The sequence below is a fragment of the Pyrus communis genome, chromosome 2 (genome assembly GCF_963583255.1).
Source record: "Pyrus communis chromosome 2, drPyrComm1.1, whole genome shotgun sequence".
Lineage (NCBI taxonomy): Eukaryota > Viridiplantae > Streptophyta > Magnoliopsida > Rosales > Rosaceae > Pyrus > Pyrus communis.
The window spans coordinates 18,616,564-18,685,688 of NC_084804.1; the positions used below are offsets into that span (position 1 = coordinate 18,616,564).

A 69,125-nucleotide genomic window follows, 5' to 3' on the forward strand; every position below is an offset into this window, starting at 1 on the left:
TTCTGAGTTTTCTCAGGTTCTCTTTCCTTTGCCCTTTCCCTTTTTTCCTCCCCTCTCATCTCATATGCTTATCCCCTTCCCTGCCTTCCTCCTTCTCTTCCTTCACCTCTTTTAGTTTTCTCCTTACTTTTTGAATTCTCGATTATTTCCTGAGTTTAATCTCAGTTTTTGTGGAGCCGAGTCTCAACTATCTTGGGCTTCATGTCCCTTATCCGGCCTTTTTTGCCTACTTTTACTACTTTCTGTCTTTTAATTTCCCTTCCTCCTTCATCAGTTGTGATACTTCTTCCCCATCTCATCATGCGTTCAGATCTGTAGGCTCCAATCAGAAATTGCATATCAGATCCATTTCCCTCCTTCACTCCCCTTCCCCAACCCATATGCCGGATCTCCATCGAGGCCAAGTGTTAGGTATTTTACATACCCTTTAGCCTCACTTTCTTCCTATATGTTACTTTGAAGGAGACTTGGATTTGGTGTCTATTTTCTCGATTCGGAGTTTGGCTTCCTCTGAGGATGTGACGGCGGCGGTGATGTGGTCTTTGTTGCTGGAGGTTAGGGTTTTTATTGTTTGTTTTCTGCGACCTTCGGGCCTAAGTTTGTGGAGGCCTTCCCATTATGTTTTAGGTTGCTACTCTCATTTTGTTTGGGCCCTTTACTTTTTCTGTATCTGTTTACCCAGCTTGTTTTGGGCCTTGTACTAGTTTTTATTTTAGTGAAAGTTGTCTTTGTGATAAAAAAAAAAAAAAAGAAAAGGAAAAAATGCGCTATACAAGAAAATGATTCAACTCCATGGATTTAGATCCTCTTCCGATCACCTCACTGGGGATCCCGGGGATCAATGCATAGTAATCGTTCATCAAAGATCATGCGGCCACATTTTTTTGTTTTTTTTTATTTTATATTTTTCACGCATAATGAGACTGCTTTACTTTTAAAAATATAAAAAGCATTCAATTGTGTCCGCACGATCTTTGATGAACAGTTACTATGCATTGATCCTCGGGATCCTCGGTGAGGGGATTCGGAGAGGATCTAAATCCCAACTCTATAGCCAAAGATGGCTACTTTGATACTATTTGCAAAATCAAACTTGTATCCTAAAACGTCAAATTTTCTTTCGATTATTTGATAACAAAAGCATCCGTTCAATAGTGTTTTTTTTATATAGTTCATCAAAAGTATAAATTATTTCTCTAGTCAAACTGGGAAGGATGCATAAAATTTCTAAAAGATTCGACAATTCAATCTATTTTTAATTCTTATAATGTCGTTGCCATTTAAGTTACGCACATGACTAATTGTCAATTACATTAAATATAACTTGAACTGTTAATTACGTTAATACATAATACACCCCAAATTTTGTGTGATATGATCCTTGTGGAATATTCATGTGCACAAATACAATAAATAACTCCGATCACAAAAGATTGATCTTCTTTTTAATCAACATAAACTCGAAATTAACTTTTTAATACATTTACATTCTAAAAAAGTTACTTTGAATTTTTTTAGAATAATTACAAGACGAATGCATGATAACTACTTTGAATTATAAGCGGCTCTGTATAAAAAAAAAAAAAAAAAAAATTACCCTTTATGGTACAAGTAACAACAAATTGATAAAAAAGTTTTTGAGTTTTTTTTTTCCTTTTTCTTTTTTTGGAAATTGGGCTCCAAGTTTTATTACCAACAACACATAGTTATAAGAGAGAGGCCCAAATACAACACAAACACAACAACAAAAGTATGAACCAAAGTACAACAAAACCAAGCCCAACAGAAAACAGAAAAAAACCAACAGCTTGCATCCTATGCCGCAGCTTCCTTCGCCTCTACTGCAGCATCTTCCGCCGTTGCTGCCATCTGAAGGACAGACTTGAACCAGTTGCCAGAAAACAAACCAAATCAGCCCTCAAAGTGGCTAAAAAGAAGGCTTCAACAATCGCCAAAGAGCACATCGAGGATTGGCACCATAAATCGAAGTAAGCTCGCAGGAAACAACCCACGAGCAACAAAGGCAACAAGGCCAAGTCGAGGCGAGAAGGTGGTGAGAACACCCGAGCATCGAAAAAATCCGAAGCTCTACACATCTCCCTCCTAAACGGGAATCGTGAAGATTTGCATTCACGGTGTGGATTAGTGGAAGCCGATCTAGAGGATGCGAGCATTGGAGGAGTGAGCCAAGTGGAAAGGGTAGGGTGTGGATGGATGAAAACGAAGTAGGTGGAAGGAAAAGGAAAGGAAGAAAGGGGAGTTGAGGAAGGGAAACCAGATGTAGCAGTAGAGGAAAAAACCAGCAAAGACAAAAGGAAAGAAAAGGAAAACAAAAGGAGCAAGGGGCTACCACCAACCCTAGCCATAGTTAGGATCGGTGGCAGCGAGGAGGAGAATAGAAGCTGGAGATGCACTCACACGTAGGTGGTAAGAAGAACTTTCACAAATGAAATGAGAACTCTCACGAAAGAGAGAAAGTCACTGCTGAGGTTTAATGAGTTTTGGTATAATGAAGGAGCATGATCGGCCTAGAATAGGCATCAAACCATATAATTAACGAGATTTAGGGTGTGGAAGTGTTTTTAAAATTACTTAAAACACCTTGAGAAAAAATGTTTCTTACAAGAAGCACACAACTGTTGCTTCTGGCAAGAAGCACTTTAAGTGCTTTTCTAGTTCCACAATCGACTTGCATTTTATTAAAAATTGGTTCAAAAAATATTTTTACAAAAAAACGATTTTAACTATTTTAAAAACAAATTCTGAACGACTCTTACACGCGCGCAGCCGCCGACCCCACCAACAAAAGTCAAAACCGCAAAAGCCCTTTAGCCCTTTCACTTTCACCTGCGTTAAATTTTAAGCGTAATAACGTCTATATTTCCCATCGTCTCCAGCGGAAGAATCAATCTGCCGTTGCTTTCCCGCCGGAGCTTCGATGCCTTGAAGATCCGATTGCAATTGGATATACAGAGAGAGAGGGAGGGGGAGAAGTTGGGGTTGTAGGATTTGTGGAGCCTGAGCCAGATGGCGGTCTCGGGCCAGTCCCTCAGTTTTGACGCTCTCAATCGCATCCTTGCTGACCTCTGCACCCGCGGCAGCCCCAAGGTCAGCACTTTGTTCTCTCTATCTCTCTCTGTTTCCTATTTTCTGTTTGGTTCCCGAGAAATTCAAAATTTTCACTTAAGTGGATAACAAATAGGTTTAGTGGATAGTGCAAGCTATGAATTTGCGAATAATTAGGTATTGAGTTAGTGTAATTGGAGCTATTATAATAGGCCAATTTTAAGCTCACCTCATTTACTGTAGGCAAATTTAAGAACTTTCTCGGACACTCTACTCTGTAAGGCTAATAGTTTTGAGGGCCCTATGGTTTTCGAAGATTACCCGAAAAAGTTTGTCTTTTATGCTTGTTCCATAACAGAGGACATAAATCTGCTTAAACTGTGCTGTTTCACAGGATGGGGCTTCGCTAGCTTTGAAGAAGCATCTGGAAGAAGAAGCCCGTGACCTCAGTGGAGAAGCGTTTTCGCGTTACATGGATCAGTTGTATGATCGAATTTCGTCTCTTCTGGAGAGCAGTGATGTTGCAGAAACTTTGGGAGCTTTAAGAGCTATTGATGAGTTGATAGATGTGGTGCTGGGAGAGAATTCTTCCAAAGTTTCAAAGTTTGCTAATTATATAAGGACTGTTTTTGAGGTGAAGCGTGATACTGATATTCTGGTCCTTGCTAGTAGAGTTCTGGGCCATCTTGCCAGGGCCGGGGGAGCAATGACTGCAGATGAAGTGGAACGCCAGGTTTGTTACATTTTTGTGTACCCCCTTGACATAACAGAATTTGATTTAGAATAGTCGAGTATCTGATAAGCCTTGGTCTCTTAGATAAAATTTGCTCTTGATTGGTTGCGGGGGGATAGAGTTGAGTATCGCTGTTTTGCTGCTGTGTTGATCTTGAAGGTAAGTGCTACAATTTTTACTTTTGTACTCATTTATTGATTAGCAGCCGACCCCATTTAGTGGGTGAGGCCCTGTTGTTGTTGCTGCTGCTGTTGTTGTTTGTATTGATTAGCGGTTCTGAGTTTGTTTGTCCGAGGAGACTGCATTTATGTTCAAAGAAACTTTTCATGTTATCCCATCAAAATTCTATTCTTAAAAAGCAGTTTCATATCATAGAACTTTGGCTTTTTAATTTTAAAATTCTTTTTTGCTATTCTCATTAAATTTTGATATAGGACATGGTTCTGTAACTCTATGTTTTCTTATTATAGGAAATGGCAGAAAATGCTTCAACAGTGTTCAATGTTCATGTACCTGAATTTGTTGATGCTATTTGGGTTGCTTTGAGGGATCCGGTCTTGCCTATTCGAGAGCGAGCTGTGGAAGCTCTACGTGCTTGCCTTGGTGTTATTGAGAAACGTGAGACACGCTGGCGTGTGCAATGGTATTATCGTATGTTTGAGGCTACCCAGGATGGGTTGGGTAGAAATGCTTCCGTTCACAGCATACATGGTTCTTTACTTGCAGTTGGAGAGCTTTTAAGGTTGGTAGAGCTTGTGGGGAAGTTTTTATTTTTATTGTTATTATTTTCTAATGTAAAATTGATTGTTATTCACTAGAAGTATCATATGTACAAGATTGGCCAAGCAAAAATGAAACCCTACCACATATGTACAGAATGCGTACCACGATGAATTTTAGCTTGTGTTGATCAGTTCTTCAAGAGACACGTGAACATATGTTTAGGCAATTTTAACTACCATTTTGGTATAGACTTTGTTATTGTGCACATTCATTTATGAATGTGATGGATTCTTGCTGGTCTGAATGAGGGTTTTGCATTAATTTTATGTGACCCTGATGTAGGAGTCACACTATTTTATTAGGTGGAGTTTAGGAAAACCAAAATGGGTACATATGGTCACAATGTGTGAGCAAGTAAAACCTAAATTATTTTAAGTCATGTGAGAATGTACATGTTCTGTGTTACTTTGTGCTACCTTGACATTTTGACCCAGCCATCAACTGCTCCTTCATCAGTTTGAAAAAGTTAATTTCATCTGGGCAGGAATACAGGTGAATTTATGATGTCAAGGTACAGGGAAGTTGCAGAAATTGTCCTTAGATATCTTGAGCACCGGGATAGGCTGGTTCGCCTGAGCATAACTTCGCTGCTACCTCGAATTGCTCATTTTCTGCGAGATCGATTTGTCACAAACTACTTAACGGTTTGTCAACTGTCCCTTATTATTATATTGTAACTGGTGGGCAGAATGGTTCGGGGCAAAATCTGTTTCATTTATATTCACTGTTTGTCATCCCGAATGTGTAAGGATTGCTATTTCTTGCAGATATGTATGAATCATATTCTTGCCGTTTTGCGAATACCGGCTGAACGCTCCAGTGGTTTTATTGCCCTTGGGGAGATGGCTGGTGCTTTGGATGGGGAACTTGTCCACTATTTGCCGACAATAACGTCTCATTTACGTGATGCGGTATGTTGACGATCGTGGTCCTCACCATAATATTTATCTTTGCTGTGCTGTGTATGTAGGTTGTAGGTTATGAGTTGTAACTGTGATAGTGGACACATCTCTGACTGTTATTAATCATTTGTTCTCCAGATTGCTCCACGTAGAGGTAGACCCTCTCTTGAGGCTTTGGCTTGTGTTGGAAACATAGCAAAAGCAATGGGGCCAGCAATGGAACCTCATGTTCGTGGTCTTTTGGATGTTATGTTGTCTGCTGGTCTTTCCCCTATGCTTGTTGAGGCACTTGAGCATATAACTACCAGGTAGCCTGGGGTTTTCAAGAACTTCTCCTTGCACATTGCACAATTTTGGTGATTAGTCTATGTCTTCCAAGTGCACTGACTAGTTCCCTGTTCAATTGGTTGTTAATTCAGTATTCCATCTTTGCTTCCTACTATCCAAGATCGGTTGCTTGACAGCATTTCGGTGGTTCTTTCAAAATCCCACCATTCTCAGGGAAGGTCGGCCGTTGGCATGGGCAGAGGAAAATTAATGAATATCCCTCAGCAAGTCTCAGACCTCAGTGGTTCAGCCCTTGTGCAGCTTGCTTTGCAGACTCTAGCTCGTTTTAATTTCAAGGTTTGTGTGAATACCATTGTCCATTGTGAATCCTAAATGCACCTATGGTCTCTCACAGAAGCTGGTATATGATTTAGGGCCATGACCTTCTTGATTTTGCAAGAGAATCAGTTGTTGTATATTTGGATGATGATGATGGAGCCATCCGGAAAGATGCTGCCCTATGTTGTTGCAAATTAGTTGCAAATTCCTTTTCTGGTGTGCAATATGCTTCTGATAGGTCTAATCGGGGAAAACGACGACGTCTTGTTGAGGAGGTTTGGTTTTGAACATTAAAATTTATGCTAAACATTCCAACCTTTGATTCTTTTGAACCATTTGTAGGCTGTAAAACCAATTTTGTGTTTGTCTAGTTTATTCAATAGTATGTTTATTCAATTTATCTAGTTTCTCTACTTTGCTCAAATTATTGCTAGGAAAGATCACGAAAACTTTCTATCATTGTGTATTTTGCCTATAAATGCGTACCTTTTGGTTGTACACCTTCAGTTCAAATATGCTGATATGGGTCATATGACAACTATTAAATATGTCCATTGGCCATAGTGTGGGGACCTTCCTTTTTTGCCTTGCCTTCTTTGCAAATTGGAGGCTTGGAGAAGGCAATAATCTTTATGAATGTTTTGTACTTCACTCCTTTTTTATTGCCATCTTTGCAAATTGGAGGCATATAAAAGGCATTAATCTTTTAAATGTTTTGTATTTCATTAGATATGCATTAGACTTAAGAATTTGGATTGCTTTTTTACAGTCTGCTATTATAATTATAATTTGTCAATGTTTTTAAAGTAATGTATCATGTTAAGTCCCAAAATCTCATTGAATAGTCATGTTAGTTTTCTTTTTCTCCTTCTTGGTATATGCCTGTTAACTAGATACTGGGCTTTCTGCAGATTGTGGAAAAGCTTCTCATTGAAGCTGTTGCAGACGCTGATGTTATTGTTCGCCATTCAATATTTTCCTCACTTCATGGGAATAGAGGTTTTGATGATTTTTTGGCGCAGGCTGATAGTCTGAGCGCAGTTTTTGCTGCTTTGAATGATGAGGTGTGATTTTTACTCTAGATAGACGTGTTCATGACTTAAAGTGTTATATTGGAAATGTAGGCACTGCTGCTTATGCATGTGATAGTTGATGTTTTTCTTTTATTTTGCTTTCGTTTAGATATTTTGCTTAAAGTGTTATAATTGTGCAGTTTTCATGTACGGTTTTTGCTGGAATGTATTGAATTTTAATTTGAAATTACTTGTAATGTAGAGTTTGTGAAAATGATCTGTCCTTTTGTGTTATCCATCTTAAAAAAATACTATGATGTTGTTATAGGATTTTGATGTTCGAGAGTTTGCAATTTCTGTGGCTGGGAGATTGTCGGAAAAAAATCCTGCTTATGTTCTTCCAGCACTTCGTCGGCATCTCATACAATTGTTGACTTACCTGGAGCAGAGGTGATGTAAAAGGATCATCAATTTTGTTTACGTACAGTATTTTTTTTAATAAATAAGTGGTTGTTTACAGATGATTTTAATGCTAGAATGAACTGTCAAAGTGTCAGATATTGACTTCTCTTGCTATGTCAGCAGTGCAGACACCAAATGCCGAGAAGAAAGTGCGAAGTTACTGGGTTGTTTAATACGAAACTGTGAACGACTAATACTTCCATACATTGCTCCGATACACAAGGTTTGATAAGTCATTTAGTGATTGTTTATCTTAGTCCCCTATCATTTATAGATCTGTTTTTTCCCCTTCTCTCATGGTAAATATTTGATTGTTCAGGCACTTGTTGCAAGGCTTACTGATGGCACTGGTGTGAACGCAAATAATGGCATTATTAGTGGAGTTCTTGTAACTGTTGGGGATCTGGCTAGAGTGGTGGGTATATTTGGCTTTATTCCTCATGGTGTTATTCATTTGTTTTATTTGGATTGAAGGTTGGTAGGTGGTGGGTTTGAGGTGTCTGATGCATGCTGAAGAACATGAAAATGTGTTAATTTTTCTTTTGGCGACAAAACAAAAACAAATTTATTGAATATGAAAAGTAGTTCTCTCTGTTATATAATTGTTTTGTGTTGTGCTGATATAAATGCTGTTCTCTTTTTTGTTTTGACTTCTGTCTAGGGTGGTTATGCAATGCGAATATACATTCCTGAGCTTATGCCTTTAATTGTTGAGGCATTATTGGATGGAACAGCTGTCACCAAACGGGAAGTGGCTGTCGCTACTCTTGGTCAAGTTGTACAGAGCACTGGGTATGCACTGTGTTTGTTACATTGCTCTATGATAGGTTCTGTTATATATATTTTTTCATTTTCATCTTTAATCTTGGGTTAGAAACAGCTTCACTGAGGCTTATGCTTATTTACTTATTTGATGTGCATATCTGATTGAATAAATATTTAATTGTCAATTTGGTCATTAAACTTTGGGCTCGTTTTCCTTTTTGTTTGTCAATATGGTAAAAGAGAAACAAATATAGTGTAGGTAGCACTACTTCGAAGTACTGATACCTTGCTGAGTTATTGTTAGTAGTATTCAAGTTAGTATGTCAAGTTATGCGGACCATGCCTCCTCCCTTCCAAACAAAAGATTTCATGGCTACCTAATCTTATGCCCAGTAACTGTTAATCTCAAATATTAAGTTGTTAAGAAGCCCGCCAACCATAGTTAAATGGTATGAGCCGACAATAGATAATATTGTATTAGGTCTTGCATGTGCTCTAGTGACCTAGGAAGATGGTGGACTACCTTATTTTAATGGAGTCAGGTTGTCACTTCTTTATGCTTGCATCTCTTTGGTTTTAAGAAGCTTGTTTGCTGGAGAGGGAGAATTGTAGACGGTAAAACAAGGGTTGAGACTCTAGTTCCAGAAATTGCTTTATGCATGGCCAACCACTTCGAAAAAATGGAAAAAAGACTTCAAAGTTGGAAGAAGGCCTTCTTATCCAGAGGAGGTAGATTAACTTTGATTCAATCTGTTTTGGGAAGCTTGCCAATCTACTACATGTCCTTGTTCAAAATTCCTTGCGGGGTGATTGGACGCCTAGAAAAACTAATGAAAGGGTTTCTTTGGGAAGGGGTGGAGGAAGGAAAGAAAAACCACCTGGTGAAATGGGAGATAGTTATTAAAAGTAAGGAGGAAGGGGGTTTAGGTGTGGGGAATTTGAGGAATCAGAATGAAGCGTTACTGGCTAAGTGGTTGTGGAGATTCCCAAAGGAACCAAATTCTCTCTGGCACAAGGTGATAAGAAGCAAGTATGGGCTGCAGGATAATGGGTGGAATGCAAATCCTCCAGTCCGGGGTTTAAGTGGCAGCCCCTGGAAAGATATTTCGTGTGGTCTCCAATCGTTTCTACAATGTTGCAAGTTTGACGTGGGCAACGGGGAGAGGGTGAGGTTTTGGGAGGATGGTTGGTTGGAAGGGGGACCATTGAAAGAACAATATCCTAGATTATTCTTGCTATCAAGAATGCACAACCAGAACATCTCAAGTTTTGTGGATCTTTCTATCAATTCTTTGAGCTGGAATTTTGATTTCAGGAGAAATTTGAATGAGGTGGAGATAGAAAAGGCGGCTAGATTGTTACAGAAAGTGGAAAATGTTCGCTTGTCTCAATCAAGAGCGGATGACAGAAGGTGGAAACTGGAATTATCAGGATTGTTCACTTGCAAATCCTATCGCTCTTTCTTGAGCAACAATGGGATTGTGCAACATTTTCCACCCTCTTCTCAGATTTGGAAATCAAAAGTTCCTCCGAAGGTCAAAGTTCTTGTGTGGCTAGTGGCTATTGGGAAGCTCAACACTTGTGATCAAATTCAAAGGAGAAGCCCTTTTATTTGCTTCTCTCCCCATTGGTGCAGTTTGTGTAAAGCTAAGGAGGAGAGTGTTAACCACATTTTCCTTCATTGTTCTTACACGATTCAACTGTGGTGGAAATTGTTTCAGGAGGTTAGAGTTAGTTGGGTCATTCCAAAGGGTTGTTTCGAGCTTCTAAGCACCAATTTTGAGGCTCTAGGAATTGGGAGGAAAGCTAAAGCTTTGTGGGGTTGTCTGGTGTCGGCAGTTTTTTGGAACATTTGGTTGCAGCGTAACAAAAGAATTTTTGAGGATTATACTGGTGTGGGGGTAGCAGATCTATGGGGAAGAGTAAGATATTGGGCAGCCCTCTGGGCTTCAGTTTCGAATGATTTTAAGAATTACTCTCTTTCTCACATACTGTGGGATATGTTAGCAGTTGTAAAGTGATTTTGGTTGAGGTTTTCCTACTTGTAATCAGATCCTCTTGAGAGATTTTCTTGTTCTGTTCTTGGTGGATTTCTTATCCACTTCTGTGTATTTCACTTTTCTTTTTTAATAAATTGTTATAGTTTCTTCTCAAAAAAAAAAAAACCACTTCCATGAGTGTATAATGTTTTCACTTATATTTGGGGGCTGTGAACCGTAGAAGATAGACTCAGTCCACCTATTGGTATCATTGGGCAACGATTTGAGATACTTTGTTGGCATCAGGTTTCATGAAGTTCTGTATTACATTTTGGTTTGTGTTAAGAAACTTTTATTCTTTGATTTTGGCAGGTATGTCATAACGCCATACAAGGAATATCCACTGTTACTTGGCTTACTCTTGAAGTTACTGAATGGTGAATTAGCATGGTCTACAAGACGTGAAGTACTAAAGGTAACTTTTTAATTAGATTGCATGGTTGTTAACTGTAGCCATTTTTTTTTATGTTAACCTGTTCTTGGGCTTCACCAGGTTCTCGGAATTATGGGTGCTCTAGACCCTCATGTGCATAAACGACATCAGCAAAGCCTGCCCGGTTCACATGGAGATGTTGCATGTTGTGCCAATGAATCTGGTCAACACATTCAATCTGTGGATGAATTGCCTATGGACCCGTGGCCATCATTTGCAACGCCTGAAGACTATTATTCTACGGTAGCACATCAAACCTGCTAGGACTTTTGTATTTTATTTTATGGATGTGTATATATAATTATATATATATATGTGTGTGTGTGTGTATTTGATTACAATGATGCTCATCATTGTCGCTGATTGCATTTGAGCTGCCTACCCAATCAATGGACAATGGTGATCCACAACTTAAAATCCATTCATATAATATGCATATCAATATGATAAATGACTGTCATTGTTGTTTGTTACATATGTTATGACCACAGGTTGCAATCAACTCCCTTATGCGTATACTTAGGGACCCTTCACTTGCTACTTACCACCTGAACGTGGTCGGATCTCTTATGTTCATATTCAAGGTATCTAGCATATAGTAATGTGGTTATTGTTTTTCTGAATTACTTTTCTTAGAAGATTTTACTTTGATATTCTTATTATTTGTGTAGTTCTTGATGTCTCATGTTATCTTTTTTGTTGCGAGGTTAGTCAATGGGTGTTGGTTGTGTTCCATACTTACCAAAGGTCAGTGTATAAACATTTCAATTGTGATTTATTTTGTTGTATGCTTTACGCACATGTAGTAGCATGTGTGTGAAAGCATGTGTACAGACAATCACATGTATTTTACTGTCAAACCTTAGTTTTGTGGATGTGAATTATGTTATACGTTATCTTCCCTTTTTTTTATCCAAAACACATTTTAAGTTCCATGCCTTTGGAAGTCCATTTATCAAATTTTCGGGAGAAAAAAACAAGATTCATTTGTCATGACTCTTCTACTGTCTCTTTTTATCTCGAATTACACCTGTTATTAGCTTATCAGCAGTTTATGTACTGGTGCATTTACTTTTTATGTTGTCTTTTTGGCTTTAAATGATGCTTCTTTATTTTTCTTACCTGTAGGTTTTACCTGATTTCTTCCATATAGTCCGGACATGTGATGATGCTTTAAAGGATTTTATAACATGGAAGCTTGGTACGCTAGTGTCTATTGTGCGTCAGGTAATGTCTTGGCCCCTTTTAAGTTTTCATACATGTAGTGATTGTGGATGATTTCTTGATGATTATATATATGGGCATGATGTGCTGTGCAGCATATTGGGAAATATCTGCATGAGTTGCTCGTTCTAATTTCAGAATTATGGTCAACCTTCAGTTTTCCTGCTGCTGGCCGTCCTCAACTTGGTTATCCAGTTAGTTTGACCTTTTCTTTTTGGTTACAATTGCTCTTATCATGAGATTGATCTCTTGTTCTTGAAAGTATAGTTTTTATTTTTTTTATTTTTTATTTTTTTTATTTTATAAATTCCCATTGTGATTATTTTCTGTTCTCCTGTAATCTTTCTCAGGTTCTGCATCTGGTGGAGCAGCTTTGCTTGGCTCTCAATGATGAATTTCGAACATACCTTCCGGATATTCTTCCATGTTGTATTCAAGTTCTAAGTGATGCAGAACGGTATAACGATTATACTTATGTTCTTGACATCCTCCATACCCTTGAAGTGTTTGGTGGTTAGTACTCTTCATTTTTAATTACTGTGAATATCGATATTTATTGATATTAGAAACTTATTTTTCAAGTCTCGTAAAAAATCCTTATAAGACTGGATTAGCTTGTTAATGAAATGAAAGTATCATAGATATTTGAGAATCAAATTGGTGACTTGAAGAATTGGATGGAGTGTAATAGAACTTTGGAAGGTTTTAAGGGAGTGGGAGTGGGTGAACTATGGGACCGAGTTAGATACTGGCCAGCTCTTTGGGCATCTGTTTCGACTGAGTTTAGGAATTATTCTCACTCTTCTGTAAGGATGGGTGGTTTAGCAACTGTAAAATGTGTTTAGTTTCAAGTTTGATTTTTGTAAATTAGTCCTATTTGAGAAATCTAGTTTAGTACTTTAGGTTTGATTTTAGTTGGTGGATTTCTTTTCCACTTTTTGTAAATTCTGCTGTTAATAATTAATTTGTTTCTTTACAAAAAAAAATGGTGCCTTGAATTTAAGGAAAGTGGTTGTGTGGATATGCAATTTCTCAAAGAGTAAGTGCAAGAAAGAATCAGATTGGGAAAAGAAGAAATTTCATTTTGTGAGTTACAGGTAAAATACAAGCAAGAGTTAGAAAATTTGACCCCTTTGTAACACTTGCGAAAGTAGAATATTCATATTTGATAGTCCTGCTTGAATATTGTTTTCTTTTTTCTCAAGATAGTAGAACCTAAAATAATGGGCAAACGTATGCTCCTGTTATTTTAGAACAGTTCCTTTGTGTTGATTATGAGAGTTATTAAAATAATGCCTGCAGGTGGTTTTAATGTATGATTCTAATTTCTAAATCATGGTAAAGGGGGATTAAGAGGATTTAATTTATGGATGACTTAATAACTGCAGGTTAGAGAGAGAATTTGCTGAAGATAAAATGGTTCCTTACTGAAAAAAACTGCACCTTTGTATTGTTCATAAGCTGTATTAATGTAGCTGTCAGAGATACATGTTAAAAACTTGGAATAATTCAGGGTTCCATTAGTAACTACAATGTCCCGGGAGCAAAATTACTGCATATAAGCACGACTTGAGATTCATATTCTACAATCTAAGAATCAATTAAGCATCAAGTGATGTGCATATATTGGTTAACAATCTGGGGTAGTAATTGGATGACCATGAGTAGTTACTGACCTGGAAACTTCAAAGTGATTGGGTATGAAGTTATTAGACTGATGGAAGAAAGGCTTCCATTGATAAGCATAAAGCTCTGGGATTATTTGTTTTATTTGTGTCTGCTTTCTTATAAATAGATTAGTCATCATATTTGGATGGAAATTTATAGTGAATGGCCATCAGATTTTTAGATACCTTATAATGTAGCATTTATAAGTTTGTAACTGATAGCTTTATTGTAGCCTTTTCTATTTGGATTAATGGATTGTGCAAAATTGCTTGTTTTCATTTTAGATTTGGAAATGTTAGGCTTTTTGGTCTTCTGTTTCAAAGGGCTGTATGGCTGGCTGTTTGGGACTTTTAAGTTCCAAAGGATATTATGGTTTCCTCTGTTGGAGGCTTGGAGCTCAAAAAAGCATTTTGTTAAGCTTTGTTTTTACCATGAAGAAAATATGAATCTGCTGTTCTGGAGTATATGTATGCCAACATGTAAAGACTCATTCAGTGTCCAAATGTAGGAACATTGGATGAACATATGCATCTTCTTCTTCCTGCACTCATTCGCTTGTTTAAAGTTGATGCCTCAGTGGACATAAGACGTGCTGCTATTAAAACTTTGACGAAACTGATCCCTCGTGTGCAGGTTGTCATCACACCCTCTACTCCTTTTGTTTTTTATGTACTTCAGTTATATTTGGACAGATTATTGTTCTTGAACAACATGTTCAATGTAATGTGTTGTTATTATTTTTTTTTTCAGGTTACTGGTCACATATCTTCTCTCGTGCATCACTTAAAGCTAGTCTTAGATGGGTCCGGTTCCTTTCATAACCTGCCCATTAACTATATGATCTGATCTTCGTGTGCAACTGTTGGTCTTTCTAGACATTGGTTGAAAATTGTCTTCAAGTTTCTTAAACACACCCTCCTGTTTTATATGACTATTTTAGACTATTATATCCTATATTTTTTTTGGCTACTATTATTGCTTGTTTTAGAACTGATTCTCCTTCCTTTGCAGTGAATCCCAATTAATGATAGCTTGCTTCCATTTCATTGTAATTTTTTTATATTTATTTTAGAAATATTTGTTTGAGACATCATTTGTACTTTATAATATGGATGGTTAAACAGTTAAAGTCAAGACTTCAACTTTGATCTTTCTTTAACTCAGTGCTCACTCTGTTATTCTGATTCTGTTATTGCATTGCCCTAAAGTTGAGGATGTGTGTTATGTTTCACTATTTCCAGGCTTTCCATTTTGTGTGGTTGGTGTGTATCCCTTGAATATGTCTGAGGGTGTGTTTAATGGTTTTATCACTTTATGTTATGAATAATTTGGGAGAACCTTTTCTTCTGTTTGATGTTATAACTTGTAGCTTAAGACTTATCTGGGAATCTTCAGTACCATGGAATTTAGGTTCATATTTTGTTTTTTAGTTACTTATCTAACACTCGTAGCTGTTTAAATTTTTGTGTTACAGCAAGAATGATGAGCTCCGGAAGGATGCTGTTGATGCCCTTTATTGTCTAGCTCATGCCCTTGGGGAGGACTTCACAATTTTTATCCCATCAATACACAAACTTCTGCTGAGACATCGCTTAAGGGTCTTCCTCATTCCCTAACTTTATTGCCTTATTTTTTCTTTTAAAAAGACATTGTTTGTGATTTCCTACTTTTGCTGATTAAGTAAAAAAGGTTATTTCATTTCAGCATAAGGAATTCGAGGAAATTGAAGGATGGTTGAAGCAACATGAACCTCTAATTTTGGGGAGTACAACTTTTCAAAGATTAAGCCGACGGCTTCCAGCAGAGGTTATTACTGACAATTGGAATGATTTAGAGACTGACCCTTATGATGTTGGGTCAGATGTGCAGAAACAACTTCGAGGCCATCAGGTATATCTCTCCCTTGATTACACGTTCTGTAAGTTGCATGCTATAGTGTTTCACACTGCTGCAGTCAAAATGTCTTGGAAGATCAATGTAGTGCCCTAGAAAACGCCTGGTATGGATTGGGGTCACTATGTTGTGAGATGGTATTTAAATATATGAACAACATGCTGAGTGCAGTGGGCTAGCAGTTCCTAGGGCATTTAGTTATAAATATAAAGTATTACATTATTAGGAATGACATGTCGAGCAGATCATGTATAGTGTAGCCGCTTCTAATTTAGTGGCAACTGTTTTGCAAGCATAGAAGTTGGTGTCAAACACAGTGCATATAATATATTACTGCGCAATCTTTTCTTTAAATTTTTGTTCATGTGATTGGTGAATGTTTATTTTGATATTAAGTTCATCTAACTTAGCACGTAATATGGTTGTTAAACATGACAACGTTTCTTTTTATTTGCTATTCGAATTTGCTAGGGTTATTATGACATGATCTATTATTTTTTGGTCTATGCTAGTATAAGTGTTCTGGTTTTGGTGTGCTGCTTATGTATGTTTTCGAGATGCATATATCTAGTTATGTCTGATTGGCTTTGCCCTCATATTTATTTTTTATTTTTTATGATAATACTATTTCTTTTTATTTTGGCTGTAAGTTGATTTTTGACTTGTACAAGTTACATACAGGTCAATGATGGTCGATTACGCACTGCTGGGGAGGCTTCTCAGCGCAGTACCAAAGAAGATTGGGCAGAATGGATGAGACATTTTAGTATTGAACTTCTGAAGGAATCTCCTTCTCCTGCTTTACGAACCTGTGCAAGGCTTGCACAGCTGCAGGTATTGCATATTATAATTATTTGTCCGTAACTTCTTTTGGTGTTTGCGCTCTGATATCCTCCTTTTTGCAGCCATTTGTTGGGCGGGAGCTATTTGCAGCTGGTTTTGTTAGCTGTTGGGCACAGCTAAATGAGACTAGTGAGAAACAGTTAGTTGGAAGTTTGGAGATGGCATTTTCATCCCCAAATTTACCTCCTGAAATTTTGGCAACACTTCTTAACTTGGTATGCCTTTTTCATTATATTATTACTCCACGAGTCGTGTGATTTTAGCTTGGTGTGCTTAAAGCCTCTGTTGTTTCATGATTACATTTACATATATGTATGTAACTATGTATGATGAATGTATATAATTTTTTTCTGTTGAGGGCGTCCATTTATAGTTTAAGTAGGAGCATGTCAGTAACATGTTGCCAACATATGAATAACATGATTATTATCAATTTATCACCATTAGGTCAATTTTTATTGGAGACATTGTGTTTGTCTATTTGTTTGATCATAATTTGATAGCAAAATTAGTTCAACTTTGCTGATTTTTTGTAAGAATGATCCTTAACTATAGACAGCTTGGATCATCAGATAACGTTTAGGTCGGGCTCACCAATGTGATCTCCTACTTTCCCTTATAAAAATGCATCTCTTATGTATAAGTTGAGTCCAAGCTATCTGTGTGGGACTGATTTTAAGTAAGTGTGAGAAAGCTATATTCTATTAGGATTATAATGGGGTGGGGGTAGCAGAACTACGGGATAGAGTAAGATAGTCGGCAGCCCTCTGGGCATCAGTTTCGAATGAGTTCAGGGATTATTCTCTTTCTCATATAGTGTGGGATATGTGTTAGCAGCCGTAAAATGATTTTGGTTGACGTTATGTTACTTGTAAATAGATCTACTTGAGAGCTCTTAGCTAGTTTTGCTAGATGGTGGATTTCTTATCCACTATTTTGTAATTCATGTTATTTTTTTAATAAAGTGTTGTCATTTCTTCTCCAAAAAAAAAAAAAAAAAAAAATTAGGATCTCATGGGCAAATGTGACATCTAAATAAACCTACAGTTCAAATTCGAACATGCAAAAAATTAGGCAAACACTTGTCAAACAAATAATGAAAAAAAAAAAAAAATCTGTTAGGAATGTTAAAAATCACCATCCTTTTGCTCTAAGTCTAAATTATCATATAGATGATGGAGAAGAAAAGGAATTGTGTATGTTCTACACACACACACACACACACACACACACAGTCTCCTTCCGTTGAGAGATCCCTCAAATAAGGACACCTTTGTGGGGCCCACTCCACATCGTATTTCAACAATCCAACCGTCCATCATTTAGGTCTTCCTCAAAGATCATCTCCACCAAAAATCACCCAATCCGAAACCATTTGACATTGAATTAAATGGTAGTCATAATAGTGTTTCTTTGAAATTGTATTTGCCAATTTATTGCAAGGATGATTTAAGAATGATGTACTAAAATATAGACGGTTTGGATCATTGAAATATATTAAGGAATGAGCACCACAAAGATGTCCCTCAATACATATACATATATATATATATAGTCAATAATATTCTATTATTTATGTCCTGTATTATGTATATCTATATATATATAAACTAAATAACTAGAGGTTCTGTATGGAAACATGGAGAAGAAAAAAAAGGAAACTGCGTCCTGCATCAACTTTCTCTTGCATGAGACCTGCATCAACTTTCTCTTGCATGAGATAGCAGTTCCGTTTCCCTGGTTGGATTTTTATTGATTTTGTTTAATTAATTGTGTCTGAAGGCAGAGTTCATGGAACACAATGAGAAGCCTCTTCCTATAGACATTCGCCTGCTTGGTGCTCTTGCAGAAAAGGTACAGTTAATTTTTTTTTTACATTTTTTGGGAAGGATCCCAGTTTTTGTTATCTCTTACATGTTTCACGTATGTTTACTTATCTATTTTACATTTCAGTGTCGTGCATTTGCAAAGGCCTTGCATTACAAAGAAATGGAATTTGAAGGAGCGCGCTCCAAGAAAATGGACCCTGTTGCTGTAGTTGAAGATCTTATACATATAAACAACCAGTTACACCAGCATGAGGTTCGATGGAAAAGAAAATCATTATGCCACTTCCTAACTATATTTTGAGGTTTGATATTTCTGTGAACATTGGCTGTCATTTATTGATAAATTTGTGTTTTCTCAGGCTGCAGTTGGAATATTGACCTTTGCCCAACTAGATTTGGATGTTCAACTCAAAGAGTCATGGTAACTTTTAATAGTATACATTCCAAGAATTTTCTTCCCCTTGTAACAAATCCTTTTTTTCCTGCCTTTCTTTGACAATAGGATTTTCAGGAGCCTTTTCTTCTCTTGAAATTTCCATGCCCTTTACTGAATTGTCATTTATTTTAAAGAAAGCAACCTAGTTTCTACTAACTTTGCAGAAGAATGACTCATATAAAACCTTGTCCACTGCATCTCTCTACTTGTTTAGGTATGAGAAGTTGCAGCGATGGGACGATGCTCTCAAGGCCTACACTGAAAAAGCCTCTCAAGCATCGAGTCCACGTCTTGTTTTGGATGCCGCTTTAGGTCTGTGTTGCTTATTTTATTGTTGTTTTGGACGCCGCTTTATATTTAATGTGTTATTAAGTATCTTTAAATTTACTGTTATTATCATGTAATCGTTTATCTTTATGTATGGTATCATTCTTTCTTGCATTTTGAATATGGTTTGTATTGGTGGCTTCTTTAGGTCGGATGCGATGTCTTGCTGCTTTGGCACGATGGGAGGAGCTTAACAACCTGTTCAAGGAATATTGGACCCCAGCTGAACCGGCTGCTCGGTTGGAAATGGCATCAATGGTTGGTTTGTGATTAAACAGGGCTTGTTTGTCCTTAGGTCCATAATTTAACAAATTTGGTTGTGCTAGGCTGCTAATGCTGCTTGGAACATGGGGGAGTGGGATCAAATGGCAGAATATGTGTCTCGGTTAGATGATGGTGATGAAACCAAACTTAGGGGCTTGGGGAACACTGCTGCTAGTGGGGATGGAAGTGGTAATGGAACATTCTTTAGAGCTGTTCTGTTAGTTCGAAGAGGAAAGGTACACTTTACTTTTTCCATAATCTACATTTAGATAACATAAAATATAATTATAGTGATAGATTCTACTTTATGGCATTTCAAAAAGTTATATATCACCATTTTAAGATCATGAAACATCCATTTTACTGTTTTTCTAATATCTATCGAACCTAACATGAGTAAGAATATTTGTTAATCAGCAAGGATCAGCTTGGCAGGACATTAAAATATTAAAACCATTGAAGCATTTATGCTTTTCATTAACAACTAGTCAAAATAGGTTAATATATGCGAAAAAGTCTACTTTAGTTAAACTTTTTATTTTACAGATTAGTCATTATAATACACTGTATTTGCTTTAAAAAGACCACTTATTTGAATGAGACAGAATGCCTCTTTGTTCATTGTGGACAGTGATCATTGAGAATTTCAAAGTTCACGTTTTGTTATACAGTCAAGTCAGCTTCTTAGTTTTTATATTATCTGTGTACATAATACATACATACATATATATATATATATATATATTAATATATTATATATAATATTGATTATAGAAGAGAGAGTTTTTGAAGTTCTCATTGTACCTAAAGGATATACTAAGTGGCAACCAGTAAGGGTGCCTGAACAATTTGGGAACATTCTTTGTTTTTTAATGTATTTGACCTATTCTATTTTGTTTTCTGTTGTCTCCGGGCACAGTATGATGAAGCACGTGAGTATGTTGAGAGAGCTAGGAAATGCTTGGCAACAGAGCTCGCTGCTTTGGTGAGTCTTCTATATTTTTTTCATTATACTATGAGTCCATGTGATTGAGTTTCACATGATGGGGTTGAAGCATTCAGCTGGGATTTAGAAATAATGACCATATTTATTTCAATGCTAATATATTGTCTATGTCAGAATGGTTCTGTATAAGTGTATGGACCTAAATTTAATCCAAAGCAAAGGTTTGTGGGGTTCTGAGCTTTACAGAAAAGGGGGTTAATCTACCAGTATGGGACCTTTGTGCTTAACTACAAATGACCTATATACAGCAGAAGAGGAAATAATGGCAACTGTTGTTATAGGTGTGTCTGCGTCCAAGTGTTCAGTATGTTGGATTTACTAGTCTTAGGTGCAAAGATGGGGAGGACAAAGTTGTTACCTCTTTCCATATGCCTGTTTTCAATGGATTGATTTTGTCTTTCCTTTATGTTTTCCACTTGATTGGCTGTTTCTTCCTTATAAGATGCGTTCTTTATTATATAATAATATGGGTCTGTTATGTTTATAAGTTAGGTTTGTATACCGAGGTTATGCTTATCTGAAAGGCTGAAAAAAAATTACTCGCAATTTAATGGTTTGAAACACTTGGTCAGAGCAAGCCATACATTCCATTTTCAGCAGAACTTTCTGAGTTACTTTCAGTATCATTAACTTGGCAATGTAATATACCGGATACCACAGTAGCCCCCCGCATGTAATAGTTTTTCCTTTTGGATATTTTGATTATTGACATCTTCACTTTGTAGGTTTTGGAGAGCTATGAACGTGCATATGGCAATATGGTCCGTGTTCAGCAACTGTCAGAACTTGAAGAGGTTTGCTCTTTGTTTTTTTCTTTTTGGAGACGGGTTGAGAAGCGAGGTTGTTCCCTCTATATTTGTTGCATGAATCGTAATGTGAAAATCCATAATCAGGTCATTGATTATTGCACACTTCCCCTGGGAAACCCTGTTGCTGAAGGACGACGAGCACTTATTCGCAATATGTGGAATGAGCGGATACAAGGAGCAAAACGTAATGTTGAGGTGAACATGCTTTATTTATAATTAGTTTATGCATAGCTAATAAATGAACGGATAAATAAAAGGCTCCAAGGGAAATATGGTAACATTTGGATTCATAAACTTTCTTCTTTAACTTTTTCTATTGGATTAAGATCGTTACTTCATAGTCAAAGTAATCAAGTTTACTTCTCTGGATATATACATTTTGACCTTTAATGTCAACCTTCTGCAGCCCTTGCTCTTGGTTTTTTATGTGGTTTGACCCGGCCATATGTTCTTGGTCACAGCTGGGACAAAAACTAAAACTCAGTATTTATGTATTTTATTGATTTGACATTATTTCTGCATTTGTGTGATTATATAGTCTAGTATATACAATCTTGATATCCACAGATACTGGAAAATAATTGTGCGATTGCTGCTAGGCCAGAAAAACCTAAGAGAGCTAGACTGTTCCATCTAGTTATGTTTCATGCCCCCACAACATCGGGCTGGGGTTATCTGTAATTAACATCAGTTCAAGAACATATGCATGCCAATCCACATCTCATGGTTGGTTTACTGAAACTTTTCTGGCTGCATCAGCTACTTCTAAATGTGACCATACTTAATATGCAGGTATGGCAGGCGCTTTTAGCAGTTAGAGCACTTGTTCTACCTCCAACAGAAGATATTGACACTTGGCTTAAGTATGCTTACCTTTGTCGGAAAAGTGGGCGAATTAGTCAGGCTAGATCTACTTTAGTCGAACTCTTACAGGTTGGTGGTACATAATTATCAAAGGATGCTAGCATTGCATTTATTCTCATCTTGTTTGTTTGTTTGAACATGGTTTAATTGTGTTCAGTATGATCCTGAAACATCTCCTGAAAGCGTGCGGTATGATGGGCCCCCACAAGTGATGCTTGCATATTTGGAATACCAATGGTCACTTGGAGAGGACATAAAGCGCAAGGAAGCATTTGCTAGGCTACAGGTAGAAAATTTTACCTTTTTGTGTAAGCACCAATGAGCAAGTACTTCTGCTTCAACTAGCTATGCACTACCTACTTCCGAAATTTCTTATTGTGTATATTGTTTGGCTGGGGCAATATGGTTCAGAATTTGGCAGTAGAGCTTTCAAGTCGACCTAGTATTCAACCGGTTACCCCGTCTGGCTTGATGAGCTCTAGTAGTCTGAGTGTTCCACTTGTCGCCCGTGTGCATCTCATACTGGGAGACTGGAATTGGGCTCTTTCTCCTGGATTGGATGATGATTCTATACAAGGTGTTATTTGCTTATTTAAGTTCCAGATAACCACTGCAGAAATTATCAATCTTCTTTTGTTAATTAACTATAATTTTGTGTAGAAATTCTCAATGCCTTCCGGACTGCAACTCAATGTGCCAATAAATGGGCAAAGGCATGGCACAAGTGGGCACTGTTTAATACAGCAGTGATGTCACTTTATAATGTAAGAGGTTGTGCAAATGTCGCGTCACAGTTTGTTGTTGCAGCGGTCACTGGATATTTTCATTCGATAGCATGTTCAGCGAATACTAAAGGTGTTGATGATAGTTTACAGGTAAATATTATTCCTTGACTAAGTGTTATTTGCAACATGAGTACCATTCTGGACTTGCCTGTTCACCCCTGAGCCAGATTTGGGTATTTTGTGTAGTGTTCAATTTGTCTCTGTACTGCCTTTGAAGAGCTGGGCCTTTCACTTGATTTCTGTACATAAAGTTTCTCTTTAATATAGATCACCTGCTTTCTTTGAACATTTTGGTTTCTATGTTTTGCACTGGCTCTACAACTTCAGGTTCTTGCATACAAATTGCACTTTCTAGAATCTGAGAGGCATCCATGCTGTGTAAATTGGGTTATGTGGTAGGAATCTAAGTAACTTACGCTAGTTTTGATTTGTGAGGATTATAATAGATATCTGACCATGCATTTGTATATCCTAATTCCTAATAGAAGCATAAAAGGAAAGATACTATTCTCATTAATAATACCTCTATTTCATAAATATCATTTATCATACAGTTTCATTTGTTATGTGCAGGATATTCTTCGTCTTCTTACATTGTGGTTCAACCATGGAGCTACTGCAGAAGTGCAAATGGCACTACAGAAAGGGTTTGCACATGTTAATATTAATACATGGCTGGTGGTTTTGCCTCAAATAATCGCCAGGATACATTCTAATACCAATGCTGTGAGGGAACTGATACATTCGCTTTTGGTTCGGATTGGACAAAGTCATCCACAGGTATGCTTTTGATGAACTAAAGCATTCTTCAGACTGACTAGTTCCTTATTTTAGTTACTTCTTTTCACTTTATAATTTTGTATTTCATTTGACATAAGACATGTAGCCTCAAGGTATGTTATGCCTTTGCAATGCCTCATATAGTTATTCAGTCTTCTGTTGTTGAATTTCATGTTGTATGCAATTGTGACGACTGCTCCTTAATTAACTTGTAGGTTAAATCTCATTTTGGGCTCAAGTTCCTGGAGCATGTCTTGCAGCAACTTAAATGCCAATAATTCATATAATGAGACTTGCTTAAGTACTAAACTCACTAAATTCCTTTTGCAGGCTCTTATGTACCCTCTCCTTGTAGCATGTAAATCAATAAGTAATTTACGTAAAGCTGCAGCTCAAGAAGTGGTTGACAAAGTTCGGCAGCATAGTGGTGTGCTTGTGGACCAGGTGAATAGTTCAATTTAATTTCCACCAACTTTTCCAGTTCCTTCTCCCTGTTTGGCAATAGAAAACCCTTACAGAAAGTTGATTTTGGCTACAGGCACAGCTTGTGTCAAAGGAACTAATCCGGGTCGCAATACTTTGGCATGAAAAGTGGCATGAGGGTCTGGAAGAAGCTAGTCGCCTGTATTTTGGTGAACATAACATTGAGGGAATGCTAAAAGAATTGGAGCAACTCCATGAAATGCTTGAGGAAGGAGCTAAAGAGAACAATACAACCATAAAAGAGAAAGCATTCATTGAGGTTGGTTTCATTGCTTGTGTTGCACTTGGTTTTAAAATCGTTTCTGCATCTTGTGCCAGTCAACATTTTTCCAACCTCTTGAATAGCTAACTGTGAAATTAAATGCCAAATCAGAGTATTATATCCTTCCTAAGCAAACTGCTGTCTCACTTTCTCACTCGTCAAAACCTTCACTGGAACTCTGCTTAAGTTCACTTCTGAGTACATCACCATTGTGTGAATCTCAGGCATATCGTCATGATTTGCTGGATGCCTATGAGTGCTGCATGAAATTTAAGAGAACAGGGAAAGATGCTGAGCTTACTCAGGTACGAAGATTTTCTAGAGCAAAATGTCGGTTGTTTTACTTTTTGAGTTGGTTAATCCTTGTCCTTCTTCAAGAATGACTTGAATCCATTAGTATCCTCGAACTGTTAGGTAATAAATGGTCAATCTGTTATCTTGTGTGTGTGAGTTGGATCCTTGTTCTAGATACAGTGGAAACATACTTACCAATTCGTGGTTTTCCTTTACTTATTTGTTTCTCCATTATTGAAGTCAGTTAGATGTATTATGCATGAGCCTTCTCATTCTAACAGCTTACCTGTTACACTTTTCAACTAATCTCACTTACATTCATGGCTAACTTGCCTCATCTTCTGCCTTTAGATTTAAAGTTTGTTTATTTGTGAATAGTATGATTTGTGTTAAAACTTTCTTCATCAATTGTGTTTATTTGTGAATACAGTTCTTGGATTTTATATGCATGTTAACTGCTGCTTCTCTACAGCATAGGGATTGTGGCATCAAAATTTTATTTGAGTTTTGTCATAATCTCAGATACTAAATATTTAAACCATGCCTTGATCAGGCTTGGGATGTTTACTATCAGGTATTTAGACGAATAGATAAGCAGCTGGAGAGTCTTACTACTCTGGACTTAGAGGTAAGGACATCTCCTTTCATGTTTGACTTATGTCATTATATATTCACTGACATTTTTCTCTACATATGGTTACTAGTCCGTCTCACCAGAGTTGTTGGAATGTCGTAATTTGGAGCTCGCTGTTCCTGGGAGATATCGTGCGGGTAAGCACACAATTTCACAATAATTGATATGTATTGGTATTCAACCTGAGTTAATAAATTGATAATTTTCATATTGCAGAATCTCCTGTTGTAACAATTGCATCGTTTGCATGCCAACTTGTTGTCATAACATCCAAACAAAGACCAAGAAAATTGACGATTCGTGGGAGTGATGGTAAGGATTATGCCTTCTTGCTGAAGGGACATGAAGATTTACGCCAAGATGAACGCGTCATGCAGGTAACCCCTTTCTCTTTACCTAAATAATTGTTACATATTTGGATACTGGGTTCCTAAATTTGTATTTCGTCTTTCTGTATAGACCTAAATACTTCTCCTCGCTATGTTAGTTACACATAAAACCTGACCTGGGGCTTTTTTAGCTTTTTGGTTTGGTGAATACACTACTGGAGAATTCAACAAAAACTGAGGAGAAGGATCTCTCCATTGAACGATATGATGTCATTCCATTGTCTTCAAACAGTGGACTAATTGGTTGGGTTCCAAACTGTGACACGCTTAACCAGCTCATCAGGGAGTACAGAGATGCCCGAAAGGTGAGTTGGTTCCCTTTAATTGCTTCATTTTTTTTCTGACAGCCCTAAATGTTAGCGGAGTGTCTCCAGCCTTACATTGAGAGGGAGTGTTAGCATAGTCTTGCATTGCCTGAGTACCTATGGGCTATGCAGGCAGAAACACATAGGCAGCCTTCCTTGTAAGGCAGTTTGCAAAGATAAGTTGTAGTGTTGTACCCATGGGTATAAAACAATCGTTTGTGTGTCTCTGTATGTAAAGGGGCATGTTCCTAAACTTTGGTATACGTGTATTAATGTGTTATAAATGCTTTCTTGGTTTTAGATCACTCTAAATCAAGAGCACAAGTATTTGCTAAGTTTTGCTCCGGATTATGATCGTTTGCCACTCATAGCTAAAGTGGAAGTCTTTGAGTATGCCCTGCACAATACAGAGGGAAACGACCTTGCAAGGGTATGATTCTAACCAAATGCATATTCTTCATGTATTCATTGGTTGCTTTGAGTACCTTTTCTCAAGGTGTATAGAGCTGCTTTTCATAGGTCCTTTGGCTGAAAAGTCGCACTTCTGAGGTATGGCTGGAGAGGAGGACAAACTATACGAGAAGTTTAGCAGTTATGAGCATGGTAAGTGTTTTATTTGCATCACGCAGTGCACACACGAGCATGTATGTGTTTTTCTTTGTGGCGTACACACATGTATGTAAATGAAATTCAGAATCAGAATGCCCTAATTTTAAGAAAAGTTTAAGACTCCATTGCCGAATGAGAATGCCCTCATTTTAAGAAAATTTAGGACCACATTGTGGTACCAAGTGATCTGATAATTCCAACCATATCTCTAGGTTTCTTTCAAAGATCATCCCTGCCGAAAGGTCAACACAATCTAAAATCTAGTTGTTTCCGAATAATACATAAAACCTATGTTTTCAATAAACATGAAAGTGAAAAAGATGATAATCTAATGATTAAGCTATTCCAACAACAACAACAAAGCCTTTTCACACTAAGTGGGGTCGGCTGGTGAAGCTATTCCAATTTGGAAAAAATTTCTGTGGATGATCCTTTAATGGTTACCTATGAAAATGAACAGATTTGACCATGAGATTTGTGGGGTTGGTCATAACAATGTGGTCCGTAGTTTTCTTACAATGGTGGCAAAGTACTCAATTCTGCTTGTAAAATTATAGACTTAACTGTTTTTATATCAGGTTGGGTACCTTCTTGGCTTAGGTGATCGGCACCCAAGCAATCTTATGCTGAACCGCTACAGGTATGTAATTGTTATGCATGAAATTTGGACCAACAAATGGTGGATTGGTAATTTGGATCTCATATTCTGTTGCTTACAGTGGGAAGATCTTGCACATTGATTTTGGGGACTGCTTTGAGGCGTCTATGAACCGGGAAAAGTTCCCTGAGAAGGTATAACGCTACAATGCAATGTGCTTTTAGTTAATGTTTAATTTACAGTTCCAGATAATCACTATAAATACTTGTGTATTTTCAGGTCCCCTTTCGGTTGACTAGAATGCTTGTGAAAGCAATGGGGGTTAGTGGTATAGAGGGCAACTTTCGTTCAACATGTCAAAATGTGATGGAAGTCCTACGAATACATAAAGATAGCGTTATGGCTATGATGGAGGTATGGCAACCAGATAGTTTTGTTTTGATCAGTAAGCCTTTATATATTATTTTATTAGGATTTAGGATACATTCATTCTGAAGTATTTTACTCAGCACCAAGCTGACTATGATAACAATGGGGCATTTTCCGAATAAACCTGCAAGGAGAATTGATCAAAGAGCTGTATGAACTATTATTTACAGCAATATAGGTGATAACATCCAGGTCAAGATATCAGTACATACCTAAGCCTTCATATTATGCCATTGAAAAGCATCTATTCGCAGCAAGCAATTGTCATCTAAAATTTCAAAGTAATGGGGTGGACTTGTGGGTGGGTGTGGTTTTGTTGATACCGTTGATGGTGCCCTATTGAACGAACAACACTAAATTCATTCTCCTTTAAATCCTTGACTAAGGAAGCTAATTCTTAAGTTTACCTGTTTTCAGGCCTTTGTCCATGATCCTCTCATCAATTGGCGTCTCTTCAACTTCAATGAAGTTCCCCAAATGTCAATGCTTGGAAATAGTAATGTTACTCCTGTTGTGGGTGCTGAAGAACCTGCTCAACATAGAGAGCTTCGCCAACCTCAACGAGGTGCTCGTGAAAGGGAACTTCTTCAGGTATTCCAGAAATTCATCCTAGGATGCTTCAAAATGATGTTCTTGGTTATGCTCATTTATTTGGTTTTCCATGTAGGCTGTCAATCAACTGGGTGATGCTAATGAGGTCTTGAATGAGCTTGCTGTGGTTGTCATGGCTCGGATGAAGAGTAAACTTACTGGACGTGATTTTTCTGCCAGTTCCTCTGTATCTTCCAGCTCTATTCAACATGCAATTGACCCCAGCACGCTGATTTCTGGAGACAGTAGAGAAGTTGATCATAGTTTATCTGTTAAGCAGCAAGTTCAAAAGTTGATTATCCAAGCATCATCTAGTGAAAATTTGTGCCAAAATTATGTCGGGTAAGATGTTTGAAAATTTTCCTCTTTATCTCCAGTTTCTTTAAAGCTAGTTTTAGAATAATTAAACACATGTGCATGTGTACTCATTCGGTCCTTGCCCGACATGAATGGAGGTTCGACATATGAAGTCTATTGGTTTGTGACAACCTATGATTGGTTTTGTTTGGGATCTCAATGCCCAAAGTCTCATCTGACACACACCAGTTTGGTGGGATCAAAGACACTTAATACCGACATTCTTATATTGTTCACCTCGCCTAGCAATCGTTGGGTGAATGGCTATATTATTGAGTGGGAATAATATAAACTGCTGCAAAGTTGAAATACAATCAATCTGGATGCTGAAGTCATGCTGTGTTTTTTCTCAGTTCTGTATACCGATTTAGAATGTGCGTTTGTCTAACAACGGCTATTGTGCTTATTTCAGGTGGTGTCCGTTTTGGTAAGCAGCGGCCGACTGTACATAATGTGTATATGTATATATTGTTTGTACGTATTTGTGGGCCACAGCATGACCTTGTAAGGAGTATGCTTTGTATTCTTGTAATATATGTGCCATGCCAACCAATGGTATTGTATAAAGTAGGTGGAAGCTATACGCGAAACAAATCTCTCCCTATGTAGCTTGTGTATGTAATACATTATTAAAGTGCAAGATTGGATTTGTTTCATATCATTGCATATTAGTGATCAGTCATGTTCTAGACTACAAGAGCCCAAGGAAATTGTGGTCACCTGCCATTTGCTATTTTATTCTAATCCAACGGTAGGCGATTATTTAATTTTTGTTGTTGTACTTTCGCCTCCAGTGTTGGTTAAAATCAAACGGTGGGCGACCAAGATTTTCTTAGACTCTAGGGTCTAGGAGAATGGCACTCTCTCAGGTGGTGTCCCGGTTTGAACAACTTTTAGATGATCTGCAATATTCCGACTGACGTACAAATAAAGAAAACAAAAAACGAACTGGTTATCAAAACCCTGATTAATATCTCACAATAACGTTTGAGACGTTTACCCACTTCCCCTTCTTGTATTGTATTCCATAAGTTGGCCCAATTATGCAACCATTAATTTCTTGTGGTGGTGAACTCCAAGTTAGGTGGAGATACGTTAATCTCAATTGCAAAAACTACGACCAGTTTTTCAATATATCGCTATGTAGTCGATATTTAACTTTCGTAAGTTCATCAATTAAGAAGAAGCAATATGTACTCGGGAGCAGTTTCTATCAAAATTCATATAAAGATTGAGCCAAAAACATAAAACCTAGAGACAGAGAAGTGGCAGTGGGAAAGAGGGGCTCTATAACACAGTTCCGTCGAAGGCGGCGGTGTCACCAGGTCGGACTCTTTACGAGAAATGCCCAACATGAAATCGAAATTTACACGTACAGGAGAGACAATTGCTACTCGTAAGCCTAGCAACAACACAAAATATCACAAGTTTTTTACAGGCCTTGGACAGCAAGAACCTTCCGTACAGAGGCGTGCATCTGCCTGCAAGAAACATCATATACGGTGGGTACTTGCAGTGGTTACGTAGCGGGTATTCTCTTATGCTTGCTCTGCACAAGGCCTAGTAGGAAATCTGTAAATATGTGCTCGTAGTCTGGCATTTTGCCGTAACCTGTAATTCGTTCAAAACATTTCAATACACACCATGGAAACTTTGCAATTGTAAACATACAGTAGATTAAGTGAACAAACTGTACGTACCTGGAAAGTAGCTGATGTCAACGACATAAAAAACATCCTTTGTCCCATGCTCTCGGATCATATCGACATTGAATAGCCTAAGGCCCTAGAGAAATAGCATAGTATTAGTACAATCAGCCGGAACACTTACAAGAACTCGTTGCTAACTTCTACCATTGCCTTGCCAAACTTGAGAGAGAGAGAGAGAGATAGCAGTCGTTGGCGGAGCTCCCTTGCAAGGTTCTCTAACAAAGGTCGTTGAGGAAGTTCTGCAACAATAATGCCATTTTAAATAAGGGGTCCAAGGAACAATAAGGTAGTTTTAGTAAGTTGTCACTGAAACAGCATTTACAAACAGCACGAAAAGTCATAAAAGTTAGAAGAAAATAGGGACAAAGCTTTATTCATAACAACCAGTATATTAAACATTGTTAATGGATGTTACCAGCAACACTAGGGTCCAGGTCTGCATCATCTTCTGAAGCTGCAGAACATGAAACCCTTGGGAAACGGAACACACCAGCAAGCTTTTCTAGTTCACGTTTACTGATATTGGGAAGAGAGAAACGCCTTACCACCTTTATGGCTTCCCCGATGATATAAACTTTAAAGAGAACACCACCTACAATGCGGCAAACAGGAGGCAGAAAAAGTATAATTAGAACTACAACATGGTTGAAAAAAAAAAAGAAATAGTATCAAGTACCAGTTACCACATTATACCATGATTTACAAACTCCTGCAAGACTAAGGGAGGTTTGAGTTCTGAGAGGGAGCATTGGTCGTAAGCAAGAAATAGTTCATGTGACTTCGCACTACCATCCACAAGCAGCGGTTTGGCAACTGAAATACAAAATAAACAGAGGTCAATAGTTGAAGTATCGAAGTCAGGATTCATCAGTCTACAATAGCTGACAACAAAGCTCCCCTACCAAATTGGTCAGAGAAGCCTGCCTCCAGCCAATCAATATGGCTATACATAACATTCTACCAAGATAACCTTAGCCATGGAAATCCACAGGATCTCCAGGCCATATCAAGAATCCTTGTGCCACCAATCACGTGGGTATGTAGATGTCATAATCCGTTTGATTCAGAGGAGGAAACAGTGTCCTAACACTAAAAGAAAAACCAGTGCTCCTGAAAACACCCGAAACACACATGAAAAGAAAGATAAAGTAACTGTACCCAGTGGCAATTTTAGCCCAGCTTTATCAACTTCATTCGGAATAGATGATGGATTTTTGGTGACAATCAACTGCTTTGGAACACCAACCTTGCCTATAGAAACCAAAATGAAAACTGTTTAGAAACTCTAACCACAACTTTTCCTGTATACTATCCACAGTTTTCATAAAGAGTAAAGGAGGAAAAAATACCATGGCAGTCAAACAAGTTCAGATCAGCCACTTCCTGAAGCATGGACTGGCGGTTGTATAGATTTTTTACTGAATTTGGGGTATCAAGAACAGTTACTTCTGGATGTTTTTGTCTGTAATCCTACAGAAGGACAGATGGGGAAAGTAAGGACACAACAATACTCAATAAATAAACTGCACTTCAGATACCAAACCATGTTGAGTAAACATCAATGACAGACGATTAAATTCCCAGGACCAAAAATGTAAATCGCCACAAAGTCAAAGCTCATATGAACAATGCTCAGGGGGTTTAATCAATGGGGAAGATGAGATTGACTTTTCTTAAATCAAGGATAGACCAAAAGAAAGCCAAGGTATTGGTATGTTGTACTTGGTCCCGAGGATCTACAAATTCTATTCAAAACCTGCATTTTAATTGACAATGGAGCTTCTAGTCTCCAACTCATAACATCTTTTTAAACCATCTCACAAACTTAATACTCCAGCATAACACAAAGCAACCTTTTATATCATGCATAAGTACGTACAGCTAAAAATGCAGCGCCACAAGTTCATTTCCAATACAAGAAAAGGAGAAGAAAGTCAAGAAAGCATCTTGAAGTTTGTATGGACAAACCTCAATAACCTCGGACCACTCTTTTCCCGACAACTGGAAAGAACAAAGTTTGGTCAGATATATATATATATATATATATATATATATATATATATATGAATTTAATATGGTATATGCTATATACTAGTCAATCTACAATGAACAAACTAATTAGTAAAACAAAAGGGGAGGGGATATTGAATGGCATGATCAGTGATTAAAATCATACAACCAGAGGCAGCCTTTAATTAGAAACAAAAGCTTTCAAAACAACATCAAAGGATCTGAAGGTGGCATGTTTACATCAATTGCAATGAAGAAAATCCCCTTATTCCTGCACCCCAGAAATATTTAGTCCAAACAGTTGCTCCAGTTTTAAAACTTGGGTTTAGCGGTGTAAACATTATAATAATGACAAAATAACTAAACCCAACAAACGGAAGAGCCATTTAAAAGATGTGAAAGGGCAGGAGGCATCAAGAAAATTCATTCAACTATGATGCCACAATTATGAGTAAAAACTCAAACACTTCAAAATAATTTAACACGTACCCGAAGGATGCAGGTAATACTTTTTTTTTGCAATCCTATACTTTAGACCATCTCCAACTGAGGGCTTGCTAGAGGGCTCATTTTAGCCCTCTAGTTCTCCAAGATATTAATATTTTAATGAACAGTACAGGGCCATATTTGCCTTCGTCTCTAACCGAGGGCCAAAGGGCCATAGGGCTCGTTTTAGCCCTGTTGCAAAAAACCGTCTCCAACCGAGAGCCAAAGGGTCATAGGATCAAACATAATTTATTATTTAAATTTAAAAATTACAACTTAAATTTAAAAACTGCAACAGTAACTGGTCCGAAAAACCAAAAAAATTAGAATTTAAATTTAATGAATGGTTTAGGTATTTATAGGGAAAAAAAAAATTAGAATTTTTAAGAATTTAAAAAAAAAAAAAAAATTGGCCCAAAAAACCAAAAAAAAAAAAAAATTTGAATATAACGGTTAGCTGACTAGCCGGTGTATTCAAAATTTTTTTTTTAAAGCAATAACAGACAAGATTGCTCTATTTTCTGGCCAGCCCTCCAGCCTTTTGGCCCTTTCAGATTTCGTGCGGCCCTTCAAATTCCGCGAGCTCTCTAGCTAGCCCTCGGTTGGAGACGATTTTCGGGCTATTTTCGGCCCTCTTGACCTTTTAGTCTGAGATGGTCTTATACAAGGTTTGTAAAAAATACAATCATCAAGTCAAGCTTACGGCTGCCGACTCGTCAAGAGTCTGGCTTTCGAGCACAATTAACAATCTGCAATGACAAACCTGTTTAATGTCCATCTCATCTTACACACAAACAGGTAAGTAGTAAAAAAATAAAAACCCTAATAAAAAATTATCTCAGGGACCATTTCTATTGATCATGCAAATCTCAGGGACCATTTTGTATAATAACCCTATATAAAGATCATTTCTATCGATCATGCAAATCTCAAGGACCATTATATATATATAATTTCTTTATTTGTTTTATATAAAGACCATAATATATAAAAGAAATTAAGTTTTTATCTCTCATTTTTCTATTTCATTGATTGAAGCCTAAGAGCATCTTCAAAGGAGATGCTAAAATGTACACATCAGCTATAACAGTAAAAAAAAAAAAACCACACTAATATTCTCCAACAGAAGTGCCAAATCCTATGTGGCGATGACATGAATTGGCAGCAAAAGAGGTTGCTGTCAAATTTGACAAAAGCTTCAAATGTTTTTTTATTATTAATTATTAAATGTATTTTATTAATTTTTAATTAGTTTAATCATTTATTATTATTAATGTTGAGTTGACTGATGCAATTATCCTACTTTTTTCTTCTTTTCAATCTAGGAAGATGAACAGATTACTGATTAAACTTGGCTTTTTAGCCAAAATAATCTCTGAGATTTGCATAATACATTACTTTGGTCCATGAGATTGAAAATCAATAGAAATGTTGTCCACCATCCATTATCTTGGTTCTTCCGTTAAAAACTCCGTTAAGTGTCCTAGAGCTCTTGGCAGGAAGTTTAGGCAATTTTCAAAGCTTCATAACTCAATCGTTTCTAAACCAAATTCGACCCATAATATATCAAAATGAAGATAGGAAAGTATAGAACAAAATTATACCTATTTGGAAGCCTAATGGTTGTTGGAGATGGACAGAAAATAGCCTGAAAGGTGACTGGTCCACGGGAAAACTGAAAAACTAGCCGGAAACTGGGTAAACTTTAAACGTTCATAACTTCTTCAATACTCAACAAAATTGAGCGATTTAAAGATGAAAATCATACTTCTCAATGAGACAAAGAGAATGGTACCTTTCTTGAAGGTTAAATCGGCGTGATTTTGCCAGACAACCGCTCAAAAGTTGCTGTTTTGGTCATCGAGTTAGCTAATTTCGAGCCGTTTTCCGGCCAAAACACGAAGAATTAGCCTTCGAGAAAGGTACCATGCTCTTCATCTCACTGAGACGTATGATTTTTGTTTTCCGAATCACTCGATTTAGTTGAGTATTAAAGAAGTTATGAACGTTTAAAGTTTACCCAGTTTCCAACGAGTTTTCTAGTTTTCCTGCAGACCAATCACCTTTCAGGCTATTTTCCTGCCATCTCCGGCAACCATTGGGCTTCCAAATAGGTATAATCTTGTTCTAAACTTTCCTATCTTCATTTTGATATATTATGGGTCGAATTTCGTTAAGAAACAATTGAGTTACGAAGCTTTGAAAATTACCCAAACTTTCGGCCAAGTGTTCCGGGACACTTAACGGAGTTTTTAACGGAATGATCAAAATAATGGATGGTGGACAATTTCAGGGACCATTTCTATTGATTTTCAATCTTAGGGACCACAGTGATATGTTATGCAAATCTGAAGGACCATTTTGGATAAAAAGCCATTAAACTTTAAATGTCTTTTATTAAATTTTAATTAGTTTAATGATGTATTTTATAAAATAATAATTTAATTTGACATATCGGTTGGAGAACAAAATTTAAAAAATGTCAAAGTGTCTTCCAGGTCTCGTTCCTAAGAAGCATTATTAAAAAAAATTCTTGATGTTCAATTATATTAGATGTCTCGTGAGGGTTATGAGGTTGCTTAGTTGATAATGGTAAGTTCTCATTACATGCAGAAGGTCTATCAGTCTCTAATATATCACCATTGTCTTTTATTATAAAGAATTGATCACTAGTCCTTAACCTTTTCATTGGACGGATGGTTGAACCTAAAAAATTGGACAACAATAACCCATTTTTATATGATAATGTTGTGGCCTATATTTAACTAAGGGGTGTGGCAAAGGTAAGGAGAGTGATGGAGAATAGGCTTGAGGAATTGTGTGTTAATTCCTCAGTCCTTGTACCTTTATTTATAGTAATAAGGAAGAGAGAAACTTGCTCTCCAAGTAATACAAAGTCTAGAAGGAAAGATCTTTTAGATCCCAAAGGATTCCTAATCTATCTCTACTTAGGGTTTACACAATCACAATATGTATTAGAATGTATATCACAACACTCCCCCTTAAGTGTGCACTCAAGTAGATGGCGCATTAGATCTTCAGGCAAATGTAGAAGCAGTTAATGAAGTCATCTCGTCTAATTGACATAAATAGCGAATGCAAGTCTCAAAACAAACGGAAGAATGCATGGGTGATAAAACTCACAAAACATCATTGTGACAAAACCCAAGGTGTGACAAAAGTCCATAGTCAAAGGAGAAAAGTGAGAAGTTGCATTAAGTCAAAACTATATGTCTTCGGGAAGCAAATAGAATGTACATAAGGGTATGACCAACCCCTGATGGGTGCCTCGTCAAAATCTAGTCAAGTAGGAAAAACCCAATGGGAAAAATGCTCCTAATCGTAGGGAAAAAGAATACATTAAGGCCAAGCGAGTATATTTCTGGATACTCCCCCTGAGTTTGAAAAAAACTTCCAAATGAAACTACAAGCATCGCAAATGAGAAAGTTACGCATACCAATTCCTTGGACAAGCTTCTGGAAGGTAGAATTCGGCAGTGACTTCATGTAGAGGTCGGTAAGGTTGTATGGGATCAAACTGATTGACTTCAATCTTCTAATGCTCATGCTAATGTTGATACAATAAGCTTGGCATTGACTTGTTAGATGTATCATGATCTGATCGATACGTACATTGTTGTCTTCATGGATTGTTATTGGGACTCAACGACGGATGAAAATCGCAAGGAGTTCGAATATGCTCAACAAGAGTTCTCGATCATATCTCTCACGTGATGAGATACAGTGAGTCTTGGAATGATTCAAAGGTTTCGCAACTAAATGTCTATATCACGAACCTCCAAGATATTACAGTGTTCCTTAATGGTAAAGACATAACCGTTTGGGAACGTACCTTGTAGGGTTAGACCGATAGTCTGATTCAGTGAATCCCATAAGGTAGACATCATTCTAAAGATCAATGGGTGTGATCTATTCTGAGATGCATAGGGATAGATAGATAAGCCCAAATTTGTAGTAACAGAAAAATGTTTTTAACACCAAATTTGGTGGTGATGTGTAAGCTCAGTACTGCTTTATGCCAAAAGATTATCAGCAAATAATATATTTGATCTAGTGCATTGAGCTAAGTATAACAAACACCAATTGTACTTAGATATGGTTGCCTCATGTTCCAATATGGAACCTCATGCTTCATAACCTCCATAAAGGTCTCATTTGCATCTAGTGTATAGACGATCAGGGTATACTCGAACATAACACCTTCTAGGTCTAGTTTGAGTGGTGGACCAGAAACCATCATAACTAGCTCAAAACTTTGGGTTAAGGTAATGTCAAGTTTTCCCAAGATCATTCATCTTAAAGTCTGACTTCAGGTACGAATCAGTTTTTTTAACTCTACCAATTTTGGATTTTGTACACGCAGGGTCATATATCCCTAACTGATCAAATATTCACTTAAACGGGTATACCACATCCACCCGGATGGTTCTGCATCCGCAAAGTGAAGGCCTCATCAAAATCAAGAGGATGTTCTTGTGGTCTATAACTATTTGAATGAGTACATGTTAGTCCTTTGGAAACTCCATGTTGGTTTCATATTAGGATTGCAGAGATACTACAACCACGTTAGTAATGCTGCAATCAATCACAGGGCGTATGAGGGAAACCTTGTGCCACAAGGCGTTATTCACACTATTTCATTTATCTTATTCATTATAGATTGATTCTTTTAGTTGACCAATCAATTCTACGTTGATACTAATCAACAGAACATGGTTCGTTATCATTGTTTTTCATTTATGTCGGTAGTTACCATATAAATGAAATATCATCTATGATAATCTCATTCCAATTCCACATCTCATCTAAACTAGTATACTGGACCAAGAACTTCAAGTGACGGGAGTTATCCGGATTTAATCTCATGAGATGGAAAGGATTGAGACAACGATCGAGGGGCGGATTCATTCGTGCCATGTTCTTCCACTTTCGAGGAAGTAAATCCTTCGAATCGAGTGATCCGCCACGCTTTTGGCGTAGGATATATTGATTAGCTAGCCACCAAAGTACGAGGGTCGGCCACAGTAATGGCGTTCCTGCTTTCGAGGATGAAGGTCCGCCGTACATTTGGTACATTCATCTTTGCAAGCACATTTGCAGATGGTATATGTGACATCATCATTTTTGCTAAATCAGAGGAAGTGTCTGGTTATACTCTGACCATCTAGATTGGGATCGAGATGAGACATAGTGGGGATGTCCACGATAATTCACGTGGTTCTTTAGGAACATTGACATTCTTATCTCCCCTTAACGGCGAGAAGACTATCTCGTAAAAGTGACATTTCACAAAACGAGCGGTAAAAAGATCGCCTATCAAAGGTTTTAAGTAACGAATATTATAAGGACAATCATAACCGACATAAATTTCCATCCTTCTTTGAGAACCCATTTTTTGTTTTGTACGTAAAGGCGGCGCAAATGGCACATATATTGTACAACCAAAAATGCACAGATGCAATATGTCGGGTTTCTATTTGGTAACCAACTTACATGCGCTTTATAAGGTTGGGTCGTGACGGGCCTTTGGCGGACCAATATGGCTGCTTACAATATTACATGGCCCCAAGTAGATATCGGGAACTTGGGACGTATAACTAACGATCGCGCAATCATTTCAAGACGTTTAATAAATGCTTATGTTGGGTCGTTCTGGGTATGAACATGGGGTACTTGATGTTCAACTTCAAAACCCAACCGACATGCAATATCCATCAAAAGTTTTCGATGTAAATTCTCCAACTTATTCAATCGAATAGATTTAATCAGATAATCAGGGTGGTGAGCTCTGAGCTTGTTAATTTGAGCCATCAGATGGAGAAAACAGCTTGTGGGCAACAGCCACACGTGTGACCAATGTATAATAGCATCAACCAATACCATAAAGTATCTAAATGGTCCGCATAGTGGTTGAATCAATCCATAAATGTCCCCTTGAATCTTTTGTAGAAAGAATGGAAGGTGCTAAGGCATGGTACACTTCTAGGTATGATGTCTTTGCTTCTGGTAAGGGGATGCCTAAAACGGTGCATCATGGATCATCTTAGATATCCCAAACATACATCCATAGCGAAAATTCCTTTAGAATCTCGGGCTTCTGGCCGGCCACATAATGGGCCTAAATGAGTGTAATCGCTCGTTAAGCAGTCCATCTTCTCTAGTATACGCTTTTGGTTATATTCTTAGGAAGTGCAAAGGAATTTTACTCCATTTTCTACATTGGTTTCAATATGATAATAATGCTCTTGAATATCCTTAAAACTCAAAGAAGGTGTTCTGCCAAAATGAAGTGAGCATAAGGCTTCCCTGTATGGTAAAATTAGTAGCATTGGACAATATAGGCTAGTGCCATACCCCATAATCAAGTTGGATAGGCCTGAAAAGTTGTCAGGGGGTGATTAGGTATAAAGTTAGCATATAACCATACAACTAACTTCCCCATAAAACATACCTAAGCATGAGTTAATTGTATTAGTCACACGTGGTAATTTTTGTTAATTAACTCTTATTCAAGAAAAATAGTGACATCCAAACACCAATCTTAAATTCGACAACAAATAAATTGGTCACAAAGTAAATCAAATATACAACGGGAGTTCGGCCAATATGGCCTTTCATGTCAAAATTTCACTCGCCAAATATGTTGGGTCGAGCAAAATTAGTCTCATAAATTGACTACGGGAATGGTACTCCTCAACAACATTGGTAGGAGCACAGAAAAATGCATAACCAATGATCTATTTCTTCAAAATGGAATTAGATGCTGCAAGGTTGAAGGTCGGGAATATTATCCTTTATTCTTGAAGTTTTAGGTATTTGGTGCTAAGGATCATGCTTCGGGCGTGATACCACTTCTAGGCAGACTCTAATTCTACCATATATTTTAAAACAAAATAGACACACCTAAGCTTGGGTTTGGTAGGCCTTTGTTGAAGCAGAGTAATACCTTTTGGTGATCTTCTGCCGAAGCAGAGCATGCCTTTCAGTGCATCTTTGCCGAAGCAGAGTAATACCGTTTGGTGCACTTCTGCTGAAGCAAAGCATGCCTTTTAGTGCATCTCTGTCGAAGTAGAGCATGCATATTGGTGTATCCCTGCCAAAGCAGGGCACCACCATTCGATAGACTCTAACTGAAACTGGGTCAATACCGTTTGGTACCTCTCAGCCAAATTGCTGGGATACCTTTCTCTCACAAGTGTGATAATAATCTCATCCGAGAATTTGGTCAACTTCCATTCTCTATGCTGCCATGAGCACAAGCCTAGAATGAGCTGCTAGGCAGGTTATTGATGTAGCAGGTCTAAAAAAAATCAAAAAGGGACGCGAAGTCCTAAGCCCAAAACTGGAGCTGAGGACATTTGTTGTTGTTGTTGTTGTTGTTGTTTTTTATTTAATTTTTTATTTTTTGAAATAAAATAGAGGCCCAAAAACTTAAGGACAATCTATTTAAGCCCAAGACAGTGGGCTGGGCAACTGGGCTGAGCACCGAGAGGCCCCAAGTCCTCAAGTCGGGTTACGGACAACCTATCAAAATCTAGGTGTGCTGCCATTGATGAAACCAGGCATATCGCTGTAGGCGGCAGAGAGTTCCAAGCAAAATCGAATGAGGTTTTAATGGGGAAGGGTTCTAAACATCCAAGGAGTGAGAAATCTCGAAATTTGTAGAAATTTCGAAGGAAAACTTGAAGCCTTAATCTCAAGGAGGGGATTGGACGACATCTAGTTGTCGGTTTTCACCATTGTGAGGACTTCATGTCATCAGAAAATCGTGGGTCTTAGCTGGAAGCGACTGCGTGTCATCTATGTTGTCGGAGATCAAATATCTCAATGGAAAATCGCATAAAGGCGATGAGGTGGACGGAGAAGACGACATGAACGACAAGTTGTTTGGGACCCTTGTGTCTGGCTTAGCGCGAGCTTCAGCTAAGCGGCTCCAGCGCGAGCTACATGCTCAAGCTAAGGATCTGTAGATCAGGCCCAGTCTAAAGCAGACACTAGGCCATCTAAGCCTATTACAAGTTCTAGGGTTTCAACATCCCTTTGTTTTTTTTCTTTTTCTTTTTTTCTTTATTCACACATATTTAATTCACATAATAGCAATATTATGATTATAAAGCATACACAATTTATGTAGAATCTAAAATTTGTAAAATGTAAAGTTAGGTCATGCATTATGGTGAATGTTCATACAATCAAGGTTGAAAAAATATCGAGATGAATATCGTTGTTTTAGAAGAACCTATATTGCGTGATGAATATTGTGAACGGATTTGTAGGAGTTATTTATTTGGGTTTTAGCTTTCCATCTTCAAAACTTGTATCACGTTCAACACAAAAAATTTAAAATTGAATCAATAGAATACATGAATTCAATATAATCAAAATTTAATCAATTAAGAATAATTGAAATGTAATACTTCCCTGATTGAAGAATAACCACATCATATTCCTTAGTGCAGCGAAGGAAGGTACTGATAACGTGTTGTTGCCTATATTTAACTGATGAGTGCAACAAGGGTAAGGAGAGAGATGGAGAATAGGCTTGAGGAATTGTGTATTAATTCTCCTATCTTTGTGCCTTTATTTATAATAAGAATGAGAAAAACTTGCTCTCTAAATAATATAAAGTCTATAAGAAAATATCTTCTAGATCCCAAAAGATTTCTAATCTATCTCTACTTAAAATTTACACAATCATAATATGTATTAAAACATATATCACAACAAATAAAGTTATATTTCTAACAAATCTATAAAAAAAAAATAAAAATAAAATAAAAAATAAAATATATATATATATATATATAATAATTCAAACCATAAACAAATAAACCCGATCAACAATTAAGAATAAAGTAGTCAAAACTTACTAATTGATGAGAGAAATCAGACAATTCATTTCATTTTCGGCCCTCTACTTTGGTGGGCTCTGAATCCGCGGCAACAAGGAAATGGATTTAGATTTCCAAAACCAAAATCCAAGAAGCCAGCTGGCAAAGTCACTTTGCCATCAAAATGCCCACGTCACATGCTAAATACCTCTTCGTATATTGGCAAAAAAATTTAATCCATTATAAGCATCTATCGAAGTAGTAACGCTATTAAAATTAGAAGTTTTTAATATGGGTTTAATTTTATATGTCTCTTTTGAATAAAATCCATTAGTATTACATCCTTATAGGTGAGGTTTAGTAAGTAGACGTCAACAACTAAAGTGTCGATGATTTTAAAATAAATTACGTCAATTGCCATTGTAGGTTTTAACATAACTCATCCGAAAATTAAAGTGAATTGGATTTGGGAAAATTAATTTATTATTATGTACCATCGTTGGGGAGAAGGGTCTGGCGAATGGGTTTGTTAATTTGCTGCGGTCATCGCTTTTTATTTCTTTTTTGTATTTGGGCTTTGGGAGAGGAAATGGGGTTTATAATACCCCTCGGTCAGAAGCTTCCATCGTTATACGCATGTGGTAATTGGTATTTTTATATATTTTTTATTTAAATAATTAATTTACATATTTTAAAAAAAAAAAATTTAAAGAAATGAATTAAAGATGTGAAACCACCCACTAAGATCATCTCCAACAATGGGCTAAATGCCAAATTTCCCCCCCAAACCATCTTCAACCCATGCTAAAACATTGGGCTAAATGCCAAATGTTAAAATTGGGCCAAATTCCCCCCAGATTCCCCCCCCCCCCCCCCGCGCGACTGGACTCGCTGGCCCAAAGGCCAGTCTCGGCCCGCTCACTCGCGTACGCGCCCCACGCGGAGCGCTTGCAGTCCGTGCCCGACAGGGTGGGCCCCGCTGTCAGCGGGTTGTCGGCCACCCAGCTGAAGTCCAACGGCTATTTTGCAATCCAACGGATGTGTTTCAAGGACCGTTGGTTGATCCAACGGTCCAAATTCAAATTTGATTTTTTAAAATATGTTATTTTAAAATACATTGAATCCAACAGCTGAGATCAAATATAATCAAATCTAACGGTAAAAAAAAAGATCTAACGGCCCAAATTTAAATCTAACGGTTAAAATAATTAAAAAAAATTATTTAACTCAAAATTCACCCAAAAACTCTGTAAATACCTATGTATTTGTTCAAACATCCACACAAAACTCAAATTTCTCTTACAATTCTTCCAATTTATCTTTCTACCATTTCTTTCCATTTCCAAATTGTTCAATATGGCAAGAGAGCATATTAGAGGTCGTAATTGGACTTGTGAGGAAGATGTTGCTCTATGCTTGGCATGGGTTTCTGTTAGCGAAGATGGTGCAGTTGGCACTAATCAAAATAAGAAGGTTTTGTGGGATAAAATCATTACAAAGTTTCAAGAAAACTGCAATGGTAGCAGGCGGGATGGTGGTGGTGTTTATGATCGGTGGAAGACTATCAACAAAGCATGCACTTTATGGAAGGGAAGCTTGGAGAGAGCCGTGGTTGGCATGCACTTTGTGCCATCTGCATTGCCATACTACGCCTTCTTCTATCACCCATTGATGAGATATTGAGGATTTTTAGGAAACAAAAACTCTTTGAAAGTTGAAATATGGGTGAATATAGAGGATGATTGAAGGTTGAAAGGTTGTGTGATCAACAAATATTGGACAAATGTTTATATAGAGGATGATTTCTGAAAGTTTGGTGGTGAATGGTTGGTTGAAAGTTTGGTGTTTATATAGTTGGTGAAAGTTGAAAGTTTGCTGTTTATATAGTTGGTGAAAGTTGAAAGTGTGGTGTTCAACGGTTGGTGAATTGAAAATTTGGTGTTGAAAAGTTGGTGAATTGAAAGTTAGCCCAGGGTTGAAAGATTGGTAAAAGTTGACGGCTTGCTTTGTGGGAAATTTAGTGATTTTTCAATATTTATCGGAATTTAAATTTTTTTAGATTAAAATTTTCATAAAATTAATTTACAATAGTCTACATATTTATTTTTTTAAAAAAAATTAATTTAACAAAAAAAATTGCATAAGTTCATTCTTTAATAATCCCGGGCTAAAATTTTAGGCTAGAACGGTTGGAGCAGAAAAGTTGTTTCTAGGCTAAAAGCTAAATTTTCCGGGCTAAAAAATTTGGCTTTTAGCCCAACCATTGGAGATGGTCTAACATGAGAGGTTTTGTTTTTGTTTTGTTTTTTCTTAACTTTAAATGTTTTCAAAATAAAAATATGGTTAAATACTTTGGCTTCTTTTGGTTCAATTGTAATTTATGAAATTCTTAAAGGGCAATTTATGGTATTTTAAAGGGCAATTTATGCTAATTTGTTGAGTTTTAAACTTATCTTCTTGTTAAAGTTAATGTTTGTCTTCCTGAATTGGTGGAAATTCTAGTCTAAAATTTGCTTGAATTTTACCGTTCTTTCCGTGGAAATTATTATTGATTGAGCATCTATTATTTAGGTATTTCAAATAATGAACTTGTACGTAAAGAAGAGGAGGAAAACGATGAGGATTGAAGAAAGAGGAAGAAGATCAACGTGCATATGGTTTAATAAGATGAACTTGAAGAGAATAATCATTTATTTTTTCATGAAATTAAAGGATTATCATAAACTTATCATTTATAACTAATGATAAGATTAAGTGTAACTTCAAAATGATAAAAAATGACGCAAAAAAGCAAAAAAAAAAAAAAGGAATGACAATACAGATGTGGAATTACAATCATTGGATCTAATTAAAAAATAATATACTTTAAATCCGCTTTTGACTATAATTAAACTTAAGATCTCTCACTTATTAATAAAGTACATTATTTTTTTACAAAAAAGATTAATATGTTGAGTAACTAACCATTTTAAGCGCATACAATATATATATATATATATATATATATATATATTTTTTTTTCTCTAAAGACTGAACGTGAGAGTCCTACTCTGGACATCTCTCGTGCTTATGGACCACCTATGACCTAAACACAGCTGTTCTCTCAGGTATCGTTTGGTATGCAGACAGGACGGGACGAAACGGAATGGGACGGGACGGGACGGGACAGGACGGAATGGAACAGAGCGGGAGCAAAGACGTCCTCGGATGGAAACAAGGAGGAAGAAGAAGGAGATTGAGAGGTTATAATTTTGTGTTCCACGAATGTGGAACGAGTCGTTCCAGGGGGGTGAGGTGGAACGAAAATTCACCCAAAACTCGTCCCGTGGAACAGCTCGTTCCACCCGTTTTAGGCACACCAAACGTGGAACGGAACGCCTTGTCCCACTCTGTTCCGTCCCGTCCCACGTACCAAACGGTACCTCATGTCTGCAAAATCCATACACATTCAAAATTCACGTGCCCCCCTGTTCCCCTGCCCCATCCGGAAAGAGAAGTTGACCGTTAAAATTCGGACCTTGTAGTGATTCGCTACCCCCTTTCCATTTGGTCCCCACTGTTCAAATATTCAATGTCTCAAAATTCAAACCTAAAATCATACAAATAAATTTAAATTGTGGACAAAAGAGAAAATTTATAAATTCGCATGCGTCAAATATAGTGTTAGGTTTTTTTTTTTTTTTTTTTTTTTCCAATTTGTTTAGAGAAGAAACGAGAGACAAGAAAACCTTTGACCTGCATAGTAAGTTAGAAGTTAATTGTTAAGAGAAAAGATAGTTGTTCAGATCGAACATGTATCAAGATGTAAAGATTTAAATGTTTTTTATCATTGTAGTAAAGAGCTATATGCAAATATAATGTTAGGTTTTGAATTTAAGATTATTTGTCCTTTGTCCAAATTTTAATTGTATTATTACACTTATGTATCAGACTATGTTTTTGATATACTAAATTTTTTTTTCCACCACCACATACCGTGGTGGCGATGGCAGCAGCAATAGTAGTGGGGCCACAACTACTAGAATATTTTCTTCCGACTATCGCTACTGCTACCACCACGACTGGCACATTTTCTAACAACTATCAGTTATTAAATTTTCTCATCCTTTTAACTCTTTATTGTTTACATATTATGAGACTTAAAAAAACACTCTATTTTCTTTTCATTCTCCTCTTTGTTGACGTATATTCTTACACGCTGTGTGAAGCACTGAAGCCTAGCTCCCCTGCCTCCTCCTATTCTTGTAATCTCCGAACAAAGTCCAATCCTCGACGGAGTTTTCGATCCAACAAACCCCAATATTCATCTACAAAACTTAATTCTCTGAATACCCTTTATTCCATTACTCACAAAAAATCAGTCTTTCTCCTTATCTTGTTCTTTCTTTCTGCTATTTGATCAAGAAAGTTCACTTCAAATTCGTCGAATCCATGGCGGTCGCGGACCATTCGATCCATACGTGTTTTGGTGTCAAAGCCAATAACCCAAGTGCCAACTTACAGAAAACTGTTTTTGGAGTGCCCGTTTTGCACCATGGGGTGTCCTGTGTTGGGAAAGAATTGAAAAGGAAAGTTGGTGGTGGTGGAGTGCAGGCGGTACAAGTGGGTTTGGCGGCGGCAGAGAGTTTGAAAAGTTTGAAGAGTTTGGATCTTGATGTGGTGTCGGAGAGGGAGTTGAGGGAGAAGGGGTTTTTGGGGTTGAGGAAGACCAAGCTTGTGTGCACAATTGGGCCGGCGTGTTCTTCTGTGGAGGATTTGGAGAAGTTGGTTTTGGGAGGGATGAATGTGGCAAGGCTGAATATGTGTCACAACACGCGGGAGTGGCACCGCGACGTCATTAGGAAGATCAAAAGGTTGAATGAGGAGAAGGGGTTTTCTGTTTCTGTTATGATCGATACCGAAGGTACTCAGATTCATGTTGTTGATCATGGAGCTCCATCCTCTCTTAAAGTTCAGGTTAGGAGAGTTGCCCATTCATAAATTTTATCCGAAGGAAAAAATATGTTAATTTGATCGAATTGTATTTTTGTTGGATTATCAGGAGGATTCAATCTGGCTATTTACCACCGAAAATTTTGAAGGTTCCCTTCCATTCACAGTACAAGCAAATTATGAAGGTTTTTCTGATGGTAAGTGACGAAATTGCAATGTATTTTTGGCAGTTTTATTGGAGTGGAAGGTGCATTTTGCATTGATGATTTCCATGTAATTTTTTTTGGCAGGTATCAAAGAGGGTGATGAACTTGTTATTGATGGAGGAATGGCACGCTTTGAAGTCATTGACAAATTAGGAAGCGACCTGCGTTGTAAGTGCACAGACCCCGGTCTATTCCTGCCTCGAGCCAAATTCAGCTTTTGGAGAGATGGGAAGCTTGTGGAGAGGAACTATGACCTCCCAACTCTGTCTACTAGGGTCAATATCTGTACAATGTTCTTACATTTTCTTTTTCGAATTGTCTGGCTTGTCTTAGTGAAGGCAAATTTTTCTTTTAAGTTCGTCTATACATTTTGATGCTCATGTTCATTTTGTTTTGCAGGATTGGTCTGACATTGAATTCGGAATCTCTGAAGGTATCGATTTTATTGCGATGTCATTTGTAAACAACGCTGAATCTGTGAAGCATTTGAAGAATTACCTCATCACCAAATCAGCCAAGTAAGGCAGTAGACAGTTATGGTTCAACATTTTATATTTCATTGGAAATTTTATTCCTTGCATAATGTGATGGATTCTTTTAACAATATGATATTTGGCATCAGATTCTCAAGCATTTACGATTTGAGTCAAGCAGTCTTTCAATCAGATATAAATCCTTACCGTGTTTTTTAGAAGCCACTAATTATATCCGCACCTCTTGCGATTATCCTTTGGAACTCCAAATATGAAAACTACTGAGGTCTCCCTTTGCAGATCCACAAGAGTTTTGGCAAAGATTGAGAGTTTGGAAGCCCTTCAGAATTTGGAAGAAATTATAAAGGCTTCTGATGGAATCATGATTGCGCGAGTTGACCTTGGAGTTGAGATTCCACTTGAACAGATTCCAACAGTCCAAGAGGAAATAACCAATGTCTGCAGGCAGTTAAACAAGCCGGTAATTGTAGCTTCTCAGTTTCTTGAGTCAATGATCGAATACCCAACTCCAACGCGTGCTGAGGTACGATTAGGGTCTCCTAGAACGTTCTAATTATGATGATTATTGCTGTTGCATGGGGAGCAGCAAGAAAGAAAATTAATCACATTATGATGGCTACTTCTCAAAAGGTTGCAGATGTTTCAGAAGCTGTTCGACAATATGCAGATGCATTGATGTTGGCCGGGGAATCAGCAATTGGATTATTTGGAGAGAAGGCTCTTTCTGTTCTTCAAACGACCAGCAGTAGAATGGAAACATGGAGTCGTGTGGAAAACCAGCAAGGTTCTCTCCTCCAGCGCCAACTAGGAGTCTCGTTGCCTGACCGCATTGCTGAGCAGATATGCAATTCAGCTGTTGAAATGGGTACTTTCACTTTTCCCACATCCTCTTTTTTTTCTCAATTTAAGTCTGTTTTGAAAATCGGCTAATGAGTGACTTAAGTTTATGATAAATTAATAGTCCTGCTGAAGAACATTGGAAGATTTTATGCTATGCTGGTTTGCCTTGTTAAAAACTTCATACGAACTTGTCAGAATTGTATCTGTAATTGATTGTTGAATCAGAGAAATAATAAGGGCATGATCCCGGAAGAAAATACAAATGATCGCTTCTGTGAATCTATGAAAGTAGAAACCAATCAAAGAAAATTTTCAGAGTCTAAATAGTATGTATTGTTCCCGTAAGTTACAATTAATCCACTTTTTCTGCATGTGCAGCTAACAACCTTGCTGTGGATGCAATCTTTGTTTACACCAAGCATGGGCACATGGCATCGCTCTTGTCACGAAACAGACCAAACCCTCCCATATTTGCTTTCACAAACGATGAAAGCACCCGTATGGCTCTGAATTTGCAGTGGGGAGTGATCCCTCTTCTTGTTGATCTATCGGATGATACGGAGTCTAACATCTCAAGCACCATCCATCTCATAAAATCAAAGGGATTGGTGAAACAAGGAGATTGGGTCTTGGTGGTCTCGGATGTCACTCCTTCCCGCGCTACTCCGATGGCGTTCCAATCAATCCAGGTGAAGACCATTGTTTAGGAGGAGAACTGTTTCTTTGTTTAAGGTAATGTACAATCATAAACAATGTCCATAAGTACTGAACAAAACATAGTATCGGAATCTTAGGGTCTGGAAGTAGTATAAGGGAACGTTTGATGCATGGAATTGAAGCGATTGGCTTGGGTTCGGTTGGTTCTATTTAGGCCCCTCATTTTGTATGGCCTAAAACAAGCCCGCATAGGAAAGTTGTAATCCTAGCTTATCCCCTTCTTAATGAACTCCATGTTTGGTTCATACCGAGGTTGGTGTTAAATAGCCCAATCCAGTCCTAGTTTATCAATCAAGCGCCCCTAGATGTATCCGTGTTTCACTAACAGCTTAGGTTTTGTTTCGAGTATCTGAATTCTGTATCAAGTTAGGGAAAGAAAAATTCCACCTTCACTTTCATTCCCCTCTCCTCCCTTTCCCGCCACGCCTCCTCCCGCCTAATGAAAAATGCTCGGCTCCTTACACGCAGTTATTCCTTCCCACACCCTGGTCAGGTCTTCACAAAGGTGGTTGGTAGCTCTGTGTCCGTTAAGAAGCTTGACATGGAGCCTAACCTCTCGAAGGAGGATCGCTGGATCCCTGGACTGCTGAAATGTTTGCCGAATTTTTAGTGTGGTTTTGTTTCCAAGGTATTTGGGCCATCGCATCCCATTTGCTTCAAGGATAGTGCGGAGGAAGCAATGTGTTGTGAAATGGACTCGTTTATTTCGTCTTTTGTTGCTGTACAGCAGGCTTTAAGTCTGTATTTTTCGTCACTCAGTATTACGGTTTAATAGTATTCTTCTTCACTCGAAAGTAAAAGGTCTTAGGTTCGAATCTTGTAGATGGCGAATTCGATACCAAATTAGGCTGTTCATTATGTGGCTTAGCTGAACTTCCCCTCCCCTTTGTGTAAAAATATCGATGTATTAAAAAATAAAAAAATAAAAAGTCTGTATTTCTCGATTTATACGTGTCGTCTTAGTGCAGAATGTCCATGTTAATCTTCTCTGTATCGTTCTGTGTATTTCATTTTCCTTTTATTACATCGATCTCAGGTTACCAACATGAACCAACTTGGCCAGATTACAAATAAAAAGGCCCCGTTTCGTGACCGCCAAGCCTCCCGCCTTGCTGCTAAGTGTGTCGAGCTCTTCAAGAAGATCATTTACGTACTGCCTGGTGGGAAGAAGCTTGAGAAAAAGCTGAAAATCTTCGAGAATGGCGGTTTAAGCGAATTTATTTTGATGGGTTTTGTGTATATTTGTGGGTCACTTTTGAATGTTATCCTAGCCCGGGGTTAGCATTCGGTTCCAAGGATAGTGAAGGAACTGCGCAGACAAAAGTCATCTGAAAGTTTATACAAAGCTTATCATTTTGCAGATTTCCCACATGGTGATAATAAATTATCTGTTGTTGTCCAACTGTCTGATAATATAAGATATTTATGTTATTGAGATACTAACGAAACCGTCGGAATGAAGAAAAACTTGCCTACACCAAGGTAGAGAGATTAGAAGAATGGGGTATACATCCCGTTTCATGGAAGTCGCTCTTCTCTGAATGATTACAACGTAAGTTAGCTTAATTTGGCTACAGGAAAGAAGTGGCACCATTTTTTTTTTTGTAAGAGACTCCTAACGTATACGCAAGGACTTATGTTTCCTCCGACTGCCAATATAATATACTTGTTTCTAATTGCAGACAGCTCTCGAAGGTCATGTGCTATAAAATAAGCACATTGATTGATGGAGAAATACTTACTTACACTCGTTTTATAAAAAAAGGTCTTTCATGTAAACTTAGGTGCTATAATAATTTTGAGGCTTGTTTAGTATGCAGGGATTGGATTGAAAATGATAACTCTCTAATTACAAGGTCTTTTGAGGTGTGAGAAATGAAAAATTTATGACTAACTAGAGGGTAGATGATGAATTACACTCGAAGAAAACTCCTCCATTCCGATCCTCTCCAAAAGGTAAAAGTTTTCTTTCATGTTTAATCCTCTTCCAATCCCCCTCAAATGAAAAGTCATTCCTTTTGTATTCAATATACCTTAAGGGCGCGTTTACGTAACCGTAATGAAAATAAGAGGAATTGAATTGAGGAGGAGTTGGAATGAGGAGAAGTCAAAATTGGATTCCTATTGAAACTGTTTACTTAACTATTCTAGAATCAGAATAGAATTCCATAAAGCTGTTTACTAATTTAGCAGAATCAGAATATAAACAAGTATGATTACTAAAATGCCCTTGTCCCAAATCAAATATGTATTAATGCTAGCCAAGATAGCATAAACCACCATGATTTGCATATATTGTTTATAACCTGCTCTTTGTGCTAGATGTTACTTGAGCTATGCTTAGGCGTGCTCATTTTGTTCTTAGGATTGTGTATGTCATGAACAGTTTGAAATTCCATATGGTGGAATGATACAGTTTTATAAATGTGTTAGACAACATAACAACTATTCAGCTTGTGTTTTCGAGAGTGAATTGATGAAAATTTTCCACGAAAGGTGGAAAAGAACGGGAAAAGAAGTTCCTTCACATGGAAGGTGGAGAATTTCTCTTTTAAGCAAATAATGGAGACTCGAAAAATCTTTAGCCAATTCTTCCAAGCTGGTGGATGTGCTCTTTGAATTGGTAAGCAGCAATCACACATGAAAGGCATGCGGCTGAGAGAAGAGAGAAAGGAGTTGCGTGAAAAGGAAAATGCAGTTTAGGGTTAAAAGGATAATCTTGAAAATAATGAAAGTAAGTGAGGGCATAAAAGGAAAAAAAATTAGTATTCTAATTGCCATGCAATCCGGAATCCAAATACCTTTTCTATGTTGGGAATCCAAATCAGCCAAATATTGGAATTGGATTCCAAAATTTGTGTAGGACCCACTAAATTTTGATTCCTCCAGATTTTGTAAACACCGGAGTATATCGTAATCGGAATTCAATTTCGTTTCTTGATTCCGATTACCCTTACGTAAACGCGCCCTAAAATTATGAAATTATCCATCCCAACCTAATTCTGCATGTCAAACGAGAATGCGTGCGGTCATATACCTTGGAATTTGATTGCTGGAGCTTAGATTAAAATATTAAATCACATCTATCTACTCTTCAATCATAATATCCAATTCAAAGTCAATGTGAAAGATTCGTGTCATGAAACGGGAAAGAAAGGATACTCTCTGCATGATATAGCAAATATGAAAGATTTGAAGCACCAATTTACAATTGTGACATTGAAAAATGACAATACATTAGGGTTATATATATATAGCACCTGAATGATTGAGTGGCTTCAAAGCAGAATTTAGATTCAGACCCGATTTGTCATTTCATAGAAAATAAAAGAATTGTTGGACCACGAAATGTTTAACAAAAACCATGGCATGTATGGCGTGTAAGGTCATATCACGTGACTATAAACTTCCAAAAGAAATGATACCATTAATTCTCACCTGTTGGCTTTTATTCCATCTAGTTTTTTAAATTATTATTATTAATCGGAGAAGGAGAATTCGAAACTAGTAACATAATTTAGAAGAGATATGAGTTTTAAATCTAGGACGTATGGATGGAAATCCAATACATCACATCGTAGCAATTTTGTCTTTCACCATTGTTATATTTGAATTTCCAACTTCCGGTGCATCTCCATATTCAACGCTACATTTATATCGAATTTCTGGCATTAGATTTCGTCCTTCACCATTGTTAGATCTGGATTTCTTCTATCTTTATCATTTGTCGAATCTATAGTAATGTCCAAGGATTAATTAGTAAGATGTTACTTTGTTAATCATGTTAAAAGATAATGTGACATATAAGGAAGATGTAGATATTGTGTTGATACATGAGTGATGCGTTGTGTATATAGTTTGTTAACGGTGTTAATACAGCATCGAAGCATTGATGTTTCTTTAGATGTTGTGATATAATGTTGATATTGTATCTAGATATCTAGATAATTGTGATTACAATGTGATCCACTGACGTGGACATGTTTGATTGAAGATGATTATTCCCATTTTTTTATAAAGACAAAATTGCGAACCATCAGAAGCAACATAATCCAATCAAAATCAAACGAGCAATATGAACGAAAATATAATCAACTAGCTCTTAGTGTAACTGTACATGTTAAAGAAAGGTCCTAAAACCTTTCTACTAATGTATGTCCCTCTTTAGTTATAGCTTTGATACAAGATACTTCTCCTCATGTCTCCTGTATATATTATTTGAACGTGATACGATTCGTTTTTCCATGTAAAAATCATTTTTCTTTTATCAAGGAGCAAAGGGGATTCAAATGGTAGTCATCCTCCAAATTCGAGAAGAGAAATACCACTAGCACAAAAACCGATAATCATATCAAAATCATATACCTCTAATATTCACTATCTAAGAAAATGAGGTGATAGGACTAGTGCCAAATTGCCTAATAGTTTTGTGAGAGTTATTGTGCGTAATAAGGCTCCTGCAAACATAAAAAATCATCAAATCAGGGATTAAACTAAACAAACTAGATTGTCACTAACACAACAATTTAGTAATATTTTTTCTTCAATGATTAGTATGTGGTTTAAATATATAGTTGTATTTCAAAACTAAACAAGAAATAAACAAATTAAATTAAGATTTTATACGAAAAAGAAAATTAGAATCACTGTTAAAACGTCATTGCTTTTGTTTTTACTAGGAAGTAACAAATATATTAAGACAAATTAACAGAGAAAACATCATTATATTTTTTCCAATTATGTGAATAAATAAATACTCCGATTCACACAAAAAAAGAAAAAAAAAAGAAAAAGGTGATTCTTACTTTGTAACCCTCAAGTATCATGAAATTTGTACTTTGCTATCCTTAATTTTTTAGGAAAACTAATGAAAAATACTTGAAAACTTCGAGTTTTAATCAAAATGACAAAAATGTGTTGTAAGTGAATAGTACCATGAGTGACTTTTTAGAGTAAAATTGTCATTTTCGTTAAAAGTGAACAGTACCAAGAGTGTTTCGTTAAAACTCCCTAATTTTTTTCGTCTCAATTTATATCTAAATTTTGATTTTTGTGATACTTTAATACTTCATTAAGGCTTTCCGTCAAGTTTTTTTATTACTTCATTAAGGCTTTCCGTCAAGTTTTTTATTAAGTAACTAGCATTTGTCTACACACTTTGTTTGTATGAACACATTTTTTTAGAAAATGAGAAAGAGAAAGGGAGAGAGAGAGAGAGAGAGAGAGAGAGAGAGAGAGAGAGAGAGAGAGAGAGAGAGAGAGAGAACATGGGGGATTGGGAGGTTTTTGTTTTTGGTTTGTTTTTTTTTTTTTAATATTGGAGGTATTTTAACATCACATGTAGATAAAGTTTCAATAAAAAATAGTAAAATTTTGAACCTGTGAAATTACATTTTTTGGGTGATAGAAGATTAATTTGTCTTTTCATCATTTTTTGATTGACAAAGAAGGTTTCATTAATTAGTAAATAGGACATGTCATAACTTTTTTTTTTTTGAACAACGATATTATCTACACTAAAGGGGAGAGGGTGGGCTTAGCCTCACAATAGACTAGAAATAATATGGTTCAAATTCGTCTTTGGCGAGAATCGAACCTAAGACCTCTCACTTACAAATGAAGAGAAATACCACTAGAACATAATAATAAGTGATATAACTTTGGCCCACTATATTTGTCATGTATATGAGAGATTCACTTATAAATCTAAGTCACTGTGTCTAGTTCTAATTCTTGACACATGTGGTGGCCAAAGTTATGCATGTCATTACTTAACAGAAAACTTAACGAAAAGTCCTATGAAAATTTTAAAGTAGCAGACAAATCAAAATTTATGTTGAAATTGAGACAAAAAAAACTAAGATATCAAAGTGTGTATTTCATAATACTTAAAAAGTAGTAAAGGGGCAAAAAAATGTGAAAATAATAACGTCCTCTCCAAGTAAGATTCTTTCTCTTTCAAATTCTCATCATTCCCTCCCACTTCTCTTTCATTTCACTTTTTTTTCTCTCTGTAAAAGAAAGTCACACAAGATGTGTACATAGCTTAATCGTAATCATTTTAATAAGAATGGATTGGAGGGGAGGAGAGATACACAAATTGATACATCATATGTCACTATATAAGTGATAGGGTACTTACGTTAAAAAATTAACAACTTAAAAATATTGATCAACTTATATAATGACATGTGATGAACTCGTGTTCTAGACATAAAAAAATTCCAGAATCTTACTCCGCCTCTCTGACCGCAACTTTCAGCCACACGAAGCAGACCACGCCATCTCCCGCGCAAGATAGCCGCCAACACCTCTCTGCCGCTAAAATACACCCGTACACCTTGTCGCCACTTGCTTCTTCACCTCTGATTCTCTGAACAAAGCCTTCGCTCTCAGAAAAAAAAAAAAAAAAAAAATCTCTTATTTTCCTCTTTCTTTTAGCTATCGGCAGCGAAATGAGATTATTTTTCCATTGAGAATGGCGTCTGTTCAAATGTTGAAGTGCTCCCTCTCTCCAATCCCGGTTTCCCAGTCGAATTTTCCCGGAAAATCCAGCTGGGTTTTCCCGGAATTTCAGTCCAGGAAAAGTTTAATCAGGTTGTCAGGATACAGAGGGTACGGATATCACTTGAGAAATAGGAGGCGGTTTGGGGTCTGCTGCAAAGCTCAAGAATCTGACAGCAGAAGCAATGGTGAGCTCTTCAAAATTCTCTCTCTCTCACTTGCTTTTCGTAATTATTTTCTGGTTCTAAAATAGCAAGTAAAAGTTGGGGTTAATCAGTTGTTTTGTTGAGATTTTGGGAAGTTGTTTTGATACGAGCGATATTCTACTTTAAATTAATCTAAACTCCGAGGAGGGGGATTCGAAATCGGTTGCATGCAAAGAGTTGTTTTGAAATATCGGTTTGTGTGATGAAATTTATATTGTCTATATATTTGGTCAGTTTAATTTTACTTAGAAAAAAGGTTTGTTAATTACTGGGTGGTTAAATCTGAAAGAATAATTCTTTTTGTAAATTGAGCACAAAGATTGAATTTTAATAGTATTTGTGGGCAGATAACAATGGAGTTATTTGGATTTAGATTAAAGGATGTCAAGGGAATGGTAGAATCTGTATGTTCCTGAGTTGTAAGTTTATGTTTCAGGTGAAGAACCTCCGGAGTCGTTGTTTATGAAGGAATTAAGGAGGAGGGGTATGAATCCCACTTCTTTGCTTGAGGGAAAAGAGAGGACTGAGTATGGAATGAATGACGAGATGAGAAACGAAGATAGAGGTTTCTCGGCTAGAAATGCTGTCTCAACCGAAATTGAGAAAAGCCTAGCAAATCAAAGGGAGCGGTCCATGCAGTTGAACAGCGAAGGCCTTGAGGTTGAATCACTTTTATTTCGTTATTGGTTTTGTTGTGTTAGGTGATTGTAAAATCAATCTAATATGAGCTTTTGCCGCACCATATCCTACGTTTGCAGTAACCGTTAGTTAATAGTTTTCATGAAATTAGTAGTACGAGTAACGTTTTATTCTTTCAAAACTATATATTTAGCTTCAGCACAATTCACTGCCCTATTTACTTGAATGGTGTTGCTTTGTACATGTGGCAATAGACTTGCAGAAGCTCAAGGAATGTTCATAACTTCATTTGTTTACAGGGGTTAATCCCTCGGGCCAGACTCTTGCTGACAATCGGAGGGACATTCTTCTTGGGGTTTTGGCCATTGATCCTCATAACTGTAGCACTCTTCTCTGCTCTCTACTTGGTAAACTCTCTTCCTTGGCCTTAAGTTTAGTTGCCGTCCAGACACGTTGGCCTGTGTATTATGGCAAGTGTCAATTCCTTCAGCTTTTGTTTGCAGTTTGCTTCATTATTATTAAGTTTTTGTTAGTGTATTATCCCCTAAACTTAAGTTGTTAGGATGTGAGGGAGCCTGTCCTAATCACTGAGCTCAACTCCGGTTTGATACTACGTTAAAGTTTTCATAATTTACCACTATTCTCAAAAGTTTAACCTGTAAAGATGTAGGACAACAATTATTGTTATTCACCCGTCGTTTGTTACTTTAAACATGGTTGGGATATTGTCAGGAACTGCTCTTATAATGATGGTAAGGTTTCTTCAAGGTAGATGCACGTTCGGTGAAATCATTACTATTTTGTAAATAGGAAAGCGTATTTCAATGATGTATATAAATTGATTGGATTAGGAGAGTTAATGAGAGAAATTTTGTGATTGTTTGACCTTTAGGCAGTAGAGAGAGAGAGAGAGGTTAGTGACTGTTTTCATTGTATTAAGTATAAGACACTGATCCTTCAATCTTGTTGGGCAGTACTTTGGATCGACTTTTGTCCATGACGGAAGCAGTTTGCCGATGTCACCACCCCAATACATTGATCCGTATGAACTTCTGGAAGACGAAAGGATTTCTCAAATAGCACCACGTGTAAAGTGAAGCGCAAGTCCTCATAACTTAGAATCCAAATACAGGTTCCGGCCAACTATTGTCTAGGCTCTTTTTTATTCCTTCAAACTGTATAAATCTCAAACTTATCAATAACTTTGTTTTCTTTTTATTTCTGTCTCCAATCTTATGCTCAAATGCAATGCGACGCTGTTCAGGCTAGTGCCCTTGAACAATGTCGAGTTAAATTTTTATGATTTATAATAAAAACCAACTTGATGGATGAAGTTCCATTAGGCACGTTTTGTGAACAAATTCAGTGCTGTTGTGCTATTGAGAGCTCCATTCAAGACTAAGAAAACAAGCGGGGAAAAGCCCCAAAAGAGGTACCAAACAGGTTCAGTTTCGGTCTCTTTCATTGTCAAATGGAAATGCGGAATATCATATATAACATTGCAAACGCAACTCCACCACAAGTTCACAAACACACAACCACCAGATGACACACAAGGCATCATCATACGCATATCATATTATTACTCAAATAGCAAAACAACACGCGATAGAAACTTCAGCTCAAGGCTCTTAGTACTCGTCCTCTCCATCATCCTCGCCCTCAGCAGACTCTGCGCCCACTTCTTCATAATCTTTCTCAAGGGCAGCAAGATCCTCACGGGCTTCAGAGAACTCTCCTTCCTCCATACCCTCACCCACATACCAGTGCACAAAGGCACGCTTGGCATACATGAGATCAAACTTGTGGTCAATTCTGGAGAACACCTCAGCAACACTGGTCGAGTTAGAGATCATGCACACAGCCCTCTGGACCTTGGCAAGGTCTCCTCCTGGAACGACAGTGGGTGGCTGGTAGTTGATACCGCACTTGAATCCGGTGGGGCACCAGTCCACAAACTGAATGGTGCGCTTGGTTTTGATGGTGGCAACAGCAGCATTTACATCCTTGGGCACAACATCACCACGGTACATCAGACAGCAGGCCATGTATTTGCCATGACGGGGGTCGCACTTTGCCATCATGGATGAGGGCTCGAAGGCACTGTTGGTGATTTCAGCCACTGAGAGTTGCTCATGGTACGCCTTCTCCGCAGAGATGACAGGTGCATATGAGGAAAGCATAAAGTGGATTCTGGGGTATGGAACCAAGTTGGTCTGGAATTCAGTCACATCCACATTAAGGGCACCATCGAACCTCAGAGAAGCAGTCAAGGAGGAAATGACCTGAAAACCAAATAGAAACAAAATTTGGTAACAATCACTTCGTAAAAAAGCAATGTGATCTAAATTCTGTACTCGAAATTATAAACCAGACAGTTTTCTGTACCTGAGACACAAGACGGTTGAGGTTGGTGTAGGTGGGTCGCTCAATGTCGAGAGAGCGCCTGCAGATATCATAGATAGCCTCGTTGTCAAGGAGCACTGCAACATCGGTGTGTTCCAGGAGGGAGTGGGTTGAGAGGACACTGTTGTAGGGCTCAACCACAGATGTAGAGACCTGTGGAGATGGATACACAGTGAACCCAAGCTTTGACTTCTTTCCATAGTCAACAGACAGACGTTCCAAAAGAAGCGAACCAAGACCAGAGCCAGTTCCTCCACCAACAGCATTGAAAACAAGGAAACCTTGAAGCCCAGTGCAGTTGTCAGCAAGTTTCCGAATGCGGTCCAAGCAGAGATCAACGATCTCCTTGCCAATGGTGTAGTGACCACGGGCAAAGTTGTTGGCAGCATCTTCCTTGCCGCTAATGAGTTGCTCGGGGTGGAAGAGCTGGCGGTAAGTACCAGTCCTCACTTCATCAATCACAGTGGGCTCAAGATCAACAAACACAGCACGAGGCACATGCTTGCCAGCTCCAGTTTCACTGAAGAATGTGTTGAAGGCATCATCACCTCCGCCAACAGTCTTGTCACCGGGCATTTGGCCATCAGGCTGTAAAATAACACAGAATTAGCAGCTAATCTACCAATCCAATTGAAAAAAAAAAAAAAAAAAAAACACTACAAATTTACGTATATACAAACGCCAATGAATTACAAGGTTTCAAACTATAATCATATACACAAGGATGGAGGAAGGATAAAAGCAGCACAAGCCCTCAAGCCCGGCAAAAGGCGAAAGCCGCAAATGTTCTTGAGAAACAAGCCTTTAATCTATTGTCATTGACGATTTCACCGAATAACATCACAAATAATCGAAGAACAAAATCCGTTGAATTAACGAATAATTACAATCCAAATTTGAAATTTACTGAGAATATAATTTGACTGTCAATAACAATAACATCATAGATCCAAGGAAAATCGAACGATTTGAAAACAGTAGTAATGTTAATTTTGATTAATTTTCCAATACAAATCAAAGTTAACATTTCTATGTGTATCTGATTCTCAAAAAACACGGATCTGATTGATAACCGAGCCAAATGCAGATAAAATCACAGATCCATACAAATCACGACGAATCGGTGCGCAAAAGCCACAGATCTAAAAGAAACCGAACAAATCACGGATAGAAAACGCAAATGTGCATACGAACAAAATCAATAGAGAAATGTAGGTAGAGAGATTGAGAGGATACCTGAAGCCCATGCTCAAGGCAGTAAAGCTCCCAGCAGGCATTGCCGACCTGGATACCGGCCTGACCGATGTGGACCGAAATACACTCCCTCATCTTTCCCGGTTGAAACCGCAAAACGAAACGAAAGAGATGGAAGAACGAGAGGCTCGCACGAACAGGGAGACGAAGAGTCGAAGGCGTTTATTAAGACGCCCTCTGTGAAATCCTCTTTGTTTTCTGATGAGATCGGATTGGGGGGTGGTTTGGGGAGGTATTTATAGGTGGAAATGCGGGAGAGGGGATGCGAAATTTAACCAGAGGTGGGGTTAGGGTTTGGTTAAAGATTGGGAGGGAACGGACGGCAAGGATTGAGTGGTGGGCTGTCTCTGATGCGATGCTGGCCTGGCGTAACCACCCTCTTTTAACCGCGGTTGTCCTTTCTCTCTCTTATATTTTGATTTTTGAAAATTAAATTTTGCCGCCCGAAGGGAGTTTGTCGTTGAAATATGACTCCCAAGGCCCAAGGCCCAAGGCCCATTAATTTTCAAAGGGTAAAATCCTCTCCATTCTTTCCTCTTCTATTTAATTTATTGTTTTAATTTTAAATGAGAATTATTATTGGCATTTTAAAATCTCATTTGGCATTCTAAATTTTTTATAATTAATAAGAAAAATACATTTATGAGAAGTGTCACATCCCAGCCCGGGACGGATCACTTCCCGGGCCTGCTCCACCACCGTAGCACGATATTATCCGCTTTGGGCTTACCATTCCCTCACGGTTTTGTTTTTGGGAACTCACGAGCAACTTCCCAGTGGGTCACCCATCATGGGATTGCTCTGGCCTCTTTCTCGCTTAACTTCGGAGTTCCTACGGAACCCGAAGCCAGTGAACTTCCAAAAGGCCTCGTATTAGGTAGGGATAAGAATATACATTTAAGGATTACTCCCCTGCGCGATGTGGGATGTTACAATCCACCCCCCTTAGGGGCCTGACGTCCTCGTCGGCACACCACCACCAGGGTTAGGCTCTGATACCAAATTATCACATCCCCGCCCGGGGTGGATCACTTCCCATGCCCGCTCCACCATTGTAGCACGATATTGTCCGCTTTAGGCTTACCATTCCCTCACAGTTTTGTTTTTGGGAACTCACGAGCAACTTCCCAATGGGTCACCCATCATGGGATTGCTCTAGCCCCCTTCTCACTTAACTTCGGAGTTCCTATGGAACCCGAAGCTAGTGAGCTCCCAAAAGGCCTCATGCTAGGTAGAGATGGGAATATACATATAAGGCTCACTCCCCTGGGCGATGTGGGATGTCACAATCCACCCCCCTTAGGAGCCTGACGTCCTCGTCAGCACACCACGGCCAGGGTTAGGCTCTAATACCAATTGTCGCATCCCGGCCCGAGGCGAATCACTTCCCTGCCCCGCTCCACCACCGTAACACGATATTGTCCGCTTTGGGCCTACCATTCCCTCATGGTTTTGTTTTTGGGAACTCACGAGCAACTTCCCAGTGGGTCACCCATCATGGGATTGCTCAAGCCCCCTTCTCGCTTAACTTCAGAGTTCCACGAAACCCGAAGCCAGTGAGCTCCCAAAAGGCCTTGTGCTTAGTAAGGATGGGAATATACATATAAGGCTCACTCCCCTAGGTGATGTGAGATGTCACAAGGAGTGTAATGATAAGATTTTTGGAATGCTAATATCAATTTTCCCTTTTGAATTCATAAATGGATTTAACAGTGAGAACTCACATGGTTAAAAGTATTTACCTCTACATTTAAGGCCTTATATTGGATTTGCCATCGTCCAGTGGTTGCTTGTGTAAAAGAAATGAGTAATTATACACTTTGACATATTTTAAAAATCTCTAATAGAAATAGGGCCCACCAACATATGTGAGTCTCATCCCTACCATACAAATATATGGTAAAAGTAGATTTTATTTTATTTTATTTTTCTGAAAAGAAATACTAGGGTAAAACATTGATGGGTTCAACCAAACTTCGCTTGTACATAACTTAATTTTCAATCTTTTCATGGATGGGACTAGAAAACATTATGATTTGAGCTCGATTCAATCAATTTAGGCAATCTCATCAACTATCGTGAAAAAGATTGAGTTTTGATTAGCCTCTTAATTTGCCTAACTGCTACACTTAGATTATCTCCAACCCTTGGCGTAAAACCTAAAATTTTTAGCCCAAAAAATTTAGGTTTTAGCTCATAAACAGTTTTTCTACCCCAACCCTTATGGCCTAAAATTTTAGCCCCAGATTATTAAAAAATGAATTTAGGATATATTTTTTCTTAAATTAACTTTTGTAAAAATTAAAAAAAAAAAATTATGTAGACTATCGTGAATTAATTTTATGAACATTTTAATCTAAAAATATTTAAATTTCAATAAATATTGAAAAATCACTAAATCAATACATGAAACACTACGGAAGAATACGAAATTAAAATAAAGGACAATTAATAATTTTTTAAAAATTATTTTAGTTGTTGGATTTAAATTTGGGCCGTTAGATCTTTTTTCTTTTTACCGTTAGATTTGATTATATTCGATCTAAACTGTTGGATTAAATGTATTTTAAAATATATTATTTATAAATAAAAAATAAAATTTGAATTTGGACTGTTGCTACCTGACAGTGGGGCCCCCCATGTCGAGCGCTGAAGGCCTCAGCCTGCGTGTGGAAAGCGGGGCAAGTGGGTGGGCTGCAACGGGCTGAAGATCAGGCGAGTCCACGCGTATTGGTGGGCTCCATCAGTGCTTTTGGGCTATTTTCTGGCTGGTATTTGGCTTCCATTTGAGTTTTAGGTTTTAGGCCATATTTTAGCATTGGATTGGGTTGGGTTTGGGAGGGAATAGAAGTGGAAATTGAGTTTTAGCCCAGGATTAGAAAAGATCCTAGAACCCTAACTATTAAGATTAAATTAAATATCAAATGCGCGTAATCATTCATAAATCAATTTTTTCAAACAAATTGAGTTTTTATAATTTCATCAGAGCAACTCCACCCCTATCCACTTTGCGCCAGCACCCAGCCCATTTATCCACTTAATTGAACAGTAATAGACCCAATGAACAGTAATAGGCCAAAGCATCTCCACCCCAAAAAAAATGTGCTGGCACCTAGTCTAAAAATGCGCTGGCACAAACGATCTCCACCCCTACAAAATGCGCTGGCACCCAGTCCCTTTAAAATATTAAATAATTTTTTTCTAAAATAATAAATAAAAAAAAAGTTATAATTTCGGATAGGATTTTTAACCAATCTCGTCACGCCACATGTCATTATCCGAACGTACTATTTTTTGAATAGATTTCCGCTAAGATTTTTATAGAAAAAAAAATTAATTTTTTAAAAATTTTCTGTATTTTTTAAAATTTTTTTGACATTTTTTAATTAATTTTTAATAAATTTTAATGTTGTAATTAATATGGACCGTTGGATTTGAAAAATAATCAAATCCAACAGCCAACACGATGCCACGTGGCCAACGGTCAAATTTCTGACCGTTGGGCCTTTTTTTTTTTTTTTTTTTTAATTTTTGGTGAAATAAACGTGGACCGTTGATCTGTGATCGGACGGTCCAATTTAAAATTGAAATTGAAATTTTTTTTACCGTTGGAAATCCAACGGCCTACAAAAACTAGTCGTTGGAAATCCAACGGCTCTGAGGAGGGCCACGTAGCCCTCACCCGGATGACTGCAAGTGGACCTGCACGCGGGCCCTAGCGCCTGCAAAGCCACTTGGCTACTCGCCTGGGCACCCGCGTGTGTTGCACGCGCCAAGAAACAGACCGGCTCCTGGGTCTGTCCATTTTGGGCTGGGCTGTTGACTGGCACGGGCTGGGTGCCAGTCAATTGTGCGGGCTAGAGCTCATTCCTTGCATGCCGGGCTATTTTCTTCACTGGGTGCCAATCAATTGTGCTGGGCTGGACTTGCTCTCAAAGTAAAATTGTTTGAATTACAAATTAGTTTTTACATAACTTAGTTTTTATATTTTCACCAAAGTGATTCAAAATGTCTCTGAAATTGGAAAATTGAGATGGCCTTGGCCTTATACATTGGATGTGACACAAAAACAAGGACGGTGAATGATGATTAGAAAAGTGCGGGAAGGACAAATGGCGTTGCCATATTTCATGTGCATACTAAAGCAATCCCGGGACCCGATCCAACCACCCAGATACAAGTCTCTCTCACTGACAACTAGTGAATACCTTTGCCCTTGGGATTGATAAATAATTTTCCCACGTCATTTTCCTTTCTTTTTACATATCACCGTTATATTTTTCCTTCCTACCACTACTGAAAATTATGGGTGTGCAAAGAAAGAAAATGAGATTTTTGCTACCAATCAGTGTAAACTAGTCAAATGTAAATGCATAAAAATTAACATATAATTATTTGGTCCAACAACACCCAACCTCCAATTTGCTAGAGGAAATCCCAACTAGGGGTGGGCATAAAGTTTCGAGAATCGAAACCGAACTCGAACCGAACTGGAAAAATTTGGTCGGTTCAGTTTTTTCGACTTATTGGGTATAGTACAAGATAGGCTTGGTTTTGTGATTGTTTTGTTTCGGTTCCAAAGTTGGTATCGAAACGAACTGAATCGATTTTTTTTATTTTATTAAAATCGTCACCATGTGACCTGGTTCATTGGTGTTTATCCGAGTTCACATGAACTCGGTCAACTTGATGTGTCCCCCCTCAGGCCTCGACTCTCCCCACTCGATCTCTGTCTCTCAAACTCACTCATCTTTCTCACTTCAACGAACCCTCTCCCTCTCCCTCTCCAATCTCTTTCACCACCGTTCCCTCCCAATCTCCACCACCATCGTTCTCTTTTCCAGTCTTCTCACTTCTCAGTCTCAAAGCCGAAGTTGATCGGAAGTTCTCCCAACTCCTAAGTTCAAATCTCATTGACGAAAATGAAAGAAGGCTCCCAATGAAAATTTTGAATTTTGACAGAATACCTGTGTACAATAACAAACCTTTGTTTATCTATTAAGGAAGGAAGTTACAAAATATTTAAAACTCCTTGAAGGCCAGAAAAAAGATTATGGTCAAACACATTTTAATGCTATCTTCCCGTCATCCTTGATTTCTCAAGTGTTCCTTCTTTATTGTATACTCCTATCTGGTGTGAAATTATAATTCAGCAGATCTCTCCTCTGAATGGTAGTATCAGGTTGCGGGCTGTGCGCCCGCCCATGGACGGTTGTCGTCTTCAAAATTGCGGGGTTTCTGATTGCGGTTATATTGATAATAGGCTACTCCAGTCCATATCCCACGAATGAGTAAGATGCTTACGAACACTAGACTTCCAAGGGTGCAAACAACCTGGATTTAACACGAGCACAAAGAAAGTTCAAGATTTTATTAGGAAATCCTTCAGGTAGCGCATAAAAATCATCACTAAACACAAATATACTCATCGCCAATGCAAACACTAATATAAGAATTTGATTGCTGTTTTTTTTATGTAATTTTAAGTATGACATCTCAAGTGAGAGCCCTCAATAAGAACACCATCTATAACAACAGGATGATTCGAAAAGCTTATACTTAAACAACTATCGAAATCCTAAATTTTCTCTCTATCTTGACAGTTTAATAACTGTATAGTTTTCAATCTGTTGAAGGCCTTCTAAACATAGAAAATTCAGTGCCTCACCAAAAGATCAAGCTTTTGAATAAGGCATTGTTCTAGAGCTTATTATCAGAAAACGCTGCATAAGAAACTGCAGTCTGCAGCTCGAGCCACTTTGAGTAAGTGTGAATGTTGGTATGCCCATGAATTGTGGGCCACTTTCCCTATGACACCTTACCTACTGAGTTTTCCTTTCAGATGAATCAGTATTGATAAAGGGTCAATCTTCGCATCTGAAACTGAGCTTTCTACAACGGTCCTAAATCACCTATGCTGTTCGATTAGTATCATGTGTGTTGCAAAAGTACCATCCAATGAACTGTATCCTGGAGACGACGACTTATTTATATCCTTTTTTCTTTTGTCCCTTACTAGTATGAATTTGATTTGATTTATTTGAGATTTATTCGTAGTTGGAAAGAAACATGACCTGTGCATGTCAAGTAACTCCACAAACTTGTGCTCATTCATACTAAGAAACAAGGCCACTTTTTCTGAAACCGGTGTTGAGGAAACACCACACAGGCAACATATGATTCTGAGGTTTTCCAGTTTTGATACTTCATTTCCTTAAACTAACAGACTGCACGTTTGATAAACTTTTTGACAAAAACAGAAAAAAGACCACATTTTTACGTACTGCCCCCAACCCTTAATGTAGAATGACGATTAAATTTACTCACTTCATACTCTGGACTTGCAAACCTAAACGTCCTGTGAAACCACTAAAACAACCCGTAACAAGACTCTAGAGCGTGCAATTGATCTTCAACAACTCAAAAGAGGAAATTAAGACCAACAAGAACATATTGATAAGCAAATAGACGGAAGTCTGTGATACATGAATGTAGAATTACACAATGTATACATATATATACATATTACCTCAAGAAATGCCTTCAAGACCCACAAGAATGCTAGCATTAGCACCCCATTAACAGAAAATCCAACCTATATATATGAAAGCCAAACCAACAACGAAAAACAATTTAACAATTCAACTTTAAAAATCCAATCTTTCTTAATGAATATAAGGTAATGGAGCCAAATTTATGATCAAATGATTACCAACTTGGTGGGAATTGAGACGGGGAGAACTGATCGGACGGCCCTCCTCGCACGCCTGGACACCTTTTTGAACACATTCTGAACAAACCTCACTAACAAATCCAAACTCCGGTCTTCTTCGTCGTCCTCGTCATCTTCATCGTCTTCGTCGTCGTCCTCAAAATCGTAGCGCCGATCGACCTCGGAATTGATCGAACGGCCCCAACTGCGGGGGTCGTCGGCGAGATTATCGGCACCGCCGCCCTGTGAAATGAAGTCCGAAGGGTTAATTGATTAGAATTGCAGAGGGAGAGAGAGAGAGAGAGAGAGAGAGAGAGAGAGGGAGGTAGGACCTGAGGGTAATTAGGGGATCGTCTTGAGGCTCGGGGGGATTGAAATTGAAGGGTGAGTGTTTTGGGTTTGAGATGGGGATGGAGAGCGTGAAGGAGATGGTGTTGTGGTTGGTGGTGTTGTGTTTGGGGGAAGTAATAGAGAGAGGGAGGAGAGAGACTGGCCGACAACGGCATGGCGTAGAGAGGAGGAGGAGGAGGAGGAGGAGGAGATGCAGTGACTTGTTAGTTAGAGATTGGGTTTGCTGAAGGGGGAACACTACTCTTACCCAGCATAAAGCTCGTTACACGTCTCACATTGTTGCATACTCTGAAGTCCAATTACCCTCCAATAGTAGGTGAGACCGAGAGCCCTTAGATTCGACTTAGATTCGACTTTTTTTGGATGACGACTTCGATATTACAGTATTATTGTTGATTGATTTATTGTGTGGTTTGTTTGTCAAAAAAAAAAAAAAAGAATGTTTGAAATATTATCTTTTTATGTTATATTTGTAAATTATGCGATGTATCACTTGTAAGAAATAAGTATTTTTATTAAAACAGTAATAATTCAATCATCAACAATAAAACATAATTTGCCAAGCATTCCCCTTAATAAAATATCCTAAACCTCACTACCGCTTTCATTTGTTACTTGCTAGTCTCCCATTTTACAACCAACCTAAACCTCTAGCTTAGTCGCAGTTCCTTCTCCTTTGCTACTCATTCCCAAACTCCTCGGCATACTTTTTCTTCAACACCGCATCATTATTAGCAAGATTTAGCAGCTCCTTACAAACACAAATATTCGATTCAGTTCGATTTTGTTGGACTTGAGCACTAGCTTTGGACCTCCAGTTTTGCAATGAACTCGTCAATGTTTTTGTTAGAGCTTCCGCCTTCAGCCACCGCCTTTCTGCCCAATTCTCTCCATTTTGCAGCGCTCCTTTGTATTTCTTCCCCTCTCTTTCCCTCCAATACTTCATTTATGCAATGTTCTATTACTTCTTGTCTCACAACCCCTTTCTCTTCAGTTGGAGCTTTAACCCCTATTTTCCAAACATCCACAATCTGCTTGGCATTCGTACGTTGTGTAGGAGCTTTGAGACTCCTACGGTCCTACGGTCCTCAATCTCCAAAGCTTAGCCATCCAATCCACCACCTGAGCAGAAAATTAGTATGCAATTAGTTTAATATACTGAGAGAGAGAGAGAGAGAGAGAGAGAGAGAGAGAGAGAGAGAGAGAGAGAGGGACTTGTTCTTCCAACTCATAAAATGTGTTGCATAGGACCCAATCAGCTTTGTCAACATTGGACAACTGTCCCACAACCAGTTCATAGAAAGCCGGGTAAGACCCCAAGTCGTAAACAAACGATGGGAAGTCCAAAGGATCAAGTGGTGGCAACCCAAGAAGAGAAATTTGAGACTGATCATCTGCAAGAGGAAGCTTCAAAAGCCCTTCGTGGACATGGTAGTAGATGCTGCCAACGGCACAATACTGAGTGAAGAAAACGGCCCCAGCTATTCCGAACTTCTTGGCGACATCCAAAGACCAAGGAATGAATGAAACATAAATAACACAATCAGCCGGGGACGCTGAGCTCAAAAGCTTCTCAAGAAGCTCACTAAAAGTTCTCGACCCCACTATCCAGAAGCTTTCCACATAGGCATCTACGGTTCCTGCTTCTCGCATCCCACCTTCATTAAAGCCATCGGCGATGGTCTCCCACGACAAGCAGCTCAATCCCAACCCTTGCATTGTCTTGTAGATGTACCGAGTCGTCACCAGTGTGACTTCCACTTGGTGGTCTAAAAGCTTGGCAAATTGGAGCATGGGATTAATGTGGCCTTGGATTGGATAGGGTAAAATCAAGCAGTGAGCTCTGTAGGTTCTCTGTCCTTTCACCATTTCTCTCTCTGCACTAAACTTAGAAGCTTGCTCTCAATTGTATAAAATATTTTGTATAATTAGGAGAAAATGTCAGAGCCAATTTTATAGAAGAATGAGTGCGATTTTTTTGTATGCCCTGGTAACTATGCTCTGGAATTTTTGGCCGTTAAATCCTTGGTCAAAGATCAATGACAAGATATAACGATTAAAAAGGACGGAGTATAAGATACATCGGAATATAATAGAATTTTGAGAATGCAGATGAAATGCAAGTCATCTTTACACGTTGGGATCACGTGGAGTATACCATTTTAGAACAAAGTAACTTCGATACGTCTCATTATTGCATGCTCTGAAAAGAGAAATGGTTCTTGGAAACTTATACAAATCTAGGAAATTAAAAATTTTGTACTTCTTACTCTAAATAATTAAATAAAAAACCCTCTGTTTTAACGTGGACTTGGGTTTGGGTATG

At 37.8% G+C, this 69,125-nt stretch overlaps 7 protein-coding genes and 1 non-coding gene across 10 annotated transcripts; 3 read left to right on the forward strand and 5 right to left on the reverse strand.

Annotated features, from left to right (window-relative positions):
- Positions 1-2,875: 2,875 nt before the first annotated feature.
- Positions 2,876-29,139, forward strand: LOC137721858 (serine/threonine-protein kinase TOR-like). Its single transcript, XM_068460885.1, has 56 exons — positions 2,876-3,108; positions 3,461-3,799; positions 3,884-3,958; positions 4,270-4,541; positions 5,067-5,226; positions 5,350-5,493; positions 5,623-5,792; positions 5,904-6,108; positions 6,186-6,365; positions 7,002-7,154; positions 7,432-7,553; positions 7,689-7,788; positions 7,885-7,980; positions 8,227-8,357; positions 10,682-10,784; positions 10,863-11,045; positions 11,294-11,386; positions 11,514-11,549; positions 11,931-12,029; positions 12,122-12,220; positions 12,377-12,539; positions 14,203-14,327; positions 14,445-14,497; positions 15,169-15,292; positions 15,399-15,584; positions 16,269-16,421; positions 16,493-16,645; positions 18,213-18,284; positions 18,384-18,512; positions 18,619-18,680; positions 18,910-19,007; positions 19,171-19,280; positions 19,349-19,522; positions 20,206-20,271; positions 21,018-21,086; positions 21,186-21,296; positions 21,894-22,034; positions 22,123-22,251; positions 22,377-22,542; positions 22,626-22,840; positions 23,324-23,530; positions 23,861-23,974; positions 24,069-24,272; positions 24,500-24,580; positions 25,123-25,197; positions 25,274-25,340; positions 25,420-25,580; positions 25,724-25,897; positions 26,199-26,327; positions 26,417-26,500; positions 27,085-27,146; positions 27,226-27,298; positions 27,384-27,518; positions 27,951-28,124; positions 28,201-28,466; positions 28,894-29,139. The coding sequence occupies exons 1-56, from the start codon at positions 3,028-3,030 to the stop codon at positions 28,910-28,912; spliced, it is 7,365 nt and encodes a 2,454-aa protein (XP_068316986.1). The 5' UTR covers positions 2,876-3,027; the 3' UTR covers positions 28,913-29,139.
- A 1,168-nt stretch (positions 29,140-30,307) lies between these two features.
- Positions 30,308-32,188, reverse strand: LOC137724902 (inositol-tetrakisphosphate 1-kinase 4-like). The gene is made up of 6 exons (XM_068463552.1): positions 32,159-32,188; positions 31,540-31,660; positions 31,349-31,441; positions 30,884-31,003; positions 30,606-30,782; positions 30,308-30,429 (listed from the first exon to the last, which is right to left on the reverse strand). The coding sequence occupies exons 2-6, from the start codon at positions 31,580-31,582 to the stop codon at positions 30,308-30,310; spliced, it is 555 nt and encodes a 184-aa protein (XP_068319653.1). The 5' UTR covers positions 31,583-31,660; positions 32,159-32,188.
- Positions 32,189-45,690: 13,502 nt separating this feature from the next.
- LOC137725714 (pyruvate kinase isozyme A, chloroplastic-like) lies at positions 45,691-50,069 on the forward strand. 2 transcript variants are annotated; one of them, XM_068464483.1, is made up of 8 exons: positions 45,691-46,494; positions 46,580-46,667; positions 46,761-46,951; positions 47,076-47,194; positions 47,450-47,693; positions 47,801-48,035; positions 48,389-48,742; positions 49,764-50,069. In XM_068464483.1, the coding sequence occupies exons 1-7, from the start codon at positions 45,970-45,972 to the stop codon at positions 48,715-48,717; spliced, it is 1,731 nt and encodes a 576-aa protein (XP_068320584.1). In that variant the 5' UTR covers positions 45,691-45,969; the 3' UTR covers positions 48,718-48,742; positions 49,764-50,069. The 2 variants fall into 2 exon arrangements, with proteins under 2 accessions (XP_068320584.1, XP_068320583.1); XM_068464482.1 differs by lacking the exon at positions 49,764-50,069 and having other exon boundaries at positions 45,692-46,494; positions 48,389-49,581.
- On the reverse strand, positions 49,650-49,757 carry LOC137727170 (U6 spliceosomal RNA). The gene has a single exon (XR_011067740.1). It is a non-coding gene; the product is annotated as a U6 spliceosomal RNA (small nuclear RNA).
- A 5,017-nt stretch (positions 50,070-55,086) lies between the features above and the next one.
- Positions 55,087-57,294, forward strand: LOC137724344 (uncharacterized). The gene is made up of 4 exons (XM_068463084.1): positions 55,087-55,419; positions 55,874-56,097; positions 56,376-56,483; positions 57,051-57,294. Exons 1-4 carry the CDS (start codon positions 55,206-55,208, stop codon positions 57,171-57,173), a joined length of 669 nt encoding a protein of 222 aa, XP_068319185.1. The 5' UTR covers positions 55,087-55,205; the 3' UTR covers positions 57,174-57,294.
- A 214-nt stretch (positions 57,295-57,508) lies between these two features.
- On the reverse strand, positions 57,509-59,959 carry LOC137724343 (tubulin alpha chain). 2 transcript variants are annotated; one of them, XM_068463083.1, is made up of 4 exons: positions 59,719-59,959; positions 58,465-59,070; positions 57,901-58,361; positions 57,509-57,818 (listed from the first exon to the last, which is right to left on the reverse strand). In XM_068463083.1, exons 1-4 carry the CDS (start codon positions 59,809-59,811, stop codon positions 57,659-57,661), a joined length of 1,320 nt encoding a protein of 439 aa, XP_068319184.1. In that variant the 5' UTR covers positions 59,812-59,959; the 3' UTR covers positions 57,509-57,658. The 2 variants fall into 2 exon arrangements, with proteins under 2 accessions (XP_068319184.1, XP_068319183.1); XM_068463082.1 differs by having other exon boundaries at positions 57,509-58,361; positions 59,719-59,956.
- Positions 59,960-64,670: 4,711 nt separating this feature from the next.
- Positions 64,671-67,130, reverse strand: LOC137726260 (uncharacterized). The gene is made up of 4 exons (XM_068465160.1): positions 66,781-67,130; positions 66,449-66,691; positions 66,266-66,331; positions 64,671-65,070 (listed from the first exon to the last, which is right to left on the reverse strand). The coding sequence occupies exons 1-4, from the start codon at positions 66,952-66,954 to the stop codon at positions 64,915-64,917; spliced, it is 639 nt and encodes a 212-aa protein (XP_068321261.1). The 5' UTR covers positions 66,955-67,130; the 3' UTR covers positions 64,671-64,914.
- A 162-nt stretch (positions 67,131-67,292) lies between these two features.
- LOC137727071 (UDP-glycosyltransferase 74F2-like) lies at positions 67,293-68,839 on the reverse strand. Its single transcript, XM_068466010.1, has one exon. The coding sequence runs from the start codon at positions 68,666-68,668 to the stop codon at positions 67,934-67,936; it is 735 nt and encodes a 244-aa protein (XP_068322111.1). The 5' UTR covers positions 68,669-68,839; the 3' UTR covers positions 67,293-67,933.
- Positions 68,840-69,125: the final 286 nt, after the last annotated feature.

What these genes read in the sequence shown, in the direction of transcription:
- LOC137727071 (XM_068466010.1), bottom strand. Translation starts at nt 68,668, where the DNA reads ATGGTGAAAGGACAGAGAACCTACAGAGCTCACTGCTTGATTTTACCC.
- LOC137724344 (XM_068463084.1), top strand. Translation starts at nt 55,206, where the DNA reads ATGGCGTCTGTTCAAATGTTGAAGTGCTCCCTCTCTCCAATCCCGGTT. An exon ending in ATCTGACAGCAGAAGCAATG is followed by an intron (nt 55,420 to 55,873) that starts GTGAGCTCTTCA and finishes TTTATGTTTCAG; the next exon opens with GTGAAGAACCTCCGGAGTCG. An exon ending in TCTTCTCTGCTCTCTACTTG is followed by an intron (nt 56,484 to 57,050) that starts GTAAACTCTCTT and finishes CTTGTTGGGCAG; the next exon opens with TACTTTGGATCGACTTTTGT.
- LOC137725714 (XM_068464483.1), top strand. Translation starts at nt 45,970, where the DNA reads ATGGCGGTCGCGGACCATTCGATCCATACGTGTTTTGGTGTCAAAGCC. An exon ending in CAACTCCAACGCGTGCTGAG is followed by an intron (nt 47,694 to 47,800) that starts GTACGATTAGGG and finishes ACTTCTCAAAAG; the next exon opens with GTTGCAGATGTTTCAGAAGC. An exon ending in CAATTCAGCTGTTGAAATGG is followed by an intron (nt 48,036 to 48,388) that starts GTACTTTCACTT and finishes CTGCATGTGCAG; the next exon opens with CTAACAACCTTGCTGTGGAT.
- LOC137721858 (XM_068460885.1), top strand. Translation starts at nt 3,028, where the DNA reads ATGGCGGTCTCGGGCCAGTCCCTCAGTTTTGACGCTCTCAATCGCATC. An exon ending in AAGAGAAAGCATTCATTGAG is followed by an intron (nt 24,273 to 24,499) that starts GTTGGTTTCATT and finishes TGTGAATCTCAG; the next exon opens with GCATATCGTCATGATTTGCT. An exon ending in GCGTTATGGCTATGATGGAG is followed by an intron (nt 27,519 to 27,950) that starts GTATGGCAACCA and finishes ACCTGTTTTCAG; the next exon opens with GCCTTTGTCCATGATCCTCT.
- LOC137724343 (XM_068463082.1), bottom strand. Translation starts at nt 59,811, where the DNA reads ATGAGGGAGTGTATTTCGGTCCACATCGGTCAGGCCGGTATCCAGGTC. An exon ending in GCCTTGAGCATGGGCTTCAG is followed by an intron (nt 59,071 to 59,718) that starts GTATCCTCTCAA and finishes GTTATTTTACAG; the next exon opens with CCTGATGGCCAAATGCCCGG. An exon ending in TCAACCGTCTTGTGTCTCAG is followed by an intron (nt 58,362 to 58,464) that starts GTACAGAAAACT and finishes TTTGGTTTTCAG; the next exon opens with GTCATTTCCTCCTTGACTGC.
- LOC137726260 (XM_068465160.1), bottom strand. Translation starts at nt 66,954, where the DNA reads ATGCCGTTGTCGGCCAGTCTCTCTCCTCCCTCTCTCTATTACTTCCCC. An exon ending in GATCCCCTAATTACCCTCAG is followed by an intron (nt 66,692 to 66,780) that starts GTCCTACCTCCC and finishes TTCATTTCACAG; the next exon opens with GGCGGCGGTGCCGATAATCT. An exon ending in TCTCAATTCCCACCAAGTTG is followed by an intron (nt 66,332 to 66,448) that starts GTAATCATTTGA and finishes TCATATATATAG; the next exon opens with GTTGGATTTTCTGTTAATGG.
- LOC137724902 (XM_068463552.1), bottom strand. Translation starts at nt 31,582, where the DNA reads ATGCTTCAGGAAGTGGCTGATCTGAACTTGTTTGACTGCCATG. An exon ending in TGGGCTAAAATTGCCACTGG is followed by an intron (nt 31,004 to 31,348) that starts GTACAGTTACTT and finishes TTTGTATTTCAG; the next exon opens with TTGCCAAACCGCTGCTTGTG. An exon ending in GCAGGAGTTTGTAAATCATG is followed by an intron (nt 30,783 to 30,883) that starts GTATAATGTGGT and finishes GCCGCATTGTAG; the next exon opens with GTGGTGTTCTCTTTAAAGTT.